Source organism: Thamnophis elegans, chromosome 13 (assembly GCF_009769535.1).
Source record: "Thamnophis elegans isolate rThaEle1 chromosome 13, rThaEle1.pri, whole genome shotgun sequence".
NCBI classification, from domain to species: Eukaryota; Metazoa; Chordata; class Lepidosauria; order Squamata; family Colubridae; genus Thamnophis; species Thamnophis elegans.
The window spans coordinates 6,827,375-6,888,322 of record NC_045553.1 but is presented as its reverse complement, the minus strand read 5'-3'; the positions used below and the strand labels follow the sequence as shown (position 1 = coordinate 6,888,322).

General features: G+C 45.8%; 3 protein-coding genes across 3 annotated transcripts in view; 2 read left to right on the top strand and 1 right to left on the bottom strand.

The window, feature by feature from the left end:
* The first annotated feature begins 2,291 nt into the window (after window positions 1-2,291).
* On the top strand, window positions 2,292-15,102 carry WSB2 (WD repeat and SOCS box containing 2). The gene is made up of 9 exons (XM_032229605.1): window positions 2,292-2,443; window positions 4,412-4,583; window positions 7,091-7,323; window positions 9,827-9,961; window positions 10,351-10,451; window positions 11,382-11,554; window positions 12,622-12,735; window positions 13,729-13,836; window positions 14,344-15,102. Exons 1-9 carry the CDS (start codon window positions 2,374-2,376, stop codon window positions 14,504-14,506), a joined length of 1,269 nt encoding a protein of 422 aa, XP_032085496.1. The 5' UTR covers window positions 2,292-2,373; the 3' UTR covers window positions 14,507-15,102.
* A 173-nt stretch (window positions 15,103-15,275) lies between these two features.
* Window positions 15,276-29,237, bottom strand: RFC5 (replication factor C subunit 5). Its single transcript, XM_032229606.1, has 11 exons — window positions 29,131-29,237; window positions 27,637-27,701; window positions 25,131-25,267; window positions 23,832-23,911; window positions 22,469-22,542; window positions 20,979-21,138; window positions 19,996-20,077; window positions 19,369-19,498; window positions 18,437-18,514; window positions 16,976-17,030; window positions 15,276-16,167 (listed from the first exon to the last, which is right to left on the bottom strand). The coding sequence occupies exons 1-11, from the start codon at window positions 29,190-29,192 to the stop codon at window positions 16,071-16,073; spliced, it is 1,020 nt and encodes a 339-aa protein (XP_032085497.1). The 5' UTR covers window positions 29,193-29,237; the 3' UTR covers window positions 15,276-16,070.
* A 9,113-nt stretch (window positions 29,238-38,350) lies between these two features.
* KSR2 (kinase suppressor of ras 2) overlaps window positions 38,351-60,948 on the top strand; it is a 196,156-nt gene continuing 173,558 nt past the window's right edge. The window contains 1 exon segment of the mRNA XM_032229918.1: window positions 38,351-38,443. Coding sequence (XP_032085809.1) covers window positions 38,351-38,443 — 93 coding nt within the window.

Below are 60,948 nucleotides of genomic sequence, written 5' to 3'. Positions count from 1 at the left end.
GAATGGAGCCAGCAGAGCGTTTGAATGGCCAGATGCCTTTCCTGTCGCCAGAGCCGAGTTTTGTTCAGCAGATACATTCTCACTGTGCCCAGTGAGAATATATCTGTTCTACCTGGGATCTACCTAGGATCGAACTCACACAGCCTCTTGACTGCGAGGCGACAGCGGCACCTCTAGGCCATCGCGCCATTCTTGTGACAAGAACCGGAAATGAATTGAGGACGACTGGTACCTGTTGAGGTTAGAATCCATTATCTTGGATGTCAGATGCTAGAATAATGTACACGCCTGGGTATGTTTATGGACATGCAGGCACACTTTTCCAGGTGACATAACAGAACAACAGAGTCAGAAGGGACCTCCGAGGTCTTCTAGTCCAACCCCCTGCTCAGGCAGGAGACCCTAGGCCATTTCAGACAAATGGTTGTCCAATCTCTTCTTAAAAGCTGCCAGTGTTGGAGCATTCATGTGTTTTCCTGTGTGTTTGCAAAGACAGTTTTGACCTCTTACACTCCCGAATTAATTATTTCCTTGCAATCCGAGGTCAAAATCCTTACTACCACCTTGTAAATCTGGACACAGTTTTTGGTTCACAGAATAAAAGTGTGGCTTTTGGATACAAAGGTTACTGCCTGCAGGGTGTGTGATTGTTATGTGTGTTTGGTATGCGGGTGTGACTAGCTGAATTATGTGAGGTTTTGAAATTCAGTCCACACCTTTTAAAAGCTGGAGCTGTACTTGTTTTGTGGGTCTTTAAGCTAAATGTGTGTTTATCGGCTAAATGCCTGCCCTGTTACATAGGGCAGTGTTTTCTGTATGGCTAGTCCTCGATTTACAACCACAACCGAAGTCAAGATTTCTTTTGCTAAGAGGGACATTTCTTCAGTGAATTTTGCCCTCATTTTACGACCTTCCTCGCCGCAGTTGTTAAGGGAATCACTGCAGTTGTTATTAAGGCCTTTCCTGCTTTACAATACAAGAAAATGCTAACACGAAAATTAACAAAATTAGATAAAACTGAGAACCAAGTACACAAACGATATTCAGGGCGTCCTCAACTTACGACCACACTACGTTGCTCAGGGAGAAATTTGGGAAGGGAGTTCTTCTGCCCCTTTTGACTACTTTTCTCATCACCTTTGTTAAGTGAACCACTGTGGTTGTTAAGTGAGTCACCTGGTTGTTAAGCGAATCGGCTTCCCCCATTGACTTTGCTTGTCAGCAAAGGAGGATCACGTGACCCTCCCCACCCCACCCACCCCCGGGACACTGCGACTGTCGTAAATGTGAGTCAGTTGTCAACCGTCTGAATGTAAATCACATGACCATGGGGGTGCTACAACCGTCGTAAGTGTGAAAAATGGCCACAAGTAGGGGTGGGATTCAGCCGTTTTGGGCGGGCCAGTAGCTCCGACAATCAGCAAAACACGCAATCACCATTGTTAAACCTCAGTGTTGTTGTAACTTGGAACGGTCACTAAATGAACTGTTGTAAACTGAGGACTCCCTGTATAGAGGTTTTATTACCCCATGAGTCATATCATGAAGGCAAACTGGGCAGGTCTCGCATAAGGGACTCGGCTGGGTAAACTGAACCAAAGTGCAAGCAAAGCATAGCTTAGAATGCACCAAGGAGCACACTCCAGCCTTCCCCCAGCTGGATGGACAAGACTCCTCCACCCAGAAAGCCCATCAGGCTGTGGAGGATGGGAGCTGCGGTCAAGCAAGCACCAGATGGGGAAAGCAGTTGGAGGGATCAGACTATTCGTTCCACGAAAGCCCACCAGGCCGTGGAGGATGGGAGTTGAGGTCCAGCAAGCGCCAGATGGGGAAAGCAGCTGGACGGATCAGACTATTCCTTCCACGAAAGCCCATCAGGCCGTGGAGGATGGGAGCTGTGGTCAAGCAAGCGCCAGATGGGGAAAGCAGCTGGACGGATCAGACTATTCCTTCCACGAAAGCCCATCAGGCTGTGGAGGATGGGAGCTGTGGTCAAGCAAGCGCCAGATGGGGAAAGCAGCTGGAGGGATCAAACTATTCCTTCCACGAAAGCCCATCAGGCTGTGGAGGATGGGAGTTGAGGTCCAGCAAGCGCCAGATGGGAAAAGCAGCCGAGGGAAAGGAGTTCGGGCCAGGCAACTTTCTCCCGACTAAATCACTTGCAGCCCCTCCACCAGCTCCCCTTCGCCATCCGCCGTGCGCCCAGGGCGCAAAAAGTGGCGCAGGGGCGGAGCGCGCCTCCTCCTCCTCTCCTCCTCCCCGTCCCTGGGCTGCGCGCCGGATCGGGCTCGCCTGCTTCCCATCCTCCGCGAGCCCGCCGTCATCTGACTCCTCCCGGGTAGGGACGGGCTCGGCGAGAGGAAGCGGCCCCGGATGGAAGCGGCGGCCACGGGCGACGGTTGCGGGCCGCGGCTGCCCCCGGGGGGAGAGGCGGCGGCGGAAGGTGAGTGGTGGGCGCGCCGGTTTCCCCCCCCCCCACCCCGCCCTGCACCCTTCGCCTTGTGCCTCCGGGGAAAGCGAGCCAGGCTGGGCGAGAAGGGCGACCCGGGCGTTTCCCAAGGCAGAAACAAACTCCCCGATGCGCCTGCTGCCTCCCATCACCTGCTTGAATCGGACATGGGGGTCTCGGACACCGGGAAGGGGAGGGAACCAACAGGGCTCTCCTCCTGCATTGGACCTTGAAGGAGGCCCTGGGATCTTCCCCGCTTAGGGTCCCCAAGATCCCGCCCCTCCCCTCTCTGTGCGTCTCCCTGTGGGTGTGAAACTGCCTGGACAAACCTGTGCAAGATTTGCAGGGGTTCCTTTGTCCTTGCCCTGCTTCTGGAGCTGACTGGCCCAGAAGACCCCTGGCTGAATTTGTGCCGCAGGTGGGACTCGAACTCAGGGTCTCCCAGTTGGGGAGCCTGGTGCTTTTAAGCCACTCAGCAGTTCTTAACCCTTTCTTCCCCTTCCCTTTCCCACCCTTCATTTTCCTTTCCTCTCCCCTCCCTGTTCCCTCTCCCTTTCTTTCCCACCCTCCCTTTTCTTTTCCTCCCTTCCCTTCCTCTTCCCCTCTCCCTCCTTTCCCCTTTCCCCTCTCCTTTTCTCTTTCCTTTCCCTTCCTTTTTCCTTCCCTTCCCCATCCTCCTTCCCTTCCCTCTCCTCCACTCCCTTCCCCTCCTTTCCCCTTTCCTTTCCCTTTTTCCTTTCCTTTCCTTTCCCTTTCCCCCTCCCCTCCCTTCCCCATCCTCCTTCTCTCCCCTCCCCTCCTTCCCCATCCTCCTTTCTTTTCCTTTCTTTCCCTTCCCCTTTCCTTTCCCATCCCATCCCTTGCCTCTCCTCCCTTTCCTTTCTTCCTCCTCCCCTTTCCCTTTGCTTTCCGCTTTCCCTTCCTTTTTCCTTTCCCTTCCTTTTTCCTTTCCTTTCCCTTTCCCCCTCCCCTCCCTTCCCCATCCTCTTTTCTTTTCCTTTCTTTCCCTTCCCATTCTTTCCTTTCCCATCCCATCCCTTGCCTCTCCTACCTTCCCTCCCCTCCCCTCCCTTCCCCTCCTTTCCCCTTTCCTTTCCCTTCCTTTTCCCTTCCTTTCCTTTTCCTTCCCTTTTCCCTCCCCTCCCTTTCCCACCCTCCTTCTCTCCCCTCCCCTCCACTCTACCCCATCCTCCTTTCTTTCCCTTCCCCTTCTTTCCTTTCCACTTTCCTTTCCCATCCCATCCCTTGCCTCTCCTCCCTTTCCTTTCCTTTCTTTCCTCCTCCCCTTTCCCTTTCCTTCCCCCTTTCCCTTTCTTGACTCCTATTGAGTGCCTGGACGAATCCCCCTGTAATTTTCTTGGCAAGGATTTTCAGAAGTGGGTTTTGCCATTGCCTCTTTCCTAGGGCTGAGAGACAGGGAACAGGCCTAAGGACACCCAGCTGGCTTCATGCCTAAGACAGGACTGGAACTCAGGGCCCCAAAGTTCCTAACTCCATGCCTTAGCTACCACAACGGGTTTGTCTTCCCCTGGCATGGGGGGGGAAAGTGACTTATGACCCTTTCTCACACTTACGACCATTGCAGCATCCCCATGGTCATGAGATTTACCTTCCGACGCTTGACCCCCGACTCACATTTATGACGGTTGCGTCCTGGAGTAATGTGATCCCTTTTTTAATGACCTCCTAACAAGCAAAATTCAAGGGGAAGCCAGATTCGCTTAACAACCGGGTTACTAATTTAAGAACGGCAGGGATTCGCTTAACAACCCTGGCAAGCAAAGTTGTAAAGTGGGACAAAGCTCAGTTAGTAAATGTCTCCCTTAGCAACATAAGTTTGTGGCTCCGTGGTGGTCGTATGTGGGTTTCCGAGGTATCCCTGTATTTTCTGGTTTTCGTGGTATGGACTGCATCTATGTGGGAGGGGTCTGCTCTGTAATGCAACAGCTACCCTCTCCCCAGGAGAGCCCCTCCTCGTGGCCGAGCTCAAGCCGGGACAACCCCAACAGCATGACTGGAAATCCAGCTGCGAGACCTGGAGTGTGGCCTTCTCCGCCGATGGGACTTGGTTTGCCTGGTCACAGGGCCACTGTGTGGTCAGGCTGCTCCCGTGGCCTTTGCAGAGGACTGAGCAGTGAGTATCCACAACGGGGCGGTGCTGCAGCCCCTTCCCAAGGCAGTTTTGGGACTGCCAGGTCCTCTGGACTCCTGATAGTCAGAATCAGAGAGAATGGCAGAGTTGGAAGAGTCTTAGAGGTCTACTAGTCCAACCCCTTGCTCAGGCAGGAATGGATTAGAATATAGAGAGTAGAGTAGAGTAGAGTAGAGTAGAGTAGAGTAGAGTAGAGTAGAGTAGAGTAGGGAAGAATAGAGTAGAATAGAATAGAAATGGAATAGAATAATGGGATAGGGATAGAATAGCTGGAAGGGACCTTGGAGGTCTACTAGTCCAACCCCTTGCTCAGGCAGGAATGGAATAGAATATAGAGAATAGAATAGAATAGAATAGGGAATAATAGAATAGAATAGGAATATAAATATAAATGGAAATGGAATTGTCCTTTTTTCCAGATTGTTTTGAATAGAATAGAAATATAAATATAAATGGAAATGGAATAGAATAGAATAGAATAATGGGATAGGGATAGAATAGCTGGAAGGGACTTTGGAGGTCTACTAGTCCAACCCCTTGCTCAGGCAGGAATGGAATAGACTACAGAGAATAGAGTAGAATAGAATAGAATAGAATAGAATAGGGAATAATAGAATAGAATAGGAATATAAATATAAATGGAAATGGAATTGTCCTTTTTTCCAGATTGTTTTGAATAGAATAGGAATATAAATGGAAATGGAATAGAATAGAATAATGGGATAGGGATAGAATAGCTGGAAGGGACTTTGGAGGTCTTCTAGTCCATCCCCTTGCTCAGGCAGGAATGGAATGGAACATAGAGAATACAGAAGGGAATGGAATAGAATAGAATAGAATAATGGCATAGGGATAGGGAGATAGAATAGGATAGAATAGCTGGATGGGACCTTGGAGGTCTTCTAGTCCAACCCCCTGCTCCAGCAGGAGAACCTATACCACTTCAGACAAGTGGTTGTCCAATCTCTTTTTTAAAACTTCCAGTGTTGGAGCACCCACAGCTTCTGAAGGCAAGTTGTTCCACTACTTTATTTTTCTAAGGAAAATTTTCCTTAGTTCTAGATTGCTTCTTTCCTTGATTAGTTTCTTCTTTTCCTGCCTTCAAGGTGCTTTGGAAAATAAGTTGCCTCTTTGTGGCAGCCCCTCAGATATTGGAACCTTTCTATCATGTCCCACCCAGCCCTCCTTTTCTCTAGAATGGCCAAACCCAAACCCTGCAATCATTCTTCACATGTTGCTTCTCTCCTTGGTTAGTTTCCACCCGTTGCTTCTTGTCCTGCCTTCAGGTGCTTTGGGGAATAGCTTGACTCCCTCTTCTTTGTGGCAGCCCCTGAGACATTGGAAGGCTGCTATCCTGTCACTCTTCAGACTTGAAAGGAGACCAAGGGAAGAAACAGCAGGCATAAAATCCTCAAATTAAGTTTGCACGTTAGAAAACTAGAAGGGAAAAAGCCTGGCTTTTAGGAAGAGTTTGTTTGCTTTGTCTATTTGTCTACATCTCGCCTTTATCTATCTATCTAAATAAAAATGGCTGCGTTTGTGTGCGTTCCAGCATAACTCTGGAAAGCCTTGAGCAATTTCAACCAAACTTGGTACACAGATGACACTGTCTGGAAACAAATACTGTGGGGGGTAAGTTTGGAAGTTTATTGACATTTGTATGCCGCCCACTCCCTAGGGACTCTGGGCGGCTTACACACAAACAAGGGAATATATAAAAATTAAAATAGAAATACAATTATTTAAAATTCCACAACATACATACACTTAAAATGATGCTAATCAACAGCCCCAGGCCTGCCGGAACAGCTAGGTCTTAGTGGCTTTACGGAAGGCCGGAAGAGTAATGAGGGTCCAGACTCAACGGGGAGATCGTTCCATAGGGCTGGGGCAGCAACAGAGAAGGCCCTTCCCAGGGGGGTCGCCAGCCGACATTGACCGGCCGATGGTACCCGGAGGAGGCCCAATCTGTGTGATCTTATCGGTCTTTGGGAGGTAAATGGCAGGAGGCGGTAAGATAACCCTAACAACCCTCGGAGTGTGTGTGTGTGTGTGTGTGTCCATGTGTTCCAGCGTAATTCCAGAACTCCTGGTCCGCTGAAATGAAAAGGACTGAATTATATCTATAGTTGAAGGGACACAGTGGCTACCGAGCCCCCTTTTTGCTGGCAGAAGCACCATGCCACCCTTTGCTGTTTCTAGGGTGGCCCCACGGGCCAGACCTAAGCACCCTGTGGGCTGGATGTGGCCCCCGGGCCTTGAGCTTGACATCCCTGGCATAGAGGCTCCTGTTTGCAGGCGAAAGATTGAGAGAAAATACTTTCCCCAAGTTTTGCACCGGTTCTCCTCCTCAAGACACCCGAAGTTTCCAGTTTCTTAATAATTAGGAATCTGGGATGTTGCTCGAAAGGGAAAGAAGGAAGCAACTTCAAGGATCTTTTCTAACTCGAAGATCTCTTTTGACCTTCTTCCTTCTGCTCCAACCACAGCCACGTCAAAGCTTTGGAGCCCAAGAACCAGTGTGCAAAAACCAAGGCCAAGGGTTACGGTGGGACCAAGGAGAAGAGCTTGGAATGTGGACAGATTGTCTGGGGTCTGGCGTTTAGTTCGTGGCTGCCGCCCCAATCACATAAGTATCTCCCCTGGAAGGAAACCTCTCCTTGCTTGATCCTGGCCACAGGATTACATGACGGGCAGATTAAAGTCTGGGAAGTAGAAACAGGTAAGTTGCCTTCATTTCCTGAAACAGAGGGCAATTTTGTTAAGGTAATGATAGCTGATCAGCTGCTGTACGGCTGTAAACTGATGCAATGAGAATGTGTCAGCAGGGTTACTGCCACTTTAAGAAACTATCTATATAAGGGAGGCCATGTCTCTCTCTCTCTCTCTCTCCGAGTACGCTTCCATGTTATAGTTGAAGATTGATTGATTGCCTGGTTTTGCCTAGTACGTGTATGTATATATGCAGAAGTGAGTACACCCCCTCACATTTTGTAAATATTTAAGTGGATCTTTTCATGACAACATGGAAGAAATGACACTTGGCTACAATCAGAGGTGGGTTCCTACCACTTCGCACCTATTCGGTAAAACCGGTTCGTCAAATCTACCGTTAGAAGAGGTTCCACCAGTGGACCCGGAAAGCAGGCCACACCTACAGAAGAGGTTCCAAATTTTTTTGAAACCCACCACTGGTCCTTGGATATGATTATTCTACACTCTCATGCTCACATTTATAAAACCCAGTGCCTCTGTGAAAGTTAAGGATGACTACTGCGTTTGTGGTGCAATCAGAACATTGCGTCTGTTGAAGTTGTTTTAACGCAAACCAAAGATGCCTTTTAAAAAACAAGTTTACATCCTATTCTTATGCAGGCCAGTGCTGTGTGTGAGGTAATTTAAGGTGGTTCTGACAAGTGTCGTCGGCATCTTCATATCCGGTCACATGGGCGGCAAGCCACTCCCATCCGGTCACATGGGCGGCAAGCCACTCCCACAAAGGAGGCCACACCCACAGAGTAGGTTCGAACAATTTTTGAAACCCACCACTGGCTACAATGTAAAGTAGTGAGTATACAGCTTGTATAACAGTGTAAATGTGCTGTCCCCTCAGAATAATGCAACATACAGTCATTAATGTCTAAACTGCAGGCAAGATATACCTAAATATTTACAAAATGTGAGGGGGGTGTACTCACTTCTGTAAGTCACTTCTGTGGTTTATCTACAAGGCGTATATTACTGTATACGCCTTGTAGATAAACCACTGTTTGAAAGACAAAACCTCTGTGTCCTGTATTTTGCTCCTGGTTTGTCTCAAAACAGTGGTCACACTGTGCACACTCTGACAAATTTGCTTACAGATACAGGCATGTGTGTGTGAAACGTGGTGATCGCGGTCTGTTCGTGCACACGCTGGACATGCGCTGCGCACAGATGCACAATCCAGCACCCCTGCGACAACCAGCTGCTTGTTGGGGCTTGCGCCGGCATCGCACACTCTGCGCGCTTGCGCACTTTACCATTTGATTGATTGATTGATTGATTGAGTTTGTATGCCGCCCTATTCCCGAGAGACTCAGGGCGGCTAACAATCAAAAGGGAGGGGGGTACAAAATAAAAATTAAAAAATAAGAAGACATACACATTTTAAAAGCAACAACAGTCATACCCTTCAAATGGGGCTGAAAGATTCAGCAGCCCCAGGCCTGCCGGAACAGCCAGGTCTTAATTGCTTTGCGGAAAGCCGGAAGGGTGGTAAGGGTCAGGATCTCCATGGGAAGATCGTTCCAGAGGGCCGGAGCAGCCACAGAAAAGGCCCTCCCCCGGGGAGTTGCCAGTCGACATTGGCTGGCAGATGGAATTTGGAGGAGGCCTAATCTGTGGGATCTGATTGGCCGAAGGGAGGTAATTGGCAGGAGGCAGTCTCTCAAGTACCCAGGTCCGATACCATGTAGGGCTTTAAAAGTAACGACTAGCACCTTGAAGCGCGTCTGGAGACCAATGGACAGCCAGTGCAGCTCGCGGAGGATAGGTGTGACGTGGGTATACCGAGGCGCACCCACAATCGCTGCATTCTGGACAAGCTGAAGTCTCCAAATACTCTTCAAGGGCAGCCCCATGTAGAGCGCGTTACAGTAGTCCAGTCTTGAGGTCACGAGGGTGTGAGTGACTATTCGGAGGGCCTCCCAGTCCAGGTAGGGTCGCAATTGGTGCACCAGGCGGACCTGGGCAAAGGTCCCCCTGGTCACAGCCGACAAATGGTGTTCTAAAATCAGCTGTGGGTCCAAGAGGACTCCCAAATTGTGAACCCTGTCTGAGAGGCGTATAATTTCACCCCCCAGCCTGAGAGATGGAGTAAGTAGCCAATCTTTGGGAGGGAGCATCAATAGCCCCTCGGTCTTTGGACTCGGTCCATTTGCCATAAAAACAGCTATAGAGTGCGGGCGGGCGGGTGGGTGGGCCAAACGAGCCACCGTACTGGTACGCTCTCAGCTGCTCCCAGCCACTAGCCGTACGGCCGCACCGGGAGGTACCCACAACAACCCACCTCTGGTGTGAAGCTTCTTTCACACCCTGCCTCAATACGGCCCAGGTATGTTTGTTTTAAGAGATTGGTTGAAACACAAAGACATAATGTTAACAAGAATTTCGGCAATTAAGCTGCCGATAATCCTCGACAAACCGTGTCATTTTCCTTTTGCTTGTTGCCTCTTTCTCGGCAGGAAACTTGCTTTTTCACCTTGTGGGGCACCAAGATGTGGTGAGGGATTTGAGCTTTGCACCCGGCAACCCTTGTTCCATTCTTGTCTCCGCATCCCGGGACAAAACGCTTCGTGTCTGGGACCTCGGTCAAAATGGTAAGAATGATGATACAGATTGACAGAGTCGGAAGGGTCCTTGTAGGTCATCTAGTCCAACCCCCACCCACCCAAGCAGGAGACCCTGCGCCCTTTCTGACAGAGGGCAGTCCAGTCTCTTCTTGAAAGCCTCCAGTGGTGAAGCTCCCACAACTTCCGAAGGCAACTTCTGTTCCATGGGTTGATTGTTCCCACTGTTAGAAAATTCCTCCTTATTTCCAGGTTGAATCTCTCCTTTTTCAATGCAATTTTCCTTTGTATTTTACCCTGAAACATCGGAGGCCCTGCTTGTTGGACATCCTTAGCAGAGGGACTTGTAGCATTCAGACTTCCTATCTGGGTCTCTAATCCTCACTTTCCCCCTCCCCCTTTTCTATTTTTTTTTCTAGGGAAGCAATTGAAAGTGCTTTCTGGACATTTGCAGTGGGTTTACGGTTGCTCCATTTCTCCCGACGGTCAGATGCTCTGCTCCGTGGCCGGAGAGAAATCAGTGAGTTAATTCTACACGGAAAGGGTCACGTTGTTGATAGTGAGAAATGAGGTTGGTATATAGATCTTTGGTGGCAATCTGCCTTTAGATTTGTCGCCAAGTGGTTGAAATGCAGCACTGAAGGCTGCTTCTGCTGACCACCAGCAATTTGGCAGTTCGAATCCCACCAGGCTCAAGGTTGACTCAGCTTTCCGTCCTTCTGAGGTGGGTAAAATGAGGACCCAAATTATTGGGGGCAAGAGGCTGACTCTGTAAATGGCTTAGAGAGGGCTGTAAAGCACTGTGAAGCAATATATAAGTCTAAGTGTTCTTCCTTCCTTCCTTCCTTCCTTCCTTCCTTCCTGCCTGCCTGCCTGCCTGCCTTCTTTCCTTCCTTCCTTCCTGTTAGAATGCAGTATTGCAGGCTAATTCTGCCCACTGCTAGCTGTTTGATTCTGTCTGGCTCAAGGTTGACTCAGTCTTCCATCCTTCCAAGGTTGATAAAATGAGGGCCCAGATGGCTGACTGTAAACAGTTTAGAGAGGGACGTAAAGCACTGTGAAGTGGTATATAAGTGCTATTACTATTGCTCTTCCTTTTCTCCTTCCTTCCTTCCTTCCTTCCTTCCTCCCTCCCTTCCTTCTTCCTCCCTCCCTGCTATTGTTCTTCCTTTGTTGGGGACAATAGGCTGACTCTAAACCACTTAGAGAGGGCTGTAACAAAGCACTGTAAAGCGGTATATAAGTCAGGCCTGTCAAAGGGGTGACCTGCAGGCCAGATGCGTCACTCACAGGCCACGCCCACCCCGCTCCACAAAGGCAAAAAAACCCCATGTTGCGATATGTCACGTGACGCGATCACCTTTCAATACCACCCCCCCACCCACCCCGGTGGCCTAAAGTGCTATTGCTAGCTATTGCTATTTATTGCTGTCGTTTCTCACCCTGCCAGGCTCTGCTCTGGAGCATGAGCTCCTATTGCCTGCTGCAGAAACTCGAAGGCCACCAAGGCTGCGTGGCGTCTTGTGACTTTTCTCCGGATTCTGCTCTGCTTGCCACTGCCTCCTACGACACCTGCGTGATCCTCTGGGATCCCTGCACGGGGGAGAAACTAAGATCCCTTTGGTAAGGAAGGTGGGCGGAGAGATGATGCCCTTGTGAGGTGGGCTAGATGGCAAGCAGGCCCAGATGAATTAATTCTACTTTAGTGTAAGACTTTAGTGTTAGCAGTTCGGCACTATCTAATAAAATGAAATTCACTGGTGAAAAGCGTAAGGTTCTACATTTAGGCAAGAAAAACGAAATGCGCAGGTACAGTATAGGTGGAACCTTGCTCAATAGTAGTAACTGTGAGAAGGATCTTGGAGTCCTAGTGGACAACCATTTAAATATGAGCCAGCCATGTGCAGCAGCTGCCAAAAAAGCCAACACAGTTCTAGGCTGCATCAACAGAGGGATAGAATCAAGATCACATCAAGTGTTAATACCACTTTATAAGGCCTTGGTAAGGCCACACTTGGAAGACTGCATCCAGTTTTGGTCGCCACGATGTAAAAAAGATGCTGAGACTGTAGAAAGAGTGCAGAGAAGAGCAACAACAAAGATGATTAGGGGGATTGGAGGCTAAAACATATGTAGAACGTTTGCAGGAACTGGGTATGTCTAGTTAAATGAAAAGAAAGACTAGGGATAACATGATAGCAGTCTTCCAATATCTCAGGGGCTGCTACAAAGAAGAGGGAGTCAAACTATTCTCCAAGGGACCTGAGGGCAGAACAAGAAGCAATGGGTGGAAACTAATCAAGGAGAGAAGCAACTTAGAACTGAGGAGAAATTTCCTGACAGCGAGAACAATTAATCAGTGGAACAGAATTGCCTCCAGAAGTTGTGAATGCCCCAACACTGGAAGTCTTTAAGATGTTAGATATCCATTTGTCTGAAGTGGTGTAGGGTTTCCTGCCTAGGCAGGGGGTTGGTCCAACTCTGCTATTGTATTGCATTGTAGTTGATAACCCGGCCTTACCATCCAATTTTCTCACGGACCACCAGTTGGTGACTGCTGGTTTAGATAGCTTTACCAAGGGATTGAACTGGGTGTATTTACAGGTGTTTTTCATCAGCAGCTGGTAGTCCCCCCCTCTCCCCCAGGTTGGCTAGTAAGAAGATTCCAACCTGTTTTTCCTTCTTCCCAGGCATGTCCCCTTGCAACCTGCAGTGGACCAAGGTGTGAACTTCTACACCAGCTCCTTGAGGTCGGTGTGCTTCTCACCCGAAGGCCTCTTCCTTGCCACAGTGGCAGACGACAGGTGAGAGACTCCAGAGTGGAACGGAAATGCTTACGTTGCTACGGATCCTATCCCAGATATTGTGTCTTAACCTCAGGGGTGTCAAACTCAATTTCATTGAGAGTCACATCAGGGCTGTGGTTGACCTCAGGGGGCCGGGTAGACATGGCTGACTAGGTGGGTGTGGCCATTTGGGTGGACATGGTCATCTTGATGCCACTCACTGGGCGTGGCCGACTGAGTGGGCGGGGGCAGCTTGACACCACTCCTCTGATGTTCTCCAGATGATTGGGCCTACAGGTCCCATCAGGTCGCACTGGCTAGGTGAGATGGGAGTCAGAGTTCCAAAACCTATGGAAGCTTAAGACGGCTGGTTTTATTTAGTTTGGTTCTTGGGCTCAACTTTGGAATGCAAGAAAGCTATTTTTGCTTTGGCCCCACAGTGGAGCTAGCAGCAGATTCGGACAATGAGGAGGCTGGTGAGGAACATGGGCCAGTCCTGGAGTCTGGGGAAGGCTCGGACGAGGGCTCTGTGTCGGAGGTAGAGAGGGGGCCAGAGCTGTATGACAGTTATCAGCTGCCTTCAGAGTCTGACATCAGTGAGGCAGAAGAACAGCTGGAGCCTGTTCCCAGTGTGCACATGCGCAGAGTTGCCAGATGAAGGGAACAACTAAAGAACAGCGGTTGACTTGGGAGTAAGGCCATAGGGGGACAATGAATGGCCCCTCCCAGAGGAAATAAAAGAGGAGCAATAGGGGAGTGGAGTTTGCAGGAGACCATTAATTCGCTTCATTAGTACATGATTCTCCGAGACTCCTTGCCAAGTTTTGCAGATATTGTCCTGGCAGCTCTCCAAGTCAGATAAGGCCTGTGACTATAAATCCTCCCTTGAAAAACTTCGCTGAAAGTGAATGAGAATTCAGTGTCAATTAATAAAAGGTTTTTTTTGTCTGGACAAGGAGTTTGCTTCATGCTCTCGGGCAGCCTCAGTCAGAACACTTTTATCTCCTTTAGGCTCCTCCGGATTTGGGCATTAGAGCTTGAGAATCCTGTTGCTTTTGCTCCTGTGAAGAACGGTCTCTGCTGCACTTATTTTCCACACGGTGGGATCATCGCAACGGGGTAAGTTCTGGGCGAGAACCATGTGGACTTCGTTGCAAGGGGGGGGGGGAGATTTTAAGTGTATAGAGTGTGCTGAGAGGTCTATGAACCATCTACCTACACCACTTCAGACAAACAGTTATCCAACATCTTCTTTAAAACTTCCAGTGTTGGAGCATTCACAACTTCTGGAGGCAAGTTGTTCCACTGATTAATTGTTCAAACTGTCAGGAAATTCCTCCTGCTTCTCTCCTTGATTAGTTTCCACCCATTGCTTCTTTTCCTGCCCTCAGGTGCTTTGGAGAATAGCTTGACTCCTTCTTCTTTGGGGCAACCCCTGAGATATTGGAAGACTGATATCATGTCTCCCCTAGTCCTTCTTTTCATGATACATATCCAGTTCCTGCAACCGTTCTTCATGTTTCAGCCTCCAGTCCCCTAATCTTCTTGGTTGCTCTTCTCTGCACTCTTCCTCGAGTCTCCGCATCTTTTTAATGAATGAACTCAGTTCTGTTCTTCCTGTTGCAGGACCAGAGATGGCCACGCCCAATTTTGGACAGCACCTCAAGCTCTGTCTTCTCTAAAGCACTTGTGCCGGAAAGTTCTCCGTGGCTGCTTCACCAGCTACCAAGTCCAGGCGCTGAGCATCCCCAAGAAGATGAAGGAATTCCTCACCTACAGGACTTTATGACACCGGCCCAAAGGAGGCGCTGCTGTGACTGATCCGTTTCTCGCTTTGCATCGTGTTGCACACACCAAGACAAGACAAAACTCTTTGGGATGCCAAGCAAGGAAGCAACCTCATTTCCTAGCTGAGAAAATGACCCCAAGGATGCTGTTGGCAAATTCTCTTTTTCTGAACTAGCCATGTGGAAGAAATCTTTTGCCATAATTAAAATTGGCCAGTTACCACCACCACTACCACCACCCCAGGCTTTCTGGGATGTGGGTCAAACACCCACAGCTGCCCCTCGGACATTTTTTTAACAAAAAAACCAACTCAGGATACAGAAGGAAACAATGATAAGAATATCATTATTGAATCAGCTAGCGGCAACTTTTTTGGTTATTCCGGAGTGATTTTGGCTCCTGTTTATCCACTGTCTAGGAAAAAAAAATCAGGTTTGGATCTTCTCCATGAATGCAAACGTGGAATTGGAAATCTTTCCTGCAACAATGGGCCACTGGATGAAGCTTATGCTGTTTACAGGGAGATGGGAAATCAAAGCTGTGCTTTATTATTATTTTTTGCCTGGCTTGAACGGGGAAACGCTTTGTCAGTAAAATAAGCAAAGAGGTACATATCAAGATTAATGATCTCAGAGCAATTTGGGGTCCCCCCCCGTTTCCCCCCCCCCCGAAGATCAGAGAGCAAAACGACCAATGATGGATAAGCAACGAGAAGTTTCTTGTGTTTGGAACAGAAACACAAACCCGAACAAAAGTGTGGTGATATTTCGGAGGACTAAGGAATTCCCTAAGTGAGGGAATACGTGCAAATTGCACCATGAAAGAGTTTAATAAGCGGACGGCTTGTGAAATTGGGAGACAGGATGAGAAGAATCTTACGGCCGATAGAAATCAAAGAGAATTTATTCTGCTCAGATGGTTGTAAATTATCATGGTCGGAGCCTGATGGGGGATCTGAATTATCTACCAGATGTTGGGCAAGAGGATCGTGTCCTGCTTATTATAAGGAACTTCCTAAATCTAAATCTAGGAATTTGCTTATAATAAGAGTTGTCAGCCAGTGGAATAGTGGGGGGGGGGGGGACACAGCTGCTCCTTCCTAGTCACTCGAGGTCTTTAAGTTCAGAATTCAGCAGCAGTTGGACTAAACAATTTCTGAGGTCCCTTCCAGCTACACGATTGTATGATACTTTCATATAAATGAATTTATTTTGAACAAGATTGGGGAGGAGGGTCAGGGTGGAGCTTCCCGAAGTGCTGGTGTGAATGTATTTCGAGACATTTTGAACCAATTATATGATTCCAGAGACATAATAAATGAGAACCCTCGCTCTGAAGCCTCTTGAAGATCATTTCTTGTCAATGCAGACTGGCAATGATTCTGTCCAGATTGGTTAAGGAGGACCACGCTCTTCTTCTGCGAGATCCTAAGAAGCACTGAGAATGAGCAGGCTTGTAGGACGCCCAGAACTGCAAGGTTTTGATGGGAAGGGTCCAGATGAATTCTAAGGACAACCCTTAGGTACACGGGTTGTAGTTCAGGCCGTGGGAGAGTAACTTGGTCCTCAAGCCTCAGCTACAATCAGATCTCTGGTGACCTGGAAGGCAGCTACAAGAGACCCCAGTTGGATCTTCTCATTTGTCCCTGTGGCCAAGCGGTGTCTGAAAGACAATGGAACAGGAGGTGATCGATCTTGCGCAGAACCTTTTCTAAAGAAACCTATTTAGCTTGCAAAGAATATCCTACAACCGAGTTGGCGAACCTCTTTGGCATCGAGTGCCGAAATGGGAGTGCACGCGCTGCTCTTCCGGTTTCCTGGTCTTCCGGTTTCCAGCACTCCCGCACACGTGAAGACCAGCTGACCAACCGGAACCCGAAAGAGCAACAGGTGGCGGCTTGCGTGCCTGGAGAGATGGCTCCGCATGCCACTTCTGGCACATGTGTCCCATAGGTTTGCCATCACGGTCCTACAATGTTAAAATTCTTCAAATTGGCGTGAAATGTGGTAAGGCAAGCTACACAGCGAGCTTAGAGCCTGTGCAATTCTGTGATGTTGGCATTCTGCGCTTCCTGAATAAAGAAAATTCAGCTTTGTGTAGGGAAGCAAGCTTCTAGTTCTCATAGTTGCAGGCTGGATGAACCTTGGCAGCTGTTAAGGCTCAGCTTTGTGTAGGGAAGCAAGCTTCTAGTTCTCATAGTTGCAGGCTGGATGAACCTTGGCAACTGTAAGGCTCGAGGACTTCAACTCCCAGAATTCCCCAGCCACCACCATAGGGTCGTGCATAGAGCAACTTGACACAAAATCAGTGCTTCCCCAGTTGTCGCCTTCATATTCTCAACACTGCACAGGTAAAATTCACACTTGCATTTTTTACTAGGAGTTGGAAGTCAGCGCACCAATAAAATCTTAGCCTGTGTCTACATTATCCTAAATATGTGAAAAACAATTGTGCATTGAGGAATACTCACTCCACATCTGCCATCTTGATCAGTAGCTGGATCCGAACAGATGTTGGGAAATCAACTGTAGGATGAGAGAGAGCACAGGCAGCCTTTTACAAAAACGTTTCCCCTTCATTGTACCTTAAAATAGCCATATCAATAGCACTGGGTAGTTTACAGGGTTCCACCACAATACCGCGAAGCCCTTATCCGCGGAGACATAAGTGCGAGTGCTAATCCGCGCCGTCCGAATCGCTAAAGCAAATGCGACCTTACCGCGCTGACATAAGGGCGGAGGGCAAATCCGTGCCTTCCAAAGCACTCAGCCTAACCTAACCCTAACCCTAAAGCAAACCCCTAAACCTAATCCTAACCCTTACCTTAATTTAAATCGGCTTTCTGCCGCTGCGCTGTTTTAAAGCGCCCTTCTGTCGCCGCACTGTTGTCGCGGCGGTGATGACGCGCGGTGATGACATCGCGGCTTTAGCGACGCGGTTTTATCACCGCTATTTTGACGAGCGCGGTTTTGTCGTGCCACGAGTTTACAGAGTCAGCATCTTGCCCCCAACAATCTTACATACCACTGTGAAGCGGTATATAAGTCTCAGTGCTATTTCTATTTCTTCTCTATGTCAGGGTTCCAAGTAACACCCCCAAGGAAAGAAGACTCCAAAGTTTGTGTTTCCTCAAAGTTCCATTTTATTAGAGATGTCCTATTGGTGCACCTGGGAAAACCCAAATCTGAAAGTCTCCCAGGTTTTCCCCACCCAATTGAAAGTCCAAGTCCCTGTCCAGCACCCACATGTCCATCCCATGGTCCAATCAGGCCCCGTCCAAAACTGGAGATACCTTCCAGTCACACCACTCCAGGTGCAGGGCAAGACGTCCTTGACTCTCTGAGAAAGGAATGCTATTTTGACTATATATCTCCCATTCTCCATATAATCCTCCCCCTCTCATTTCCCCACAGCATAAATGTCGCAGGTTGGAAGGCCCAAAGGTTAAACAATGACATTCTACTCAATTCTACTCTCCTATTCTATTCTATTCTATACATTCCTATTCTATTCTATTTTATACATTTCTATTCTATTCTATTTTATACATTCCTATTCTATTCTATATTTCTATTCCATCCCTATCCCTATCCCTATTCTATAGCTATGATGACACAGTGGTTAGAATGTAAGCATTGCAGACTGAACTCTGCCCACTGCCAGCAGTTCGATCCTGGCCAATGTAAGGTTAATGCAGCTTTCCATCCTACCGAGGTGGGTAAAATGAGGACCCAGATTATTGGGGGCAAGAGGCTGACACTATAAACCACACAGAGAAAATTGTAAAGCACCATGAAGTGGTATATAAATCTATAAATAGATAAATGGCAAAAACAGCTCAATAACATTTCTGTCTCATCCAGACTTCCTGAGGTAAATTTTTGGCGAAATACTAAAAGAATGACACACCGGCACCCCAAAGTCCTTTTACCTCTGTGAACAAACAAATGAATTTCTGTTAGAATGTCTTGCAAAGCCAGGCCCTTCAAGGTTTTCAGTTCCATGATGTCTGGGCAAAATGTCAAGAAGAAACCAGTTCCATGGTTTCTATTCTATTCTATTCTCCTTTCCTCTCCTCCTCCTCCCTATTCTATTCCTATTCTATTCTTTCTATTCCTCTTCCATTCCCATTCAATTCCTATTTCACCCCATCCCATATTTTCTATTCCATTTTTTTATATTCCTCTTCCATTCCCATCCCATCCCATCTAGTCTATTCCTCTCCGATTCCATTCCCATTCCATCCCATATTTTCTATTTTATTCTATTCTTTCTATTCCTCTTCCATTCCCATTCCATTCCTATTTCATCCCATCCCATATTTTCTATTCTATTCTTTCTATTCCTCTTCCATTCCCATTCCATCCCATATTTTCTATTCTATTCTACTTTCCTCTCTCTTCCTCCCTATTCTATTCCTCTTCCTCTTCAATTCCCATTCCAGTCCTATTCCATCCCATATTTTCTATTCTATTTTTTATTCCTCTTCTATTCCCATTCAATTCCCATTTCATCCCATCCCATATTTTCTATTCCATTTTTTTCTATTCCTCTTCCTCTTCTATTCCCATTCCATCCCATATTTTTTATTCTATTCTATTCTTTCCTCTCCTCTTCCACCCTATTCTATTCCTCTTCAATTCCCATTCCATTCCTATTCCATCCCATATTTTCTATTCTATTCTATTCTTTCCCCTCCTCTTCCTCCCTAATCCATTCCTCTTCCTCTTCAATTCCCATTCCATTTCTATTCTATCCCATATTTTCTATTCCATCCCACCCCATACTTTCTATTCTATTCCAACCCATTCCATCCCAGTAAGCCACCTGCCACCTGCACCCTGATTCCCATTTGAAGGATACTGCGGTAGGCGGAACTGAAGTCCAGATTCAGCATCCAGTCCAGGATGTTGGCGATATCAGACTTGAGCGGCTGCCCCGTGCAAGTGTAGACGGTCTCTTCGGTCACTTGACCAAACGCCATGTAGGTGCTCTGCAAGACGGAAGAGAGAGATGAGGAATCACTGGTTTGTTGGCTTGGGCCCAGTTATCAGCTGCTTTCAGAGTCGGAGATCAGTGGGGCAGAGGAACAGCTGGAGCCTGTTCCCAGTGTGCGCATGCGCAGAGTTGCCAGACGAAGGGAGCAGCTAAGGAACAAGGGTTGACTTGGGAGTGAGGCCACAGGTGGATGAGGAATGGCCCCACCCAGAGGAAATAAAAGAGGAGGGAAAGGGGAGTGGAGTTTGCAGGAGGCCATTAGTTCCTTCCTGCATTCTTGCCAAGTATTGCGGTGTCTGAAAGATCTCGGCCTGGCCACTTTCCAAGCCTGATAAAAGGTCGGTAATTGTGGACTATCTTGAAAGACTTTGGGAGAGGAAAGACTTTGCTGGAGAGGAATTCACTGTCAATTAAATAAAAGGCACTTATCGGGACTGACCTAGGCTTCCCCAGTGCTGCTGGGGAAGCCTAGGTCAGAAGAGGAAGCCTTACCTGCAAGATGTTCAGAGATCTGCGCATATCGCCGTTGGACAGCGTCACCAAGGCTTTCATTCCGTCATCGCTTACATCAACGCTGAAAGAGCCAAAGAGGGATTGAATAGGCCGCTGAGAATCCTGTGGTTTCCTCCACATCCACCCCCTCCCAGGGATCCTACACAATAGGTCGCACAACTGTGAAAATCTCACTCTTTTCATCCAGCACTCCTGGTGAAGATTCTGGCAATTTTAACGTTTTATCAATATCATGCCCAGGGAGTAGGGATTTCTACCGGGGAGTAGAGATAGCTGGGGGTAACTTGTAGCCAAAACAACGTTATTTCTTCTGGGAACCAAGGACGTTCTCACCAGCACCTGGAGGGGTGTGGACCAGAGCCATCCAGATTTTGGAGGGTGACCAAAAGGAGGTGTGGGGGTGGGGGAGAGAACTTTGCGCTTTGAATTGGGTCGGGAAAGCCTGGGGAGATTCAGAGTCGGGTTTTCACCAGCTGTGCCAATATGACATGTGGTTCAGGGGCTAAGATGCTGAGTTTGTTGATCTAAAAGGTTGGCAGTTTGGCGGTTCAAATCCCTAGCGCCACCTAATGGAGCGCCCATGATTTCTCCCAGCTTCTGCCAACCTAGCAGTTCGAAAGCACGTAAAAATGCAAGTAGAAAAATAGGGACCACCTTTGGTGGGAAGGGAACAGTGTTCCGTGTGCCTTCGGCGTTGAGTCATGCCGGCTAAATGACCACGGAGACGTCTTCGGACAGCGCTGGCTCTTCAGGTTTGAAATTGAGATGAGTACTGCCCCCTAGAGTCAGGAATGACTAGCACATATGTGCGAGAGGAACCTTTTCCTCAATAAATCTATACTTTGAGGAACCCTGCCTTGGAGTTTTGATTTCACCTGGGCTGTTACTTGGAACCTTGTCAATTGGAGCAACGAGATCTCGGACTCCCTTCTGTCGTTCCCTCCCTGAGGCTTTTTACTCACTTCTCCTTCTCAATAACATGCTTCAACCGAGGGACCATGAGTTCTGGCGTCAAAGGGCCAAACCGGAACCTGGTGCATCTGGATTGTAGAGCTGGGATTATTTTGGAGAGGTAGTTGCAGATCAGGCAGAATCGGGTGTTCTCTGTGAATTTCTCAATCACTGGAAAAGACGTGTGAAGGCAAAAGTTTAGGTTAGTGCTGCCAGATTCATGGCAATCTTAACACAGGCTATCAAAATTACTGATATGTCAACTGCGTACAAGGAGAATTTGTATAAAATGTTTTATAGGTGGCACATGTCACCCGAAAGATCGGCTAAAATCTTCAAAGACAAATCAACTAAACGTTGGAAATGTCACCAGACACCAGGGTCGTATTATCGTATGTGGTGGATATCTACAGAAGCAAAAAAATACTGGGCAAAAATCCAAATGTGGTTGGAGAAGAAGAGGCAGCAACATATTGATCTAAAACCTGAACTGTTCTTGTTGGGTATCTTGTCAGAAAAATATAGTAAGGAAAATGTATATTAGATTATTCATGTAATAACTGCACTAGAATTGTATTCACACAATATTGGAAGGGTGAAGAGATCCGCACAGATGAAAACGTGATTTAAAAAATATTAGAATGTGCAGAAATGTGTGTGTGTGTGTGTGTGTGTGTTGCATTTGTACTGATAAATAAATAAAGGGAGACTAGTCTCCCTTTATTTATTTATCAGCACAAATGCAACACAAATGTAACAAGGCAACATAAAAAAATGGCTTTCTGCCTGGATGGCTCCTAGGGTGAGTCGAAAGACAGAAAAGGGAAGCAATATGCTCCCTCCCATATTTGGGTATACCAGGGATTGTGACACAATACATACATACATACATACATACATGTATATGTGTGTGTGTGTGTTGCATTTGTGCTGATAAATAAAGGGAGACTAGTATAGATCTATTTCAAGCTATTTAGCTCTCATCAGCTAGCCATACCCTTACTGGGATTTAAACCTGGGCTGTATTACATATCAGGCCGTTGTATTAGTCACTAAGCCACGGGCTCTCCTTCTTTATCAGCTAAGCCAGGGAAATAGGTATGTATTGTGTCACAACTCCTGGTATGCCCAAATATGAGAGGGAGCATACTGCTTCCCATATTCTAAAAAAATGGCTTTCTGCCTGGATAGCTCCTAGGATGAGCCGAAAGACAGAATAAGGGAAGCAGTATGCTCCCTCACATATTTGGGCATAATGAATATGGTGGTAAGCTTTAATTATTATGACACAAAAAATTAGTACCCAGATGACACACAGTTTAATGAATGATGAAACGTTTGTATTAAAAGAAAATAAAAAAATGGGGGGAAAAAAGAGGCTAAGCTGTCCTGTTGGGCCAGCAGATCAAGATGGCAGTCAGCAAAAAGTTAACGACAATCGTATCTAGGATTGTTGATCTTTGTAGCATCTCTTTCTGGATGGAATGGGGCATCAACTCACCACGTCTGAGAGCATTTTGTGCATCCTGGGTCATGGCGTCAGCTTCATCTAGAATCACCAGCTTAAAACCTCTCCTAACAGGACAGAGAAACAAGAAATGGGAACTCTAAAATTCAATGGACTTCATTGGAGAGTTATGGTGGCATACTGGTTACACTGTAGTACTGCAGGCAATTTCTGCAGACTGCTGGCTACTTGCAATTTGGCAGATCGAATCTCACCTGGCTCAAGGTTGACTCAGCCTTCCATCCTTCCGAGGTCGGTAAAATGAGGACCAAGATTGTTGGGGGCAAATAGGCTGACTCTGTAAACCACTTAGAGGGGGCTGTAAAGCACCGTGAAGAGGTATATATTGTCTGTCTGTCCTTCCTTCCTTCCTTGCACCATCCATCCATGGTACACAGTGGTAAAACTGCAATATTGAGGCTAATTCTGCTGCTGCCAGCAGTTCGATTCTCAGCAAGATTGACTCAACCTTCCGTCCTTCCGAGGTCGGTAAAATGAGGACCCAGATTGTTGGGGGCAATAGGCTGACTCTATAAACCGCTTAGAGGGCTGTAAAAGCACTACAAAGCGGTATTTAAGTGCTATTGTTATTGTGCTTTGTGCTCACCCATTGATCACTGATTAAACCCATCTAGTTGTTGTGCTGGCAGCAGATTCTGACAGTGAGGAGGTTGGGGAGGAACATGGGCCAGTCCTGGAGGGTGGGGAAGGTTCAGACGAGGGCTCTGAGTCAGGGGCAGAGAGAGGGCCAAAGCTGTCTGGCAGTTCTCAGCTGCCTTTGGAGCTAGACAGCAGTAAGGCAGAGGAACAACTGGAGCCTGTTCCCAGTGTGCGCATGCGCAGAGCTGCTAAAAGACAGCTCAGAAATCATGGTCGACTTGGAAGTAAAGTCAAGGTGGATGGTGAATGGCCCCTCCCATGGGAAATAAAAGAGAAGCAAAAGGGGAGTGGGCTTTTGCAGGAAACAATTTGTTCATTCGTTTCAGGAGTGTGAAGATCTGTCCATCAATCTCAGAGACTCTGTGCCAAGTCTTTCCTTGTACAGCACTGTGCTTGGGAAAATATTGACATGGCAGTTTTCCAAGCTAGATAAGGTCTGTGATCATAACTTCACCTTTGAAAGACTGTTTGCCAGGCCTTGGCTGAATGTGAATGAGAGGAATTCACATCTGTTTAGTAAAAGGGGTTTTGCTGGGACCAGAACTCCGCCTCGTGCTTTTTGGGGAAGCCTAGGTCAGAACAATTGTAGGAGAGGATGGATAGATACAGACAGACAGACACGTACCTATCTGGCCAGAACACTGTCTGTTTCCAGGGAATTCAATATGCAGAGGAGAGAAGTCTCAAAGGTGCTTACTTGAAGATGGTTCTGGTGCTGGAAAAATTCAGGATAGGCCCTCGGACGATATCAATGCCTCGGTCGTCAGAAGCATTCAGCTAAACAAAGGAGGAATGTACATTAAGAGCTGGGGTGGCGCAGTGGTTAGAATGCAGTGCTGCATGCTAATTCTGCCGACTGGCAGCAGTTCGATTCTGAATGGCTCAAGGTTGACTCAGCCTTCCATCCTTCCGAGGTAGGTAAAATGAGGGCTCAGATTGTTGGGGACAAGCGGCTGTAAATTGCTTAGAGAGGCTGTAAAGCACAGTGAAGCGGTATATAAGTCTAAGTGCTATTGCTATCTATCTCCATGTCTATCATCCATCCATCATCTCTAAATCTATTTTACTATCTTTCTCTCTATCTCTCTCTCTTATCGATCTATCATTTCTACTTCCTATCTATATTTTTATCTATCTATTATCTCTATATCTATCTTCCTATCCATCTATCCATCCATCCATCTATTATCTCTATATCTTCCTATCTAGCCCTCTCTATCTTTCTATCTATCTTCCTATCTATGTATCTATCTATGTATCTATCATCTCTACTTCCTATCTATCTATCTTTCTATCTATCATCTCTATATCTATCTTCCTATCTATCTATCCATCCATCCATCTATCATCTCTATATCTTCCTATCTAGCCCTCTATCTTTCTTTCTTTTTCTTTCTCTTTCTTTCTTTCTTTCTTTCTTTCTTTCTATCTATCTATCTATCTATCTATCTATCTATCTATCTATCTATCTATCTATCTAACTAACTATCTATCTATTTATCTATCTTTACCTACTTACCTTCCTACCTACCTACCTACATCATCTCTATATCTTTCTATCCATCTTCCTATCTATCTTCCTATCTGTCTGTCTTTTTATCTATCTATCTATCTATCTATCATCTATCTATCTATCTATCTATCTATCTATCATCATCTATCTATCTATCTATAGCATCATACATCTACCTACCTATTTACTGTATTTATCTCTATAGCTATCTAAGAGATATGGTGGCATATTGGATAGAATGTAGAATTGCAGGCTAATTCTGCCAGTGAGTTTTCCAAGTCTTTTTCCTAGAGCTTTTTAATCTCCATCTTTTATAACCAAAATTAAAATGGGACTCCGGGCAGCCTGAAATATAAACACATAGAGCAGAACCTTGCAAACAGAATTCTGCATCCTAAACAAACAACGTGTTTGCGGGAATTTTCCCCCTGCCTTCACTGGGAAAGCGATCCCAAGTCCAGTTAAGAGCACAGACGTGCTCACCTCCAAAACCATCGAGCCGAATTCTCTCCCTGTGTAAAGCTGTTTAGCGCAGGCGAGAATTGTAGACGTCTTGCCGGTCCCTGGGGGTCCATAGAGCAGGAGGTGAGGCAAACGATCCTCGCTGATAAACTTCTGTACTGGTTGAGAGACAGAGAGAAGAGATGGTGTCGCCCCAAGCAACAAGCAATAAATTTTCACTTGGCTGACAAATCACTTCTGCTTTATCTGCATCTATTATCTATTTGTAGGAAGGGGTAGAAGGAGGAGAAGGAGAAGAAGAAGAAAAGAAGAAGAAGAAAAGAAGAAGAAGAAGAAGAAGAAGAAGAAGAAGAAGAAGAAGAAGAGAAGAAGAAGAAGAAGAGAAGAAGAAGAAGATCAAACAACATCTTGCTATCATGCATCCTTGGGAAGAATTTGATAGGTGGACTACAATGCCAAATCCAGTTTAAACATCTGGCAAACTTTCCGACGATCCAAAATAACATTGTGTTTCGCCCTATGCATCTAGCAGCTTCCTGCTCTACTACAGGAGCTATTTTTAAAGCTGGGCTTATCTCTTTGATCTCTCTCTTTTCCACCATGCCACTCAACTACCGGTATCTATACAGAATTGCTTGCCTTCAACTAATTTGCAGGAGAATTTTCTCAGAGGTATATTTGAACCCAGAGACCAGGATGTAATTACTCCGCAATACGAATTGGTTTATTGATTGGCCTGGAAGCAGAGAGGCTCAAAGGGGGGGGGGGGGGGGGGGGAAGAGTTACAGCCTGCCTTTATAGATTTATGCAAATTAGGCTCTACATGCAATTGCATAGAGCAGGAGGGTTTTTGATTAGGGATGCACAACAGCAGGATTTGATCGAATAGAGGTGGTGATTTATCTGGCCAGGTCTGTAAAAGAATTTATATATATATATATATATATATATATATATATATATATATATATATATATATATATATATATATATATATATATATATATATATATATATATATATATATATACTTAAAGTCACAACCCCTGGTATGCCCAAGGTTCGATTCCCAAAAAACTTGGATATGGCTAGCTGATGAGAGCTAAATAGCTTGAAATAGATCTATACTAGTCTCCCTTTATTTATTTATCAGCATAAATATAACATATATATATATATATATATATATATATATATATGTGTGTGTGTGTGTGTGTGTGTGTGTGTGTGTGTGTGTGTGTTATATTTGTGCTGATAAATAAATAAAATAAAGCATCAGCACAAATATAACAAATGTAACAAAAAGGCAACAGTAAAAAATATTGGGTTTCTGTCTGGATGGTCTCTTGTGACGAGCCGAAGGACAGAGAACGGAAGTAGTGATCTTCCTCCCATATTTGGGCATACCAGGGGTTGTGACTTTAAATATATATACATACATACATACATACATACATACATACATATACATACATACATATACACACATACATACACACATACATGTATGTATGTATGTATTTGTGCAACAGTAAAAGGCAACAGTAAAAAATATTGGGTTTCTGTCTGGATGGTCTCTTATGACGAGCCGATGGACAGAGAATGGAAGCAGTGGACTTCCTCCCATATTTGGGCATACCAGGGGTTGTAACTCTAAATACATACATGTATGTATATATGTATGTATGTATGTATATGATTGGACACACAAGGAATTTGTCTCCAGTGCATAAGCTCTCAGTGTACATAGAAGCAACAAGTGATAAATTATGATCGTAGTCATCGTAAAAAGGCATTCATCATAAATCATAAGATACAATGCTTAGAGATAGTCATAGGATATTAAACAAGCAATCAACATACATCATACTAGGATACTAAATAAAACTATAAATCGTAAGATACAGGCAGCAAAGTCATAGACAAAAGAAGATAAGGAGATAGGTAATAGGAAAGAGGAGAAGAAAAATAATAATACAGCCTTACTAGATAGTGTGACAGTGTTGTGGGAATTAATTGTTTAGCAGAGTAATGGCATGTTTAGTAGTTCTGGCGTGCAATGCAAGAGAATTATAAAAGCAAACTTACTCTCTGGAAACAAATACTGTGGGGGTAAGATACCCTTAACACCCCTCAGGGTGTGTGTTCTGTTAAGATACAGCCTGTTGTGCCTTAAAGTGGCTTCTACCGTATTGCCTTAAAATGGCTTTTTCTGTACAGTGCTGTGGAGTTGCCATGGTAACGGCTTCACAGTACTCCACAAGGGGGCTCCCTCTGGTAAGGGGGAAAATCCAACATTAGAAATTGGGGCGACATTCATGGAAGGAGGGTTGGGATAAATCAATACCCGGGCAGCACCAGGTTATCAGCGAGTTTAATTCTAATAATTAACAATCTCTTACCATAGTCCATACAGGTTGGGGGATTGTGGCAGTCGAAGCCTCCTGTACTGGGCACTCAAAACCGAGAGGCAGCTGCGTGTCGCTAAAGATCAGTTAAAATATTTGCACAGCTATTAAATACTTACTGGTATTCAGAATGTCCTCGTGAGAAATTAGATCTCCAAGCGTCTGAGGCCGGTACTTCTCTACCCTGCCAATAAAAATAAAATGCAGATTTTCACAACTAGAGAATCCATGTTTTGACCGAGGCTTCCCAAGAGCATGAAGCAAACTCCTTGTCCCGACAAAAACCTTTTTTTATTAAATTACTGTGAATTCTGCTCATTCACATCCAGCAAAGTCTTTCAAGGGAGGATTTACCGTCACAGACCTTATCTGCCTTGGAGAGCTGCCAGGCCGATATCTGCAGAACTTGGCAAGGAGTCTCAAAGAGTCACAAACCAATTAAGCGAATTAATTGTCTCCTGCAAACTCCACTCCCCTTTTGCTCTCTCTTTTATTTCCTCTGGGAGGGGCCATTCATCATCCACCTGGTGGCCTTACTCCTAAGTCGACCCCTGTTCTTTAGCTGTTCCTTTCGTCTGGCAACTCTGCGCATGCACACACTGGGAACAGGCTCCAGCTGTTCCTCTGCCTCACTGATGTCTGACTCCAAAGGCAGCTGATAAATGTCAGATGGCCCTGGCCCCCTCTCTGCCTCCAACGCAGAGCCCTCATCAGAGCCTTCCCCAGACTCCAGGACTGGCCCATCTTCCTCCCCAACCTCCTCATTGTCCGAATCTGCTGCCATGCATGTAAAAGTGATACTCATTGTCATTGAGGCACTTGGTACCATGTTCAAGAATGTTATAAGATACATCAACAAATTGCAGCTTCCTGCAATAACACGCGCAGACGGAGCATCGTACATCTTAAGAAGATACTTGGTTGATACCTAGGATTCTGGCAGCAACCTGTATCAACCATCAGCACCAGTCACTGATATTTGTGATGCATTTTTGAATGTCCACTTGATTGAGTTTCATGTGTATTGAATAAAGTATATAATAGTAGTAATAATAATAATGATAGTAATAATAGCAGAGGTGGATTTTCTTGTCCTCAAGCACCCCGTCCCACCCATTTGCTACTGGCTAAGACGTCTCTTCCTTCTCTGTGCAAAATGCTCCTTTGCAGGGTGGAGGTAAGAATGATAGATAGATATAGAATAACAGAGTTGGAAGGGACCTTGAAGATCATCTAGTCCAACCCCACCCCCGCCCAAGCAGGAGACCCATATACCATTTCTGACACATGTATGATGCACCCCCTGGGGCTCCTTTGCCCCCAATCAGCCCACCTATTGCAAGCCCCCCTGGCTGCTTTTGCAAGACCCCACACCTAGCACAAAACAACTCAGCCACACCAGGAAGGTAGAGCAGCGCTCTGCACATGCTCAGAAGCACTTTCTTTGCAGAATGCATGCCTGGGGATACCACTGCGCTAAGCCCCGCCATCTACAAGGGACCCCCTCCCCCACAAAGCAGGAGGAGCGGTCCCTCGCGCCTATGCAGAAGCCTAAAGGAACCCATCCCGTCTCCTAGCAACGGATCATCTTCTCCCTCTCCCCACCTCTTTACCAAGGTAAGTTCGCGCTCCTCCCGGCCACCGTCGTCGTCGCTGCCTCCGCCGAGCGTTCCATTCTTTCTCTCTCGCTCTCTCTCCCCGGAAACTCCGCGCAGCCGCAATTTCGCGCTTGGCGCCCTGGCTGGCCCTGCTCTCGCGAGACTTCCGCGCGGGAGTTTCGCCTCCGCCCGCGTTGCTAAGGCCTCTTCAGATGGTCGCTAAGGGGCGCGGCCTGCACTGTACAGTGACGGCCGGGGAGGGCCGCGGCCTCCCGGCTGGCTTATAAACTACGCCGCCCTCGCTTTCCACTCGCCTGGGGTGGGTTGTAGTGATACACACGGCCGGCTTTTGAGGCTCTGACGCCTAGCAGCCGCCTCCTGGGAGCCCTGCTGTGCAGCATTGCCTCTTGTTTGGGCTGGGAGGCTGAGCTGAGGGATGGGCGACCACCAGGTGATCCCATAACTTCCTTCTGAAGTGGGGAATCTATTCACAAAAAGATGAGGAGGCCATAACAAACAATGCAAAGTACCTCCATACCGTTATTGGGGAAAACCTGGCCTTGAAGTGTGGAGCCAGTGGCTTTTTTTCTTCTTCTTATCCCCTATTTTTAGCAATTTTAATAATAACAATAATGGCCGTAAATACTAGTCAGTTGTCAAATGTCTGAATTTCGATCACGTGACCATGTGGATGCTGCAATGGTCGTAAATGTGAAAAAACAGCCCTTTTTTCAGCGCCGTTGTAACTTTGAACAGTCATTAAAGGAACTATTGTAAATTGAGGACTACCTGTATTTCAATTTATAGACCATATGTCCGGGATGGTATATGGTATCCTGCCTTGAGCAGAGGGTTGGACTAGAAGACCTCTGAGGCCCCTTCCAGCCTTATCATTGTTCTATATTCTATAACAACGAAATGGGAAGAGAAGAAGGTGAAGCTGATGTGAAGGGGGAAAAAAAGGAAAACAGAAATGAGCGAGCAAAATAATAAGGCCATGAGCTATGAAACTGAAAACTCTGTTCTTACGACACAGAATGAATATTGAATCCATGGAGAAATATTAATTGGACTTTCCATTGCGTAGACAGAAAGCCAGTTTGCGTATGACCTGACCCAGGTTTTCCATTGGGGATTTAAAAAAAGATAAAACAAGAGTTTTTTCCTCTTGGAAGAAGGCATGATTTTGAGTTGCAGAATAAGCCCAGAGTTCTTGGTGGAATCCACATTTTCAGGGTGTAATTTAACCCCACCTTCATAAAATGAAATCTGACCTCATATCCTAACATTGATTAACAAAATAGTGCAACTACTAACCCAAAACATAGAAAGTCAGTACCTCCTCCCAAACATTGCATTTCCAACTTTTAAGAATTTTCAACCCAATCCTTACTGGACATTCGCTGCAGAAAAGGTGATTTTAAGCACCCTTGAAGATCATGGCAGAAAATCAACTTTCTTTAAGTGGCATGTCGATTTATTCAAGCAAAATATTCCAACACTTCAAAAAGTTGTGCACCAGGAGCCAAGCTTGATTTGAAAGAGATTCTCTTGATTCAAAATTACACTCCCCTTTTGATTATAAGCTCAGGATTTAATTGGAAGCCTTGAAACATGATTGCAATGATAAAGTACCTGAAGGTAACTTCTAAATACATTTTAAATCCCTCCCTCTTATTTGCATGTCCACGTTACAGTTTAGTACCCCATAGCTAATAATCCCTGCACCAAACAGATCCAAATAATCCCTGCACCAAAGAGATCCATCTCATTTCCTCTAGTCCATTTTCGCTACAAATTGTGGATTTAAGAGGAAGATTTGAAGAATTGTTGTTGCAGTAATAAACATACTTGAAGGCAACATTTAAGTACTGTTTAAAATTCTCCTGTTCACATTTCTGTGTGTTGCAGCAAAGTGCCAAAGCTTTGTTTACATTTTGTCTATTGACAACAACAATGTTTCTAATCCCCTTCAGATGAATTGATTTCAACTCTTGTTAATTCCCAGCCTACAGGTATACATGATGACTATAGAATACACCTTCCTGTACAAGGAGCATCACTTTTATATTGTATATTCTCCTCAGTGGGATCCTAGACTTTTGCCCCAAAGGGTTTTTTACGGCTCAGGTTTTTGCTAAGTCTGCAACAAATTGCATTTACACATTAAGCTAAACCATGGTTTCCTTAGTACTTAAGGGGCTATCACAAACAGAGGGGACCGACTTATTCTCTAGGCACCAGAGTGTTGTGGCCCTCCAGCGGCCAGCAGAGCCAGCAGCAGATTCGGACAGTGAGGAGGTTGGGGAGGAACATGGCCCAGTCCTGGAGTCTGGGGAAGGCTCGGATGAGGGCTCTGTGTCGGAGGCAGAGAGGGGGCCAGGGCTGCCTGAAAGTTATCAGCTGCCTTCAGAGTCAGACATCAATGAGGCAGAAGAACAGCTGGAGCCTGTTCCCAGTGTGCGCATGCACAGAGTTGCCAGATGAAGGGAAGAGCTAAAGAACAGGGGTCAACTTGGGAGTAAGGCCACAGGTGGACGATGAATGGCCCCTTCCAAAGGAAATAAAAGAGGGAGCAAAAGGGGAGTGGAGTTTGCAGGAGACAATTAGTTTGCTTAATTGGCTTGTGACTCTCCAAGACTCCTTGCCAAGTTTTTCAGATATCGGCCTGGCAGCTCTCCAAGCCAGATAAGGTTTGTGACTGTAAATCCTCCCTTGAAAGACTTTGCTGGATGTGAATGAGCAGAATTCACAGTAATTTAATAAAAAGGGTTTTTGTCGGGACAAGCAGTTTGCTTCATGCTCTTGGGAAGCCTAGTCAGAACACAGAGGGCAGGACAAGAAATAATGGGTGAAAGAGATGCAACTTCTAGAAATAAGGAAAACATTTCTGACAGTGTGAGCAAATAATCAGTGGAATAGGTTGTCTCCTGTAGTTGTAGCTGCTCCCTCATTGGAGGTTTTCAAAAAATAGACTGGACAACCGTTTGACTGGGATAGCCTAAGGTCTCCTGCCTTGAGCAGGGGATTGGACTGGAAGATCTCCAAAGTCCCTTCCAGCCCTATGGTTCTATGTTCTACATTCTAGCCAGTTAACTGATTCACAAACTTAAATCTGGTTAATGAACTTCAGCAGATGACTTGACACAACATACTGGCCCTTTAAACATATGGCATATTTGTTGTTCAGTCACTAAGCCATGTCCGACTCTTTGCAACCCCATAGCACCCCACCCCTCCCATTCTTCCATGGTCCCCCGGAGTTTGCCCAAATAAAATGGCATGTTACAGGTTAATAACATCAACGACTCCAGCTACATATTCCCATCCCAAGACGGACTGCATAAAAACCTACCACTTTCTTCCAGATGCCGGCCTCTCTTGGAATTGCCACACTGTGGGGGAAACAGAATGGGAAAATTGACTGAGCGAGTGGAAGTCACCGGTAAAACCCATGCAGCATTTGTTTTTCTACAGATACGGTAAGAAAAACACATGCAGAATGAAAGCATATATTACTCAGAACTTGCTCTGGCACAACCTTTGGGGTCTGAATTTATGTCACATTCAAATAATGAATCACTAGCTGGATACCCGTGCTTCACTACGAATCTATGTGATCGGGTTTGATACTTAAAGCTTGAAAATGAATATAGAATGTATAACTCCTGAGCATGTTATTATAAGGCAACTGGCAGTTGGAACAGAGTTCTTTTCAGTGGGGAGGGGAAGTAGAATGTCTAAACCTGTGGGTTGGGACCCTTTGGGGGTCAAACGACCCTTTCACAGGGGTCGCCTAAGACCATTGGGAAACAAATATTTTTGAAAAAATACAAAAAACCATAAAATAATAGATTAGACCAGTGGGGGGTTTATGGTTGGGGGCGGGGGGGGGTTCACCACAACATGAGGAACTGTATTAAAGCGTCGTGACATTAGGAAGGTTGAGACCCACTGGTCTAATCCTTCAGCCTGCAATGAGTCACGCGCTGGTCACGCCCACGCCTGGTCTAGCAAAGAGCGTATTAATATAAGGCAACTAGCAGTTGGAACAGAGTTCCTTTCAGGTGGGAAGGGGGAGTAGAATATCTAACTCCTTAGCATCAGAGCGTGTTAATATAATACTGTATAAGAAATACTAATGATCTGATGGTCATTTCGAAAAATCCTTTCTTAGCAAACACTAGAAGCCAAGAGGAACATACGTGCCAGATTTCAAGTTTGTAGGCTTTACGGTTCTGGAGATTTCGTGATAGATTTGAGGCAACACACACAAATACACACACACACACACACACACACACACAAAGACACACACACACAAAGACACGCACACACACAAACACTAGAAGTATTGTTATAAATAATTGTTGCAATATATACTAAAAAGTCCAGCTGCTTTTGTTCTTTGGGTTACAGATAAAGTACAGGTAGGCCTCCACTTACAATGGAGCCCAACATTTCTGTTGCTAAGTGAGACAGTTTGTTAAGTGAGTTTTACTCCATTTGACGGCCTTTCTTGCCAGAGTTCTTAAGGGAATCACTGTGGTCGTTAAGTTAGTAACACGGTTGTTAAGTGAATATTCCTTCCCTATTGAATTTGCTTGCCAGGAGGTTGCAAAAGGTGATGCCGTATCCCTGGGACACCGCAACTGTCATAAACATGAGCCAGCTGAATTTCGATCACGTGATTATGGGGATGTTTCAGTGGTCGTAAGTGTGAAAAAATCAGTCCTAAGATGCTTTTTATTTTCAACTGAACTGTCACAAAACAAATGGTTGTAAGTTGAGGACTACTTGCAGTCAAAGGTTATGACTCGAGGCTGACAGAGAAGTTAATCTAGTTCCTAAATCCATATTCAGCCTTTTCATTTGAAGAGAGATACTGTAATGTTTCGACAATTTTCATTGTCCTGTTTTGCATAATCTCTCCCACTTTTTAACCCGATCGACAGATGAACAGAATGCCATATTTGGCAAGGCGCTGCTTATATTGTGTGACCTCTAATCAGTAAGTTCGTATTAATCACAAACATTTTTTTAAAAAAACACCTCAAAGCTTTATTGTCTCCTTGAGAATTTCCACAAACACAGCTCAGTCACCCTACCCTCCTACACCGAATTCTGACTAAAGTTTCACTGTTGACAAGAAATGTTCCACAGGGAATCATGACATGCTGGTACCTATCTCAAGCGAGATACGGTTGCGGGCTTCCCAGGCACATGTTAGAGAAGAATGTATTAGAAGCGTTAGAAAGGGAATCTTGGTTTTCTCCGATGTCAGCCTGTCTTACTCTCTGACTCATTTGTTCCTTCATTTGCCAAGCAAATTATTGCATCCCTTGGATGTAGCAGCCAACGGAGGGAAGCCTTCACACTTGAGGCTTCAAAAGAGAAGTTGGTTGAAGATTGTATCTACTTAGGTAGATTGCATCTACTTATGGTAGAAGGAGGAGGAGGAGGAGGAGGAGGAGGAGGAGGAGGAGGAGGAGGAGGAGGAGGAGGAGGAGGAGGAGGAGGAGAAGAATTAGAAGAAGAATTAGAACAAGGAGAAGGAGAAGGAGAAGGAGAAGGAAAAGAAGAATTAGGAGGAGGAGGAGGAAGAAGAAGAAGAAGAAGTAGTAGTAGTAGTAGTAGAAGTAGTAGTAGAAGTAGAAGTAGAAGTAGTAGTAGTAGTAATTGTTTGATCTCCTGACTGGTTGGATTGTCTTGCAGTCCAAGGGACTCGCAGGAGTCTTCTCCAGCACCAGAGTTCAAAGGCCTCCATTCTTTGGAGCTCAGCCTTTCTTATGGTCCAACTTTCACAGCCATCCATTGCAACTGGGAAAACCATTGCCTTGACTAGACGCACTTTTGTTGACAGGGTGATGTCTCTGCTTTTTAGTCTGCTGTCTAGATTTGCCTAAAGAGTAGGTAGGTTGAAAAGCATGGGTCCCTCCAGTAATATGTAGCTACCCCCTTGAGAATGGCATGAATATCTTCAGAGCTTAATGTTAGCTTTGGAGAGAGTGGTGCTTACAAAGATTTTAAAATAAATACATTTCCTAAATAAAGAAGGGCCACCTTTGCTCTTCTTAGGAGCGATTTGCCCAGATGTGATTATACAGATCAGGTTTAGACATCACACAAAATGTAGCACTGATATGGCATTCAAGTCCAGCCCATTGTGGTTTATGCAGCAAATGGTTCCACCACAAAACCGCGGACGACAAAATCATGGTCGATGAAAGCGCGCATTTGACGTCATCACAGCGCGACGAAAACATTGCGCTGTGATCGAAAAATGTAAAAATAAAGCGAAAACCTTACCCTAACCCCCCAAACCTAACCCTAAACCTAACCCTTAACCTAAGCCTAAATCTAACCCTAAACCTAACCCTTAACCTAACGCTAAACCTAACGCTAACCTTTAACGTAACGCTAAACGTAACCCTAACGCTCTAAACCTAATCCTAACCCTTAACCTAACCCTAACCCTAACCCTAACCCTTACCTTTATGTGAATCGGCTTGCTTTAATTTTATTTTTATTTCAATTTTTAATTTTTTTCGTCGCGCTGTGATGACGTCAAATGCGCGCTTTCGTCGATCGCGCTTTTGTGGACCGCAGTTTTGACGGGTCACGCAGCAAACTATGATTAAAACAGGGCTTGGAAGAATGTATGAAATGTTTCCAGTCTGTGAGCTTGTTGATCAGAAAGGTTGGTGACCTATATCCTTATTTTGTGGTAAGAACAGGTTATATCCTCACTCTGATTTGTTGAAACCCTGGAATTAGGAGAATTGCATTTTTTAGAAAGGACCCAGGTTGGGGTGGGTAAAACTTCCCAGTTCCAGTTATGCCTCTACCTGTTCGAGCTGAACCTGGGCCTCCAGTGAAACCATTCCCCTGTAATTTATGCCACCACAAGAGGTGTGGCTCAGTGGCTGAACACCTGCTTTGCATCCACAGAGTCCAAGGTTCACTTTTCTTACAGGTTATTAGTGATGAGAGTAAGATACGTATCCATTTCCCACCTGCTCAGCAGACCCTTCTAGGTCTCCCTTTCAAATATCTAGAGAGAGCGAACGAAGAAAATTTTTTATTTATTGGCTGGACGTGTGCTTTGTGAGTCTGATTCTATTCCAAAGGTGTTTTGGACTTCCTTGATTCCCACCCACCCCCCTTTGGAAATGTTTTGCTTCTCATCTAAGAAGCTTCTCCTCATCCCAGAAGCAAAACGTTTTCAAGAGGAAAAAGCCCAGTTGCCCTTTGGAAAAAGCACCTTTGGGACAACCATGCCCTGGATGATCGAGAATCCCCACAGTCCTCTAGTTTAACTGCCAGCATCTTCTGGAAATGTTGTTGTTGCTAGTTGCGAATTTGTGTCCCACCTATCGCGTCCCCATGGACCACATTCCTCTAGACCTTCCTGTGCTCTACCATCCTCCAGGCTCACACCGGCTGCTTCGGTGACTCCCTCCAGCCACCTCCTTCTTTGCCGTCCCCTTCTTCTCTTGCCCTCCATCATTTCCAGCATGAGGCTCTTCTCCAGGGAGTCCTTCCTTCTCATTAGATGGCCAAAGTACTTGAGTTTCCTCTTCAGGATCTGGCCTTCTAAAGAGCAGTCAGGGTTGATCTCCTCTAGGACTGACCGGTTGGATGGCCTTGCAGTCCAAGGAACTCGCAGGAGTCTTCAACAACACCAGAGTCCAAAGGCCTCCATTCTTTGGCGCTCAGCCTTCCTCATGGTCCAACTTTCACAGCCATCCATTGCAACTGGGAAAACCATAGTTTTGATTTATGGAAATAATTATCTCTTAAAATGTGTTTAGTTTGTTGCTGTGTATGTCTCTATAGGTACAGCTAGTCCTTGACTTACAGCCACAATTGGGTTTCAGAATTTCCACTGCTCAACAAGTGAGTCACATTTTACATCCCGTTGCTAAATGAATTGTTGCATGCTTTGATCAGCAAATGATGATGTTGTTAAGTGAATTCACCTCCCCTCGCCTCATGGATTTTGTGGGTCAGAAGCCAACCGAGAAGGTCACAAATGGCAATCACACAATCCCAACAACAGTCCTGTTGTGTACAATGTTGGTTATTAAGGGCCTGAATTCTGACCGTGTAACCCTGAGGTGCTGTGGACTTTGTAAGGGAAAGGGGCTGTCACAAGTCTGGGGTTGTTTTTTTTCCTCAGTGCTGCTGTAACTTCATGCTGTCACACCTTCACCCCTCCTGTTCAGATATGAGACCGTGGTCTTCTGGAGGCATTGGACCACAACTCCCAGCAACCCCAACCAGCATGTCAAAAGGGGAAGGATGGTGGGAGGTGTAGTTTTATAACAAGAGTAAGGGGGTGATAAACTCCCCCAGCCCTTTAAATGAAACCCATCTGCCAGCCCTGCCCTTCAGCCCTGTCCTTCCTTGCCACATAAAAAAAGAGAGCCACTGCCCTCCACTTCCAGTTTCCCCAACTCCAAGCTGCCGCGGGGCATGGAGGACACTCTGCACATGCTTGCAGGACCCCTTTCCTTGAAGGCGGCGGGGAAAGCGGACGCCCGGCGGCAAGGCAATTGGCTAGAAGCGGCGGCAGGCAGCCCTCCTTGCCTGGCGGGGACGCGGATGAGCCCTCCCCGCGTCGCCTCTGCGCGCCCCCGTGATTGACAAGGCGGCAGGCGGCGCGCGGGAGCCAGGCGGACGCTGCTGCTGCTGCTGCGGGCAAGCCGAACGGGAAAGGGAGAGCGGAGGAGGGGGGGGGAGAGCGCGCAGACCCCCCACTCTATCCCCGTAGCCCGCCTGCCACTCACACTTCGGCCAGGCCAGCCGCAGCCTCGGGGCTCCCCGGCGGCCGCAGCGCCCCTTCCCCCCCAAAACCACCTCGCCTTCTTCCCCGAGCGGTGGGGCTGCTGCCCTGAGCCGGAGCAGGCGGGACAGCGCGAGGATCGCGGGGCAGCGGCCGGAGGGGCGGGCCGGCCACCCAGGTGGAGGGCTGGCGCGGTGGGGGCGGCGAGGAGGGGGCGGCCGCGGGGCCGCCGCCTCCTGGGGGGAGCGGGCCGCTGGCGGCGGCGGCGGCGGCGGCGGTGGCTTCGTCCCCCTGATCCGCGAGGAAGAGGAGGAGGAGGAAGAGGAGGAAGAAGAAGAGGAGGAGGAGGAGGAAGAGGCGCGAGCGATGGACGAGGCCGCTATGCCGCCGCCGCCGCCGCCTCTCAGCCTGCAGAAAGCGCTGCAGCAGTGCGAACTGGTCCAGAACATGATCGACATCAGCATCTCCAACCTGGAGGGGCTGCGCACCAAATGCGCCACGTCCAACGACCTCACGCAGAAGGAGATCCGCACCTTGGAGGTAAGGGGGTGAGTGGGTGGGAGGGAAGGAGGGAGGAGGGGGTAGGTATAGAGGGAAAGGTGCGCCTTCAGCCCCCTCCTCTCCCCCCTCCCACTTCAACACCACCCCATCCCCGACGGCCGAGCGGGGTCCCGGCCATGGATGCGTGTGGATGAGCGAAAGGCGGCGGAGAGCGCCGTGCGTCTTGCAGGTGCCCCAACCAGGCGCTCGCTTTTCCTTTTGATGCGGGCTTGCGGAGGAGATGGGGGGGGGGGAGGGAAACAGAGAGAGAGAGAGACTACGATTCCCTCTTCCTGGACCTCTGGAATAAGGATGATTCCCCTCCCCGGTTTTCTCTCCTCCACCGGACATGGGCAGAATAGTCGCTCCTCCTCTATCACGTCTCCCCCGCTTCCCCCCCCTCCGCCCGCTTCCCATTACAAGCCCAGGAGGCCAAATGCAGAAAAGCTGTCCTATCTCTCTATCCCCCTCCCCAAATGGTAATAACTAAAGCCCCCCCTTTTTTTGCACTGGGGAGTTAAAAATAAACTGGTATCTATGGAGTGGGGGTGGGTTGGGAGAGGGAGGGAGGGGAAAACAGAAAAGTCTCATTGAGTGGTTAATTGGAAAGGGGGGGGTTGCCGACAGTAATAATGTTGGGAGCAGAAAGAGGGGAGGGGGCTTTGCCATAGGAGAAGGGACCAGATCTATGTGGCAGGAGGTATTTACAGGGCTTGGCTAGGTCTCTGCAGGTGCACGGAATCGCAGGTGTCCAGTTTTTTTGGGAACCTCTACAGGTAGTCCTCAGCTTACGACCACAACTTGAGCCCCCCTGAATGTATGTTTCTAAGTGAGAAATTTGCCAAGTGAGTTATGCTCCATTGGACAGTCTTCACTTAACCTTTGTTAAGTGAATCACTGCCGTTGTTAAGCGAGGCCGGTTTCTCCATAGACTTGGCTGGTCAGAATATTGCAAAAGGCGATCCCGTGACCCCTGGGGACACGGCGGCCGTCATAAATGTGAGAAAAGTGCGAAAAATGGGGCGTGAGTCCCTTTTTTCCCCCCAGTGTCGCCTTCGCTTTGAACGTTGTAAAGTTGAAGACTACCTGTGTTTTTGACCCGGCTGGTTTTGGGAGTTTCAGAACTCAAAAGCTGAGGCTGACAGGTGGAAGAAACCGAGTTGTGGTTTTGACACACCCTACCCAACCTTCCTGCTAGTCTTCGTGGAAAAACGGTTCAGTGGGGAGAGCCCAGACGGCATCTCTGGAGAGGGACTGCCAAGGGGCCTCCATTTGCAAGCTGGGAGCCCCATGGCACTGTCTGTTGATTCTCAGGGCATCACAATTAATTTCCCTCCAGGCCAGGAGGGTTGGCTGTACACACACACACACACACACACACAAACACACTCATCCTTTGACCCTTCCCCAGGATTTGCAACCAGGTTGTGTAACTCTTGAGCACCGCACAACCAGATCTCTATGCCTTTTTTCCTACCTGGATTCCACCCCTCCCTCTTTCCTAAACTGCTTCCAGTGTCATCTTCCCCCTCCTCCCTGTTGGAAATGCCTGTATTTCGAGGAGGGGGTAATCTCACCTCCCCCCCCCCCCCGCCCCAGGTCCTGGAGTTGGGTACCGTTGCCTGGCAGCTGAGGAAACAACAGCTGTAGATTTGTTTTTCAAATTGTTTCAGTGGGCATGTTTTATTACCGTTGCAGTCAACGGCTTCTTGTTCATTTATTCAATTCCTAAAGGTAAAGGTTCCCCTGGCACATACGTGCTAGTCGTTCCCGACTCTAGGAGGCGCTGCTCATCTCCGTTTCAAAGCCGAAGAGCCAGCGCTGTCCGAAGATGTCTCTGTGGTCATGTGGAGGGCATGACTCAATGCCAAAGGCGCACAGAGCACTGTTCCCTTCCCACCAAAGGTGGTCCCTATTTTTCTACTTGCATTTTTTTACGTGCTTCCAAACTGCTAGGTTGGCAGAAGCTGGGACAAGTCACAGGAGCTCACTCCGTTACACGGTGCTAGGGATTCGACCCGCCGAACTGATCGACAAGCTCACCGTCTTAGCCACTGAGCCACCATGGCCCTATATTCAATTCCTATGGCCACCCAAACTGCAAGAGTGAATCCCAGGTGACCTAAAATTTGAGGAAAAGTAAAAATGTTCCGATACCTGGCCTTCCCCCTTCCCCATTGCATCTGCTTGGTGAAACTTTTCCCTCGCAATTTCCCCTTTCTTTATGTAAGACAGGTCTTCTTGATGGTGGCCCCTTCCTTATGGAATTTCATTCCCCCCAGAGATATGGTTGGCCCCCATTTCTGTTCTGAAAGGCCCTGAAAATAGGTGTTTTGTCAAATGGGTCTAGAGCAGGGGTCAGCAACCTTAAATACTCAAAGAGCCACTTGAACCCGTTTCCCACAGAAAAGAAAATACCGGGAACCATAAAACCCGTCCCGTGCCCAACTATTTCCTGATTGCCCCCCAAACCAAGATATGTATTTGAATTAAAGGCTCTGTTTTCTTCTGAAACTTTTCCTTTCTTGGATTTATCCATGGTTGGCCTACTGGGGGTCGAAAAGCTCAATAAATTGTGTGCTGACGGGTGTCGCACATTGGCGGTTGTGACACATATTTTTAGCGACAGGGAGCCGCAGCAGAGGGATGAAAGAGCCACATGTGGCTCCGGAGCCGCAGATTGCTGACCCCTGGTCTAGGGGTCCTGAATGGAGAAAGAGCAGATCGAGCGATTGTCTGATTGTGTTGCTGCTGCCAGGGGAGGGGGTTAAATTTGTATTGAATACATTTATATTGAATTTTCTGCATTGAATATGAATTTTTCAATGTTGTGCAAGCCGTTCAGAGTGACCCGTGCCTGAGTTGGGTTGGCCGTTTACATTTGTTTAATAAATAAAATAAAGAAATAAGCTGCATGTACGTGCTGGAAGAGCATGCAAGCAAAATTGTAAAAGAGCCGTTCCTCTCTGCCGTACGGTAGTCCCTGATTTACGACGGCAGTTGAACCAAACATTTCCATTGCTCAGCAAGGCAGTCGTCAAGCGAGTTTTGCCCCATTTTATGATCTTTCTTGCCATGTTTGTTAAGCGAATGCCTATTCTATTCTATTCAATTCTACTCTACTCTACTCTATATGCCTATTCTATTCTATTCTATTCTATACGTCTATTCTATTCTACTCTACTCTATTCTATATGCCTATTCTACTCTACTCTACTCTACTCTACTCTACTCTACTCTACTCTACTCTATACCCCTATTCTATTCTATTCTATTCTATTCTATTCTATTCCATTCCATTCCATTCCATTCTTATTCTATTTTTATTCTACTCTACTCCACTCCACTCTGTATGCCTATTCTATTCTATTCTATTCTATTCTATTCTATTCCATTCCATTCCATTCCATTCATTCCATTCCATTCCATTCCATTCCATTCTTATTCTACTCTACTCTACTCCACGCCACTCCACTCTATACCTATTCTATTCTATTCTACTCTACTCTACTCTACTCTATATTCCTATTCCATTCCATTCCATTCTCTATTCTATTCTATTCTATTCTATTCTATTCTATTCTCCATGCTCCCTTCCAACTATCTGATTCCGTAATTAATTATAAAGTGGCAAGAGGACTTGATAACATGGTAGAAGTTTAGTGTTGGGAGTAGTTTACTTTAAAGGATTGGATGCAGGGGCAATGGAATAGTTTGGCTGTTATGGAAAACAAAGGGTAAAATACAGATAGTTGTCAGCTGACAGCTGTTCGTTTAGTGACCATTCAAAGTTACAACAGCACTGAAACAAGTGACTTGTGGCCATTTTTCACACTTACGACCATTTCAGCATCCCTGTGGTCACGTGCTCAAAATTCTGATGCTTGGCAACTGACTCATATTTATGATGGTTGCAGTGTCCCGGGGATGTCACATGACCCCCTTTTGCGACCTTCTGACAAGCAAAGTCGATGGGGAAGCCCAATTCACTTAGCGAGTGTGTTCCTAACTTAACACCTGCAGTGATTCGCTTAACAATGGTGGTAAGAAAGGTCGTAAAATGGGGCAAAACTCACTTGAGACATGTCTTCCTTAGCAGTGGAAATGTTGGGCCCCATTGTGGTCGTACGTTGAGGATTACCTCTTGTTGGAGCCTTGGCAAAGCTGTCTGTGCAAACACAAAACCATCATTTCCTCCCCAAATTAAATATCTGTAATTCACTCAGCAGTGTGGTGGCCAAGCTGGCTTCCAAAATGAAGAACAGTGGCCAGTGGAGCTGGCAGCAGATTCAGGCAGTGAGGAGGTTGGGGAGGAACCCTGGCCAGTTCTGGAGTCTGGGGAAGGCTCTGATGAGGGCTCTGTGTTGGAGGCAGAGAGGGGGCCAGCGCTGTGTGCCAGTTATCAGCTGCCTTCAGAGTCAGACATCAGTGAGGCAGAAGAACAGCTGGAGGCTGTTCCCAGTGTGTGCATGCGCAGAGTTGCCAAAAAAAGAGAAGAGCTAAAGAACAAGGGTCGACTTGGGAGAAAGGCCACAGGTGGATGGTGAATGGCCCCTCCCAGAAGAAATAAAACCGGAGTGAATGGGGAGTGGAGTTTGCAGGAGACCATTAGTTCGCTTCATTGGTTCGTGACTCTCCTAGACTTCTTGCCAAGTTTTGCAGATATCGGCCTGGCAGCTCTCCAAGCCAGATAAGGTCTGTAACTGTAAATCCTCCCTGGAAAGACTTTGCTGGAGGTGAATAAGCAGAATTCCCAGCAAATTAATAAAAAGGTTTTTTTTTTTGCCAGGACAAGGAATTTGTTTCATGCTCTAGGGAAGCCTCGGTCAGAACAGGTGCAGAATAAAATATCATCGGCATATTATCACACTTACAGGCCATAGAATTTAAAAATGTTGGTAAAGTTCCCAGCATTCTCAGAAGCTCTCTTGCCCAGCTCCAATGAGATCTGAGTCCATTTTAGATGGATTGGCTCCAGTCTGCAACAAATCACCAATTCTATCCGAAGGGTATCAAATTTGGAAAGTCAGCTCAATTCAGTTTGCCACTTTCGTTTCAGAAAGGATCCTTCATTTGGAAAGTGGATTGGTAAATTGGATATCAGGACGTTATTGAATCAAACACCTGAATAAAAGCTTTGCATACTACTATAGCTGACCTGAAGCAAAGTTTTTTTTTTAATCCAGTGCCTTCTTTTCGAGAAAGTAGAGATTGACAATATGTGGCTTGATGCCATTTAAACCAGAAAAAAATATATATCCAACTGCTTTAGAGTTTTTTCATGCCGGGCATCAAATCCCAACTGCCTGTCATGTTGTGTATGTTTGACAAAGCATTACAAGCTGATATCTGGCATGCCCCATTCACTTTAACTGATGTATTGGTTTCAACGTTTTTCTTTGGATTGATACATGGCACTTCTCCACTCTCCCCTTTAAAGGTATTTCTGACATACACTTCTCCATTTGTAATGCCTGCAGCAGATGTTAGTCCAGGGTGTGAGTGTTGAAAATTATTTCCCTATGGATATCCTTTAGGACGGGGTCTCTCAAACTTGGCAATTTTAAGCAATGTGGACTTCAACTCCCAGAATTCCTCAGCCAGTAATGCTTTGGGCAAGTTGTTCCCCAATTAATTTTATACAGTGGGAAAATCATTTAAAAAAATATGTGATGTAATAGAATGGCAGGAGAAAGAAATGTTGCCAGCAAGCTTGAGTGGATTGCGTTGTGTTTAATTCAGCGGCGGGCTTCCTTCCAATGGACTGTGGATTTAAAAGAAAGAAAGAAAGAAAAATCTTACCTAAAGGAAGAAGAGAAGGCAGCAAAGAGATTTTGGATCCTGTAAAATCAGTTCGGCTGAAATATAAATTAAAGAAACTTCTAGTAGTTTCTCAGAGAGTGTGATTTTGGAAGGACCTTAATCAGTTGTTTCTCAACTTTAGCAAGTTTAAGGCATGTGGACTTTAACTCCCAGAATTCCACATCCAGCATCTTTGCTGGGTAATTCTGGGAGTTGAAGTCCACATAACGTAAAGTTGCCAAGTTTGAGAAATCCCATTCTAAAGAAATTTCTATTCTATTATTTTATTTTATTTTATTCTATTCTATTCTATTCTATTCTATTCTATTCTTTTTCTATTCTATTCATTTTCTATACTCTATTCTATTCTATTCTATTCTTTTTCTACTATTCTATTCTATTCTATTCAAAACAATCTGGAAAAAAGGACAATTAAGAAGTGTCTTTGGGTAGATATCAAATAATTTATCAGCATAAAGGTAATTTGCTTTTTTTTTAAAAAAAACCCGGAAAGATTCTGATAGTCAGCATAAACAATATTGGCCTTCTCTGTTTTGCCAAGGTATGTCAATAGTCTGTACATTTTCATTTTCTTTCTTCACCCATTTGCATCTGTCCTCTTTCTTTCCATTTCACCAGTGCTGAGCTCATCCGGCACAAACAACTGCAAAGTAAAAATCCCTCTTCTCATTTTGGTGATGCGTTTCTCCTTTTTTTTCGGTGCTACATCAACGTTTACCCCATTCGTTCTGCCTTCCTGTTTTATTTCATTGCGTCCTGACGCCAATTCTATTTTGCCTTCAGAAACGAAAGTGAGATCCAAGTGCCTGTTAGAATAGAATAACAGAGTTGGAAGGGACCTTAGAGGTCTTCTAGTCCAACCCCCTGCTTAGGCAGGAGACCCTATACCACTTCAGACAAATGGATATCCAACCTCTTCTTAAAAACTTGTTGGAGTGTTGGAGCATCCACAACTTCTGGAGGCCAGTTGTTCCACTGATTAATTGTTCTCACTGTCAGGAAATTTCTCCTTAGGTCTAGGTTGCTTCTCTCCTTGATTAGTTTCCATCCGTTGTTTCTTCTCCTGCCCTCAGGTGCTTTGGAGAATAGCTTGACTCCCTCTTCTTTGGGGCAGCCCCTGAGATATTGAAGTTGAAGTGGCAATAAATATCCCTTATGAACATGCATCAGTCCAGGGAAAGTTTTAATACCTCTATTGGGCTTTCTGGGGAAAAAAGTGTGGATTGAGAACTTTTTTTGAGTATTCCAATTATTCAGCCAATTAAAAGGGAGAATCAGATAAACATACTAACAGTAGAGACATCACTGTTGTCATTTTCAGTTGAGTCAGACATAGCAGGGCTATCCATGCGGCAGATTGAATGACAGCTATACAGACAGTCCTCAACTTACGACCACAACTTAACCTCAAATAGCTGTTGCTAAGCAAAACATTTGTGAAGTGAATTTCCCCCTCCTCATTATATGACCTTTCTTGCCACAGTTCTTAAGTCAGTCATCACTGCCATTGTTCAGTTAGTAACATGGTCGTTAAGTGAATCTGAGCCCCCTATGGACTTTACATGTAAGAAGGTCGCAAAAGGGGATCGCGTGAACCCCAGGACACTACAACCGTCATAAAGATGAACCGCTGGCCAAGCGTCTGAATCTGGACCACATGTTTGCAACAGTCATGAGTGTGAAAAAGGAGCTAAGTCACTTTTTCAGTAGTGTTGTCACCTTGAACTGCAGCAAATAGAGAGATACCTGCATTACAATAGATTATTCTATCTTATTCGCCGTCTATTTATTATCCACAGTATTGAAGCTCAGAAATTGTAGTTGGAAATTATATAGTTGGAAGTCTGCTGTACTTTGAAAAGTCCTTCAGTTGTGCTACATACCATATAAGGACGATGGGTGTGTCCCTATGCATGTTATAGAACTATCCATTCTCTCTGTGATTTCTTTTTAATAGACAATGCAATACAATCTTACATTCCTAAGCATTCATTAGTACACTGGAACAAAGGTGCACAGTGTTTTCACACTTGACTTTTGAAAGTTGTGGAAGGAAGCCTCAGGTGGGCCAGGGGGGGGAAATCACCTTACTTTCTTTACATTAAAGCTGAATTAAACTTATACATTATGATTACCCTCTAAACATAAATCTAATAATGAAACATTTCGGTTTCATCATGCTTTTGATGCAAACCTCTATGGCTGCCTCAAAAGCTTCCCAGAGCCCCGGGATAAAATACAAGTTTAGAGCCGAGGTGGCGCAGTGGTTAAATGCAGCACTGCAGGCTACTTCAGCTGACTGCAGTTCTGCAGTTCGGCTGTTCAAATCTCACCGGCTCAGGGTTGACTCAGCCTTCCATCCTTCCGAGGTGGGTAAAATGAGGACCCAGATTGTTGTTGGGGGCAATATGCTGACTCTGTAAACCGCTTAGAGAGGGCTGAAAGCCCTATGAAGCGGTATATAAGTCTAACTGCTATTGCTATTGCTATGGATTTCTCCAAATTTGCCAACAGAAAACGGTGCCTCCCAAAGTAAAACAAAATCCATTTCTTGACTTAAAAGGCCTCTGGCAAGTTCTCTACCAAGATAGTAATAAGTGTAGCTGAAACAAGATGTGAGATTTCCAGGACCATGGAAAGCTCCTCTGGACAGCCGCTGCTTACAAATGCTGGAGGTCCATTGAAATCCTTTCAAAGTCCTCCCTTTGACCCCTTATCCCATCTCCACAAGGCAATGAATTATAGAAGGCCAAGCTCCTGCCATGGGGGTGGGGTTTTCTCCCCTCTTCCTGCCTAGGATAAGTCCCCAGTGCTTCTGGACAGAGATGGTAAAGAAAAAATAATAATCTTACCGACTTAAAGGTAAAGGTTCCCCTTGCACATACATGCTAGTCATTCCCGGCTCTAGGGGGCGGTGCTCATCATCATTTCAAAGCCGAAGAGCCAGCGCTGTCCAAAGATGTCTCCATGGTCATGTGAACGGCATGACTAAATGCCAAAGGTACCTTCCCACCAAAGGTGGTCCCTATCTTTCTACTTGCATTTTTTAACATGCTTTCGAACTGCTAGGTTGGCAGAAGCTGGGACAAGATGCGGGAGCTCACTCTGTTACGCGGCGCTAGGGATTTGAACCGCCGAACTCCTGGCCTTTCTGATCGACAAACTCAGAGTCTTAGCCACTGAGCCACCACGTCTCCTTACTTACTGACTTATGGAGGGCGATTGGTTACCCTAAATTTACAGGCCATGCGTGCCCCCATTTTGTACCTTTCCAAAGCCCTGTGAGATTTTGCAACGACCAAAGGATGGTGTGTGGGTGGGAGAGAGAGACAGACAGACAGACATACATACAGACAGACACAAACACACATGCGCAGAGAGGGGGGAGAACCTTTTAAAAAAGTCATTCAAATTGTATTTATTATTTATTTATTTGGTTGGTTGTCAAATGAGTACAAGAGAACAAGAATAGGTATGAAGATAAACAGGAACAAAGGAAGTAAATACAGATACATGGGGACAGTAGGACAGGGACGGAAGGCACGCTGGTGCTCTTATGCACGCCCCCTTTATGGACCTCTTAGGAATGGGCTGAGGTCCACGCTAGACACTTTGAGGTTGAAGCTGTGGGGGGGGGGGGTTGAGGATGCAGCAACGGAGTTGGGTAGAGCATTCCAGGCGTTGACCCCTCTGTGGCTGAAGTGGTATTTTCCGCAATCAAGTTTGGGGCGGTTGACATTTAAATCTAAGTTTAAGTTTGGCCGGGGAAAAAAATCCAGAGACTGAATGCTCAGATTTGGTGCCAACCTAACGAAGCATGACTGCATCCAGGCAAAATTGCATGCATTATGAAACATTCCCCTCGCTTATGTATTTGCTATTGTGTGCTGGCATTGTGTGTGTGTGATTAATGATGTTGTACTGAAGAGAGGGAGTGACTGTTTCTGATGTCTTCGTCAACTGCTCCACAAGAATCTAACATTTAGTGACCATTCAGAATCGCAGTAGGACTGAAAAAAAATGACTTATAGACACTTTTCACACTTACGACCGCTGCAGCATCCCCATGGTCATCTGATCAAAATTTGGACGCTTGGCCACTGACTCATATATATGATGGTTGCCGTGTCCCGGGGTCCCGCGATCCCCTTTTACAACCTTTTGACAAGCGAAGTCAACAGGGAAGCCGGATTCACTTTACGACCGTGTTACTTGCTGAACAACGGCAGCAATTCGCTTCACAACTGGGTCAAGAAAGATCACAAAGTGGGGACAAACTCACAACAAATGTCTCATTTTGCAACAGGAATTCTGGGCTCAGTAGTGGTTGTAAGTCAAGGACTATCCTGTACTTTCAGGGGGTTGGTTTCCTCACCAAATAATATGACATGAGCCCTTTCCCGATAATCTCAGAGGCATTAAAAAACACACACACACACACACACACACACACAAAACACACACACAAACACACAAACATACACACACACAAACACACACACATACAAACACACAGACACACACACGGAAATGTTGCCCACTCCAGATATAGGAAAATATATTTACAGAGTTCTTGGCATAGCTTGGATTCAGTTTTTCACGTAGAGATAATCCTCGACTTATGACCAGAAATAGGTCCAGAGTTTCCAATGCTTGTTGTTCAGTAAATTGGGGCTTCGAATAGAATAACAGAGTTGGAAGGGACCTTGGAGGTCTTCTAGTCCAACCCCCTGCTTAGGCAGGAAACCCTACACCACTTCAGATGAATGGATATCTAACATCTTCTTAAAAACTTCCAGTGTTGAGGCATTTGCAACTTCTGCAGGCAAGTTGTTCCACTGGTTAATTGTTCTTACTGTCAGGAAATTTCTCCTTAGTTCTAAGTTGCTTCTCTCCTTGATTAGTTTCCACCCATTGCTTCTTGTTCTGCCCTCAGATGCTTTGGGGAATAGCTTGACCCCTTCTTCTTTGGGGCAGCCCCTGAGATATTGGAAGACTGCTATCATGTTATCCCTAGTCCTTCTTTTCATTAAACTAAACATACCTAGTTCCTGCAACTGTTCTTCATATGTTTTAGCCTCCAGTCCCCTAATCATCTTTGTTGTTCTTCTCTGCACTCTTTCTAAAGTCTCCACATCTTTTCTACATCGTGGCGACCAAAACTGGATGCTGTATTCCAAGTGTGGCCTTACCAAGGCCTTATAAAGTGGTATTAATCCTTCACATGATCTTGATTCTCTCCCTCTGTTGATGCAGCCTAGAACTGTGTTGGCTTTTTTGGCAGCTGCTGCACACAGCTGGCTCCGATTTAAATGGTTGTCCACTAGGACTCCAAGATCCTTCTCAGAGTTACTACTATTGAGCAAGGTACCACCTATACCCCTAATGGCGAATCTATGGCACACGTGCCACAGGTGGCACGCGAAGCCGTCTCTGTGAGCATGTGAATGGTTGCCCTATATCAACTCCAGCACGCATGCACATGCCGGTCAGCTGATTTTTGGCCTCTCTAGAGAGCCAGGGAGGCCGTTTTCACCCTCCTCAGGCTCCAGAGGCTTTCCCAACAACAAAAAGGTTAGCCATGACTGGTATAGGATCTCCTGCTTGAGCAGGGGGCTGGACTAGAAGACCTCCAAGGTCCCTTTCAGCTTTATTCTCTGGTTCTGAATTCTGTGAAAGGGATTTTTGAACTCTAAAAAAAATTCAACCCCCACCACCCCCGCCGTTGATATTCCGTGAATATGCTTATTTTCTTTTTTTGATTTCATATTTACACTCTTATTTTTCTACCACAATGTGTGGTTGGCTGAGAGCACTTGTCTTGTGCTGCATCATTTAGCCTAGGCATAGGCAATTGTGACAACTTTACGACCCGTGGACTTCAACTCCCAGAATGCCTGAGCCAGCATGGCTGGCTCAGGCATTCTGGGAGTTGAAGTCCACAAGTCATAACGTTGCCATAGTTACCCATCTCTCCTTTAGCAGGTAGCGCTTTGTTTACAATGAGTGACGGTGCCTCGTTCTCATTTTCTTCCCTCTCATCCATGTGCTTCAAAAATTCTATTTCTCCCCCCCCCTTATTTATCATGGTTTTTTGGGGGAGGCTTTTGAGGTGCGGGAGATCGGCTTTAAGGGTTTCCCAGCCTCCGAAATGGCAGTGTAAAAAAGCACAGGACACAGGAAATCAAAACCAGTGAACAGAAAAAGGGTATCTTCCCTTCGAGTGAGGCGGGGAAGGGGACGGGGGACAGGGAACTCTTACCCCTTTGCATTTTCCCGTATGCCATTCTCCTTACCTAAAACGCTCTCAAAGCATCGTTCGTGCAATTTTTAAGCTGAGTGGCAACGCCAGTTTTGTGACACCTATCTTTTCCAGAGCTAAGTTTATTCCCTTTTCAATCTGCCTTGCAAATGAGAACAAAACTGCTCTCTTCGTTTGCAGTTGGGAAGTGGCGTGAAGCTTACTCAAGGGACACCATACTTCTAATACGTCCACAGCTTCAAGTTTTGGCCTTCGGAGACTCATAGAAACTTTTCCCATGCAATGTAGTCAAAGCTGAGCTGTCCCATTGGTTAATTGTCCTCACTGTTAGGAAGTTTCTCCTTCATTCTAGGTTGCTTCTCTCCTTGATTAGCTTCCAACCATTGTTTCTTGCCCTACCTTCTGCTGCTTTGACCCCCTCCTTAGGTCTAAGTTGCTTCACTCCTTCATTAGTTTCCCCCCATGGCGTCTTGTTCTGCCCTCAGGTGCTTTGGAGAATAGTTTAACTCCCTCTTCTTTGTGGCAACCCCTGAGATATTGGAACACTGCTATCATGTCTCCCCTAGTCCTTCTTTCCTCTAGACTAGCCATACCCAGTTCCTGCAACCCTTTTAGTCTCCAGCCTTTGACCATCTGAGTTGCTCTTTTCCAAAGTCTCAACATCCTTTTTGGTAACATGGTGACCAAAACTGGTTGCGGTATTACTAAGGCTTTACAAAAGGGTACTAATACTTCAAGAGTTGGCTCAGTTGCTAAGATGCTGAGCTTGTCGATCAGAAAGGTCTGCAGTTTGGCGGTTTGAATCCCTAGCGCCGCGTAACGGAGTGAGCTCCCGTTACTTGTCCCAGCTTCTGCCAACTTAGCAGTTCGAAAGCAGGTAAAAAATGCAAGTAGAAAAATAGGAACCACCTTTGGTGGGAAGGGAACAGCGTTCCGTGTGCCTTCGGCATTGAGTCATGCCGGCCACATGACCACGGAGATGCCTTCGGACAGCACTGGCACTTTGGCTTTGAAACAGAGATGAGCACCGCCCCCTAGAGTCAGGAACGACTAGGACATATGTGCGAAGGGAACCTTTACCTTACTAATACTTCACACGGTTTTGATTCTGTGCCTCTATTTATACAATCCAGGTTTATATTCTTTGCTTTGGCTGCCACCGCACACTGCTGGCTGTTGGGCCATTCAGGGCCCAGGAAATAGGGGATATAAAGATTGGAATAGATTTATTTTTAAGTAGTTTCTGAGTTAGTAGTTTCTCTTATGCATGGGGGATGTCTTTCAAATGGACTTTTTTTTTTTTAGCAAATGGCAAGTTTCCTGGGATCTCACTATTGTATTGCGCCAATCATGCTAATCGGGCCATTTCTTATCTTCTTCATCTCATGGGATAACTATTGCTAATTAGAAATGTTTTGCCTATTAAGAGATCCTTGATAGGGACTCTTGCCCTGTGATTTTAAAGCTTATTAATAGAGGTACATTGAATTTGTCTAGAATTGCTGGGTCAGTGAGCTTCTCAAGGAAGAGGCACCACCAGGCTTGAAAGTTTGCTTGAAAGGGGCCTACCCCTGGGGTAAAAGTGGCAGTGGCTGAATCCCTGCAAGGTAGCTTAAACTGGGGAAAAAAGCCCCCCTCCCACTAGTCTTGGAAATTCAGATTTTAAAATAGAAATTAAACCTTCAAAAATCATTAGCACAACAGAAGAGGTGACAGTGATGGGCCTGAAAGAAATTATCAGTACTGATGAGTGTCGATATACTGTTCGCCAAGGAGGCATTGAAATGCGCCACAGTTTGGCTCCCAGGATTTTCACATTCAAATTTGGAATAGAGCTGGAAGAGACCTTGGAGGTCTTCTAGTCCAGCCCCTTCTCAAGCAGGAGACCCTATACCTTCCCAGACAAGAGGCTGTCTAGCAATGTTCCCTCTAATTTTTTTTTCAGTGTGTGCGGAAAAGTATAGTGTTTGAACGGCACATTTTCATGTCTGAGCACCTGAATTTTTTTCACAGATGTTTCACAGAGCAATTGATTTATAGGATCTGAATTGGAATGGAGAAAAATGGTTTTGTGCATGAGTGTGTGTGTGTGTGTGTGCGCGCGCGCGTTTGAGTGAGCGAGGGATCCGGTAAGGGAACTGTGCCTATTTAGAAAAGAAGGTAAATTATTGCAAACATGATCAGTCGAAGATAAGTATGGGGACAGATTGGGCGGTAGAGAGAAAGTGATAAAAGAGTAGGAGAGAGGAAGAAAAAAGAGGGAAGAGAGACAGAAAGAGACAGAGAAGGAGAGAGAAAGTGACAGAAGAGTGGGAAAGAAGGAGAGAGAAAGAGAGACAAAGAGAAAGGATGAGACAGAAAGAGACAAAGAGGAGAGAGAAGGGAGAAGGAGAGAAAGTGACAGAATGGAAAAGAAAGAGAGAAAGAGAAGAGAGACAAAGAGAAAGAGGATGAGAGAGACAGAGAGAGACGAGAGGAAGAGGAAAGAGGAAGAGAGAACATCTCATTTCAACCCTGAGGTGCAAATATTCTCTTTGATTGGTAATTTTATTTGTCCATTTACTATCCAATATTCTCATTCCTCCTTAAGTTTATCAAGAATTCCCTTCTTTTTATTGAATTTATCACAATACCTTGAGAACAACTTTTTCAGCATAGCTTTACAGCTATTTAAAATATATAGAAATTTAGGTCACGTTTTCAGAACATTAGTCTACTATTTATAAGTCACTAAGTCAAAGAAACAGAATTCAGAAAGTTGGCTTCCCTTTTTGTAATTTCCTATTGCCTGCTTAACTTTTTACCTACATTTTTGATAACTGATATTCACTGTTGACCCAAGCCCATCGTAGTAAAAAACCCTCCATATGAACTTTGTTTGGTTTCCATGGAATGAAGTTGGTCTTTTTCTCAACCATACAGTAGCATATTCTTTCTAAGGAGGATATAATCAAAATAGTCCATAATTGCCTATCAATCTAACAGTATAGCAATTGACAATCTCTTTATATTTCAACTCTAACTCTTTCAGTCTTAAAGGTTTGGTGAGGAGAAATCCAAACATTCTTTTAAAGAGGAAAAAAAATGCTTGCACAATTGCATCCATGGAGACATGAATATATATTGCACAACACACAGAGAAATAAACTTAACAAAGTGCTAAGTCTGCCATCAACTCTGTCTCTCTGTCTCTCTGTCTCTGTCTCTGTCTCTCTCTGTCTCTGTCTCTGTCTCTCTCTCTCTCTCTGTCTCTCTCTCTCTCTTTCTCTCTCGTATCCCTCCTTCCTTCAGCCCAACACTCTGCAGAGGGTCTCCTCAAGTCTAGGGCAGCGAGTCATTTGATGGGAAAGTTGCCTCTTGGAAGGAATGACCTGGATTGGCTTCCGCTTTTGATCTGCCGCCCAAAGACCGAATGGAGAAGCAAAGAGGCAGGAGAGATGAAGCAGGAGAGATGTAGCAGGAGCCAATCCGGGTCATTCCTTCCAAGAGACAACTTCCCATCGAATGACTTGCTGCCCTAGACTTGAGGAGACACTCTGCAGTCCCTCTCATCTAGCTGGGATGCCAGCGAGAGTGTGAAGGAAGGAGGGATACTCTCTCTCTCTCTCTCTCTCTTTCTCTCTCTCCCTCCCTCCCTCCCTCCCTCCCTTCCTCCCTCTCTGGCAAATCTGAGCAGCTGCTGCTGGGAGCCCGTCCCATGCCTTCTCCCAACATCCACACCCCTTCTCTGAGCTACTTACTTTCTGCCTTGTGGATCTAGAACTGATTACTGTCTCCAGGCTGGCTCTCCTCTCCTATTATGATGGAAGGCGTCTCACAAAAACCACTGCGTGGCAGTTGGAAACTACTGAGCGGTGTTGTGTTGCCACGTGCGCGGCCGTGTGGCCGCGCAGCTTAGAGGGAACAGTGCTGTCTAGTCCCTTCTTTAAAAACCTCCAGTGATGAAAAACCCACAACTTCAAGAAGTCGTTGGTTCTTCACCACTGGAGGTTTTTAAGAAGTGACTGGACAGTCTGTTCCAGAGCTTCCTGAATACACCACAGAATTTGGATTGGCTAAACATCAGGCTAAGCTATAATTGAGTTTGTTATGTTGTTAGTATGTTGCATGTGCTCCCAGACCATGAGGGCTTGTTAAACAAACCAAATCGACAAAAACAGAGCAGGGGGGGGGTTGGACTAGAAGACCTCCAAGGTCCCTTCCAACTCTGTTATTCTGTGTCTCAAACCCTGGGTAAAAAGCCTGCCATGCAGAAGGAGAGGCCCAGCGAAGAGAAGGGAGCATTAATTTTCACAGAAGCCAACTCCACCCCAATCGGCCAGCAAACAGGCAGTCATTAAACTTTTAAGCACAACTCGGTTCTGCCAGAGGAGCTCTCCAAGGTAGTTTGATTTTCCATCCTGCCAAATCTTTTATTTACAGCGCGGTAGTGTGCTGGGGAGCGTGTGAGCTCTCTGTCTCAGGTGTTCTATCAACAGCATCTCTCTCTCTCTCCCTCTCTCTCTCTCTCTCTCTCTCTCTCTCTCTCTCTCTCTCCTTTTTTCATTCCCCCTCCTCCCTCCTGCATTTCCTCTTTCTCCCTCTCCCTCTCTCTTTCTTTCTCTTTCTTTTACTTTTTCCATTCCCCCTCCTCCCTCTGCCTCTCCTCTTTCTCCCCTCCCACCCTCTCTCTTTTACTTTTTCCATTCCCCCTCCTCCTTCTTCCTTCCTGCCGTCCCTCTTTCTCTCTCTCCCTCCCTCCTCCCCCTCTCTTTCTTTCTCTCTTTCTCTCTTTTTGACTTTTTCCATTCCCCCTCCTCCCTCCTTCCCTCCTGTCCACTCTTTCTCTCCCTCCCTCTCTCTTTCTCTCTCTCTCTTTCTCTTTTTTTAAATTTTTCCATTCCCCCTCCTCCCTCCTTCCCTCCTGCCTTTCCTCTTTCTTTCTCTCTCTCTCTCTCCTTACCCCCTCTCTCTTTATTTTTTCCATTCCCCCTCCTCCCTCCCTCCTGCTTCCCTCTTTCTCTCTCTCTTTCTCTTTCTCTCTCTTTTTTACTTTTAGCATTCCCCCTCCTCCTTCTTCCTTCCTGCATTCCCTCTTTCTCTCTCTCCCTCCCTCCTCCCCCCTCTCTTTCTCTCTCTCTTTCTCTCTTTCTTTTTAACTTTTTCCATCCCCCCTCCTCCCTCCTTCCCTCCTGCCTTTCCTCTTTCTTTCTTTCTCTCTCTCTCTCTCCCTCTCTCTCTCTCTTTCTCATTCGGTCTTTGTTTTGGTGAGATCTTAATCTCCTGGCAGGGCAAAGCAGGGGAGCCGTTTCCAGCCAGGCTGACGTCAGTGTGGCTCCATCAATTAGCTGGCACTAGGCACTGGGGAAGAGGTGCAGCTGTCGTCCTTCTCCCTGGCGACGGGGTTTCTCACCACGCTAGCTCGGCTTGCTTCAGGGAATTTACTCGAGGTGGCCCTGAGAAGCTCAGCAGCCGTGGCACCTGGGGTTAGCCCTCTCCCTCCCTCCCCAGGTAAAAGCACCTTGTCTCCAACTTCAAGGGATCAGGTGTGCTCGCTCCTCAGTGGGAGCCCAAGGCAATCTAGGCAAGCGAAGAATATCCCTTAGGCCTGAAGGTGTCACTTGTGGTTGTGAACCAAACACCGCAGTCGAAGAGAACTACATTGGAGAACCCAAAGGTGCTTTTTTTTCCAAGAGGCAACTGGACTTCCTTGTTTTTCTTTGAAGACCTTTCGCTTCATCCAAGAAGCTTCTTCAGCTCTGACTTCAGCTCCCATTTCCCACCACCCAGTCAGCTCTGACTGGAGGGTGAATGATGGTCATTGACCAGCTGCCTGCAAGGAGTATAAATCCTTCCATTCCCAACCATCCAGTCAGAGCTGAAGAAGCTTCTCGGATGAGGAGCGAAACATCTTCAAAGAAAAAGTCCAGTTGCCTTGAAAAAGCACCTTTGGGACAACTGAGGACACAAACAAAACCCCAAGTGGCCTCAATGACCCTCTAAAAGGATGCAAATGACCAGCTGCCTGCAAGGAATATAAATCCTCCCATTCCCCCACCATCCATTCAGAATTGAAGAAGCTTCTTGGATGGGAAGCGAAACGTCTTCAAAGAAAAAGCACCTTTGGGACAACCATGACCAGGATGACTGAGAATCTCTGTCAATAGATATTTCGAAGAAGTTCAGAGGTGGGTTCGGTGATTGCTCAGGTGGCCTGATTTTCTGGGGTGGAGGTATGTCACATAACACGTGGAATCATAAGGCAGGCTCCATGCAACAGGCTAAGTATTTGAGGGAAAGCTAGACATCACAAACAGTTGCCTCTCTAGGATGCCACACTCGCTCTTCTTAATCCCTCAGGCTCTCCCTTCCCTGTCTCATGATATCACAAACAGTTGCCTCTCTAGGACGCCACACTCGCTCTCCTTATTCCCCCAGGCTCTCTCTTCCCTGTCCCATGACATCACAAACAGTTGCCTGTCTAGGACACCACATTCGCTCTCCTTAACAGGTCAGGCGTTCCAGAGTTATGCTGAAACACACACACACATATATACACACACACACACACACACACACACATACACTTACCCTCACCCCCACCCCCAGTATTTGTTTCCAAAGGGTAAGTCATCTGTGTACCAAGTGTGGTTGAAATTGCTCAAGGTGTTCCAGAGTTATGTTGAAACAAACAAACAAACAAACATATATACATACATACATACTTACATACATACATACATACATACATACATACATACTTACATCCTTAGATAGATAGATAGATAGATAGATAGATAGATAGATAGATAGATAGATAGATAGATAGGTAGGTAGGTAGGTAGGTAGGTAGGTAGATAGATATAGATAGAAAGATAGATAGATAGATAGATAGAAAGATAGATAGATAGATAGTTAGATAAATAGATAGAAGATAGATAGATAGGTAGGTAGGTAGGTAGGTAGGTAGGTAGGTAGGTAGGTAGATAGATAGATAGATAGATAGATAGATAGATAGATAGATAGATAGATTGATTAGATAGATAACCTTTTCCTTAAATATCTCTTTAACCGGCTGCTATTTTAAAAAAGGCCATTTCCTCATCTCTGAAAACCCCTTTGGTTTTATTTAATGGGTAGTTGCTACTTTCGCGTCGTTTTCATTACTTGTTCGTTTATCACATATAGTTTTCTTTTACGTAATGTTGTTTCAACCAGTTGCTGTAAACAATCCTAGTTTTGCTTGAACAGTGGTTTAAAAGCTCCTCATTAAATGCCTATCCATTGTGAAAAATCCATCCATAATCAGAGATGGAAGGTGGCTGAGCACAAGACAGTGGCTGCCCTGCTTAGGGGTCACCCAGAGATTTGGGTTGGGCAAACAAAACTTCCTCCAATTTCCTCCACTCTAGCAGGGTTGTACGATTCTCAGTCCTTACCTATATTTATCCCTTTCCCCCCTTTTTCAACCCATCGCAGAGATGATGCTTGAGCATCACATGCTCGACACACCGTAGTCATGCCATGGTGCAATTAGGTAATTTTAGACTCGGGAACTGATTATCTTATGCCCTCTGTTTCTCCGGAGACGTTAATTATTCCGAGGCATATTTATTTCTCCCCCGAACAAATAGGATTCAATCTGGGTCAGTCACCGGGACCAGAGGTCTTCTGAGGTTTTGGACCTATGCTGGAGACCATCCTCAGGGAACCTCGCTAGTCTAGTGAAGAGAAGGGCCAGAGGTGACAGGATAGCAGTATTTGAGGGGCTGCTACAGAGAAGTGGGGGGGGGAGCAACCTATTTTCCAAAGCACCTGAAAAACAAGGAACAATGGATGGAAACGTTCAAGGGGAGATTTAACCTAGAAATAAGGAGACATATTTTTGACAATGAGAGCAATCAATCAGTGGAACAACTTGCCTTCAGAGGTTATGGGTGCTTCATCACTGGAGGCTTTCAAGAAGAGACTGGACAGCCACTTGGTCAGAAATGGTATAGGGTCTCCTGCTTGTGCAGGGGATCAGACTAGAAGACCTACAAGGTCCCTTCCAACTCTAAGTTAAATTCTAAGTTATACTTCTCTCTAGCAGAATGTGTGCTTTGGGCTATTCTATGCATAGTATTTGCTACTAAGATTGTTGGCTGAGCAGGGACAAAAATAGCCAGGGAAATCATTGTAGCCTGGGAAATGGCCCTCTGTCAGTCAAAAGGAGGGCTGATTTACCAGCTGCTTATCATGTACTTAGCAACACAAGGAAACAACAGCTAACAACTTAATAGCCAGCCATCAACACCCCAATCAACAAATAAAAAGCCACATACAACTAGGCACCACATAAACACTACACACAGAATAGCCCAAAGGACAAATTCTGCTTGAGAGAAATTTCCTGAGGATGGGCTCCAGCACAAGTCTGAAAGCTTGGAAGACTAAATTTCTGGTCCTGGTGAATGATCTAGATTGGATCCTGCAACATTATTCTGGGATATGTATATTTGATAAGCTGCCTGGGACAGCCAAGGAAAATCAGCAAAACCATAAAAAAGCAAAAATTAGAATATTTCAGACATGAGATGCGACACCCGGAAAAATATGTCATCCTTCACTTAATCCTCTCCAAGGAAAGATTGAAGGCAAATGAGATCCAGGCAGAAGAAGAACATCATGGCTTCAAAATCTAAGGAACCGGTTTGGGCAAAACTCAACAGTTTTGTTGGCTTTTTGTTTTTCCCTGAAACTCCATTAAATTAAATGTTTGTTTGTTATACCGTATTTTTCGGAGTATAAGACGCACCAAGGTTTTGAAGAGGTAAATTAAAAAAAGGTTTTTGCACTCTGCAAACCTCCCAAAAACGGGCCGTTTTTCTCAAAAACAGGCCCATTTTTTTCTTTTCAAAAAAAGGCCTTGAATAGCCTTTAGGAGGCTTGTAGTGCTCCTGGAAAGTGGGCTGGGGCAAAAAAATGAGCAAAAAATGGCCCGTTTTTCATGAAAATGGGCCTGTTTTGTTGTAAAAAAAAAAAGGGCATGGATAGCCTTTAGGAGGCTTGTAGTGCTCCTGGAAAGTGGGCTGGGGCAAAAAATGAGCAAAAAATGGCCCGTTTTTCATGAAAATGGGCCTGTTTTGTTGTAAAAAAAAGGGCATGGATAGCCTTTAGGAGGCTTATAGAGTGATGCTGGGGGCTGGGGGGGGAGCAAAATTGAGCAAAAAATGATCTGTTTTTCACTCATTTCTGCCTTCCCCCAGCCCCCAGGAGCACTTTGCAAGGCTCCTAAAGGCTAAGCATGGCCATTTTGGTGAAGGGGGCAGGGTTTCAGGAGGCAAAAAATGGTGTATTCAGTGTATAAGACGCATCCAGGTTTTCAGCCTCTTTTGTGTCATACTCTGAAAAATACGGTAATTTTACATCGGCACCAAAACAATTCTGTTCATAATTTTTTTTAGAATTTTAGAATTTTATTAGAATTTGTAGGCCGCCCTTTTCCCTGAGGGGACTCAGGGCGGCTCACACAAAAACTGGGAAGGGGGGGAATACAGACAGTAGGACAACATGTAATAAAATAGCAAACAACATACATTCATCATTCGGGAGGGGCAACTATCCTATCCCCAGGCCTGATGGGCGAGCCAGTTCTTCAAGGCTATGCGGAAGGCCTGGACGGTGGAGAGGGTACGAATCTCCACGGGGAGCTCGTTCCAAAGGGTCCATTCCCTTAACCCAGAGGTCAGCAACCCCTGGCTCTGGAGCTGCATGTGGCTCTTTCATCCCTCTGCTGCGGCTCCTGGTTGCCGGTTGGCTCCACAATTGATAGGGCTTTTGGTTAGGACAGGGAGAGGAAAAAGGATGCAGCGCTAGGAAGAGACTCTATGGTGGGGTAACTAGACTTCCGGTCAGCTCCAGAATTGAATGGTGGGTTTCTGGTTAGGATCTTTGTGGCTCTTTGAGTGTTTAAGGTTGCCGACCCTTGCCCTTAACCAAATAACCAATCTCGTTTTGCAAACTGCCTTGCGAGGGCCATTTGCATTGAAAAATGGGATAGATCTACTGAAATTTATCAACAAGCCTTTTTTTTTTTTGGAGAAAAAAATTATATTTATAAATCCCCTCTCTACTTTGCTGGTGAAGTGTGATAAGCAGATTGTGTGAATAAGGCTTAGGTATCTGATGGAGGAGGACTGTCAGGTGCGTGAAAAAAAAAACATCTCGCTAAATATAAATGGAAATAGAATTGAGAAAGCTGATAAATAAGACAAATGGAAATTAAATTTACAAGGGCCTCCGTTCTCATTGGATCCTTGCAGGCACTACATACCCGCTGATACATAATTTGGAGTCTGTTAACCTCCATGCCCTGCTTAATTTTGTCGTTTTTCTAAAAGACTTGTTTTAATTTAAAAGAAATAATTGGGAAGCTAGAACAGAGCCAAGCGAACTGCCA

Bases quoted from the DNA above. Each gene is read 5' to 3' on its own strand.
- WSB2 (XM_032229605.1), top strand. From the start codon at position 2,374: ATGGAAGCGGCGGCCACGGGCGACGGTTGCGGGCCGCGGCTGCCCCCG. The intron at 4,584-7,090 runs GTGAGTATCCAC...CTCCAACCACAG, and splicing joins CCTTTGCAGAGGACTGAGCA to CCACGTCAAAGCTTTGGAGC. The intron at 7,324-9,826 runs GTAAGTTGCCTT...CTTTCTCGGCAG, and splicing joins AGTCTGGGAAGTAGAAACAG to GAAACTTGCTTTTTCACCTT.
- RFC5 (XM_032229606.1), bottom strand. From the start codon at position 29,192: ATGGAACGCTCGGCGGAGGCAGCGACGACGACGGTGGCCGGGAGGAGC. The intron at 23,912-25,130 runs GTGAGCACGTCT...TCCTTTGTTTAG, and splicing joins TCGGCTCGATGGTTTTGGAG to CTGAATGCTTCTGACGACCG. The intron at 18,515-19,368 runs GTATCCTTCAAA...CATTTTGCCCAG, and splicing joins CTTCAGTTCCGCCTACCGCA to ACATCATGGAACTGAAAACC.